This window comes from Lathyrus oleraceus, chromosome 5, assembly GCF_024323335.1.
Source record: "Lathyrus oleraceus cultivar Zhongwan6 chromosome 5, CAAS_Psat_ZW6_1.0, whole genome shotgun sequence".
Lineage (NCBI taxonomy): Eukaryota > Viridiplantae > Streptophyta > Magnoliopsida > Fabales > Fabaceae > Lathyrus > Lathyrus oleraceus.
Window position 1 is genome coordinate 509,997,358 of NC_066583.1, and position 72,089 is coordinate 510,069,446.

The 72,089-nt window shown below is 32.8% G+C and overlaps 2 protein-coding genes and 1 long non-coding RNA gene across 4 annotated transcripts; all 3 read right to left on the reverse strand.

Annotated features, from left to right (window-relative positions):
* Window positions 1-34,421: 34,421 nt before the first annotated feature.
* LOC127085901 (uncharacterized) lies at window positions 34,422-34,968 on the reverse strand. The gene is made up of 2 exons (XR_007789300.1): window positions 34,855-34,968; window positions 34,422-34,757 (listed from the first exon to the last, which is right to left on the reverse strand). It is a non-coding gene; the product is annotated as an uncharacterized LOC127085901 (long non-coding RNA).
* Window positions 34,969-39,040: 4,072 nt separating this feature from the next.
* On the reverse strand, window positions 39,041-43,655 carry LOC127081673 (uncharacterized). Its single transcript, XM_051021904.1, has 3 exons — window positions 42,494-43,655; window positions 40,543-42,281; window positions 39,041-40,330 (listed from the first exon to the last, which is right to left on the reverse strand). The coding sequence occupies exons 1-3, from the start codon at window positions 43,653-43,655 to the stop codon at window positions 39,041-39,043; spliced, it is 4,191 nt and encodes a 1,396-aa protein (XP_050877861.1).
* Window positions 43,656-47,115: 3,460 nt separating this feature from the next.
* Window positions 47,116-51,127, reverse strand: LOC127085894 (uncharacterized). Of its 2 annotated transcripts, none has more exons than XM_051026455.1 (13): window positions 50,765-51,127; window positions 50,028-50,312; window positions 49,636-49,941; window positions 49,428-49,544; window positions 48,987-49,292; window positions 48,635-48,892; window positions 48,474-48,545; window positions 48,146-48,393; window positions 47,866-48,054; window positions 47,665-47,775; window positions 47,499-47,580; window positions 47,315-47,410; window positions 47,116-47,215 (listed from the first exon to the last, which is right to left on the reverse strand). In XM_051026455.1, exons 2-13 carry the CDS (start codon window positions 50,310-50,312, stop codon window positions 47,117-47,119), a joined length of 2,169 nt encoding a protein of 722 aa, XP_050882412.1. In that variant the 5' UTR covers window positions 50,765-51,127; the 3' UTR covers window position 47,116. The 2 variants fall into 2 exon arrangements, with proteins under 2 accessions (XP_050882412.1, XP_050882411.1); XM_051026454.1 differs by lacking the exon at window positions 50,765-51,127 and adding an exon at window positions 50,410-50,613.
* Between the last annotated feature and the right edge of the window lie 20,962 nt (window positions 51,128-72,089).

A 72,089-nucleotide genomic window follows, 5' to 3' on the forward strand; every position in this document is an offset into this window, starting at 1 on the left:
ATAAATGTGGATTGAAAAATAAAGAAGATGAATAATATATAAATATTGTATACTCAACTTCAAGGCACCTAAACAAGTAAGGTTTGAGCCCAAATATATCATTTTTTTAACTTTTTCCTTACTATTGAGAGTATCCAGGAAATTGCTTATTTCTAGAAGTTAGAACTTTTCTAAGTAGTTGATTGGTCTAATTTTTTATACATACTGAGACACTTATTTGTTTAAACTATGAGTATTTTCAAGTCATCCTTTAATTTAATCATCTATTGTTAAACCTTTAGAGCCTTGGTCACTTCTTTTGGAGACATAGTCATATTATAAGTCAATTAACTTGAAAGATTAATCTTTCCATTCTCTTGGGAGTTAGGTAAAATTGAAGTTTCCTTGTTAATGTAAAATACTAAGTTAGGGGTTGCTCTTGAAACTATCAAAATTTTAAGTTTGGGGGGGGGGGGGGGGGTACTAAAGAACATTTAATAAAAATAAGGAAGTTCAAATGTCTTTTTTTTAAACAAAGAGAAAAAATAAACAAGAAAAGTTATTCTCTAATTAATGAATTTGTAATTAATATTATGTTAAGAATTTTTGTGGAACAAGTAAAGCAAGGAAAATATCTAGTTAATTCCAAATTTTAAACCTATTATCCAAAAAAATATCACATTGACATAAGCTCCATTATAACCTGAAAAGACCTCAAAAGCGTGTATTCAAATTCCGAGTTTTAATGATTTTTGGAAAATTTGCAAGCTTATGATAAAATAACTATTGTATATTTAGTCAGTGATTACCATATTAGTCCACTTAAGCGAAAATATGAGTAAATGATACAAGTTGGTTGTATCTGAGCATTAGAAGAATTATTTGGACTTTTATTAATTGAAGAAAACAGCATAGGTGACATTTGACCCAAGAAGGTGTGGTGATAATTGGTTGGGTACGAATGCCATTTTAGTGTTAAAATTTTTAGTTTGCAAATTTGTTCCTTCAGGACAAGTAACAAATCATTTTTGGGTTATGATGATAATCCGTCATCATGTAGTTTTAATAATTGTTTTTAGGGTTTTTAATAGTATTTAGAGGATAATTACATGGTTTGAAGATGAATTTTGGAGATAAAGAAAAAAGCTGTGAATTTTCAGCACATTTTACATAATGATGTCGGTCGAGTAATTTGATCATATCTAGAACGCTTCATAACTCCTATTGAGGTGACACCAACAGAAAATGAAAGCTAACAAAAAGAAATAGCAAGAATTATAAAAGGAAAAGTATGCAAAAGAACTTAAGCGTTTCAGTTTTTTTAGAGAAAATTGACAGTGAAACAGATTTTAGGAGCAAGGATTGAATTTTTTTCTCCAATGAAGACCAATTTTCATTTCCAATTTCATGTATTTTTCTTTCAAACTTGTTGCTATGAATAATTTTAGTATGGGTAGCTTAGTTTTCTTATATTAGGTCTTTTGATATGAATTTATTTTAATCTATTTAACCATATATTGGATTAATACTATTTTATTAATTTGCAATTCCAATATTATTTAGTTATATTTGTGAAAGTGAAGTCACATTATCGTATGGTGTCATATTCTTTGTTTTGATGTTTTTGTCAATTTGAGTGTATATGATTGTGTTTATTCACTTATTTGTAAATTTCTTTTTATTTAAATATTCACATATTTGTAATTCATTTGCAATTTGATTTGTACGATTTTTAGTTCGACTATTTATCATTATACAATTAAGACCCCTCAGTAATCAATAAAATTATAGTTTTAATCCATTATATTTTGCCTTTTTAGCAAAGCAAGTTGGTGTTTTTGTTTTATCTAATGTTGTTTGAATCCCAAGTTATAACACTTAAATCAAAGTGGCCAAATATTTGAATAGAATCACGTGCAATGTGTGACTCGAATCAAGACTCTTGTGAAAATTGGAATTTTCCTTTAGAGGATTTGACTGGAATCATAAAATTAACTTGACTCGAATCACAACCTAATGTGACTCAAGTCATGTTTAAAGTTTCAATAGAATCATAGCTCTCTATTATCACAACCCGATTTTGACCCTTAATCATCGATTCAATAGATTCATCATTGCTATTGCATCCTGTCGCGGCTGGAAAAATGACAGAGTCGCCACCATTCTTAATTGTTCCTAAGGAACAAGGAAATAATGATAAAACCTATTAACTAAATGTGAGATACTGGATTCGGGAGTTGGTTAAGTAAGGGGAAGGTGTTAGGCACCCCTTACCTCCATTGTACTCAATGGGATCCTCCTCTAATTTTAGGGCTAATGTATGTTTCTAAGGTGTTTGCTTGATTTCTAATTAACTATTGATTATTCATTTATTTACAGAAGGTATTCCATTTAAATGGACGAGAGACCCAAAAAGTTTTTTTTATAATTGCGCTCGTTAGAGTTTACATCTGTATGCCTACGTACCTCCGCATTAGGAGAGGGATCAGAGTACCGTAGTTCTTCTTAAAAATGTTGATTGGTTGGTTGTTTTATCCCTTGAAAATTCTCACGGATCGGGGGCGGAGAAATGATTTTAGAAAATGCCTCAATACACTAGGGTAGAGGTCTTACGGTTTGAAGTGAATTTGAACTGATTTTAACTCTTTATCTCTTGTAAAAAATATTGATTTAATTTATTTAAGAAAATAAATTAGAAGTCATAGTTATGTGTTAGGTGTAACCCTTAATCCCAGTTTCAACTCTCAATTTAACCCTTGAAAATCCCATATTTTTATCCCCAAATAGTATCCCATGTCTTAGTCCATTTTTTTTCTTTCAAAATATCATTTAATTTAATTAATAAGAATATATTAAATATGATGTAATAATATAATAAAAAATGAATAAAATTAAATAATTTAAATTAGATTCAACGAGATATATCCCCTATCCCTATTTTGTCCCATCTTCATACCCCTTAAGACCCTAAGAATTATTCGTGATTCTATCCCTTAATTCCTGATTTAATTAACTTTAAAATAAATAATATAAATCTCTAATCAATTAAAATATTACTATCATAATTAATTAATTAAATAAAAATGTCATAAATAAAAAAAATAACAAAAAATTAATTTTAATTTTAGTTGAATTAATCCTAAATATTAAATGGATAAATCTTAATTAATAGTTAATTAAGTAATTATTTAAGTAAAATTAATAAAACGAGGGGGTGGTATTTTGAACTGGTAAGCAAATGGGCCATTAGGAAGGGGTCAACTGAAGCATCAAATACATTGGATTCAGAGTTGGTGGAGAAATGGTCATTATGTTCAATGTAGCCCTTTTCCAATATATATCACCAATTTCAAATTTGTAAAGATCCCTGGAGTCTTGCCATTTGCAGACTACCATTCCATCAAATAAATTTGAGCCTTTATCCAATTCTTTGCACTCTTATTTGTTTCTGTTCAACAAATATTTTGCATGTTTTAATTGATAAATATCATTGTTTTAAATAAATAAATTTTTCATAATTTGTTTTTTAAACAAAGTGAACATTCACAATGACAAAAAAGGGATAATTGGGATATCTTCAGTGCACTCCCAAGGATAGTATGATCTCCGAAAGGGTAAGACATTTGTTCATATTCCTAGCATACTTCTATCCTCGTCAGTATCTTTCAGGTTGTCTCCTTCGCGAGCGCAGAAGGAAGTTATGCCCCACCAAATCCCCAAAGAGTCTGGAGTTTGGTCTCAGTTTTCTAGCTCCCCAGTTGAGGCTGGATCTAGCATCCGCGTTATCAATTATATGGTTGTCATCACTTGTGTGGATGGACTTAAAATCCCTTATAAGTTGGTAAATTTGGCATGCTATCTTTTCTAGGAAGTTGATCTTCCCTCATTCAGATTGGAATTCTCCCGCAGAGTGAGCAGAAAATCCCTAGCATGAGTGGAATTCTCAACATTTGGTTTGCAGCTTACCCCCCGTGGATTCGCCTACATTAATATCCAGTAGATTCGGCTTTGTTCATCCACAGCAGGGTTGATCCCATTTTAACTTCCCAGTACGGTCGTCAGCAGTCCTTCCCCAGTGGAGTTGTCTGATCAAAGCCTGTTTGTTATTTCCTCCTGAGCGGGGTGAGTATTGAAAATGTTTATTTTCTATCCTCAGCGGAGCGGTGTTCCTCTTCTCCTCGGCAAAGATTGTTTCTCCAGCAGTGCGAGGAAATTTGTAAGTTTTGGAACTTTTGATTGGTGGTTATTCCCCATAGAGTTTAATCTATCTCCTTGATAATTTCCCTAGTAGAGTTGCTTCTACGGCAGATTTTATCCATGACCAAATTCCCCAGCCGAGACTTTTCCTCATTGCGGTTTGGCGTTGGAACTTCTGAGGAAGAGGTGTTGATTCCTTCCTCAGCAAAGTGACTAGTTCTCCTTCTTCTTAGCAGAGATATTTCTTTCGGTGGTTAAAAGTGAATTGGGTTTGATGTGCTTCTGTTGTTTGGTTGTTCCCCACATAATTCTACATCACATCCTGATAAGATCCCCAATGGTTGCTTCTCTGACTGATCTTATCCTTATCCCTGCGTATTGTTGGAGGATCCCCAGCTTTGGTGATTGTGATCCTTTGCCTATCCCCAACAGTAATCTCTGATTCTCTGTAATCCTGCTTGTATCCCCTATTAGTGATCTTTGTCCCTCGAAGTGATTGTTTGATCCTCAACATTGGTCTTTGTTCCCCTGCAGAGATTGGTGTTTCCTGGTATCTGTTGCCTCCCATCAGATTGGGAGTTTCCCTAGTGGGCCTGGCTTTCTCTTTTGAGACGTAGTACCGAATGTTTGTCCATTGATTCCTGGACCGATTTGTGTTATATATGTCTGTTTGTCAGCATTAATCATACATAAACTACGCATATACATGCATAATTATAACATTCAGATATTCATGTCGCATTCTTTGCCATATATCTTTGTTTGTTGTCTCCTGCTATTTGGCGATATATATTTCCCCAAGCAGATGTTTGTGTCTGATCTCTCCACATAGAGTCAGCCCCATAGGCAGAAAGCGTTTATCCTTTCTTCCATATTCCCCACTGAGTTATGTCCTCGTGGATGATCATTATTTCTGTATCCTCCCAAAATATGTATTGGGAGGGAGTTACTCCCCTGGGTTATGTCCTTAACTGGGTTGAGTCTTATTCAATGTGTCTCTCTAGTTCGATCCTAGATTGACTACTCTTGTTATTTCCATTTGCGCTTCCCCGTAGTTTAGATAGATGATTGCTCAGTAACCAGTAATTGTCCATCTTTTCCCCGGCTGAATCTGTGGCCTTCTACCCAATAACCGGTAGTCATAAGTCCTATCTGTGTGGTTTTCTACCCTCATACCGGTAGATGTAATCCCCTCTTTATTGGTTATCTTTATCCAATATTCGATATTGATATTCCTTCCCTTTTGAGTGTATCTCCCAGTAACTGGTGATATATCTCTTGGATAATTGCTCTGATGAAGCAATGTATCCCCGGCGAGTCATCTTTCATTTACCCCTTTTGTTGGTAATGATCGTTTTTCCCCTTTGATTGGTCATCATTTTATACCTAGTAGTCGGTATCCCGATGTCCTTTCTTTTCGGTCGATTTATCCTTTATTAACCCAGTAACCGGTTGTGGATAATCTTCCATGAGAGTATGTTATCTATGTTCTGACGGCAATAGATAATATATCTAATGTGCTCTACAGTCGAAGTCTTTCTTCCCCGGTCGAGTAAGATTCGTATTTCCTCATGGAATCGAATGCCCATCCTGTAATCGAGTTTGCTTTTTCAGCCCTCCTTTTGGATGATGAGTGTTTTGGGAATATTCCCCAATTCACGCCTTGGTTGGTCACCTATTATATGCCCAGTAACCGGTATCCCTGGTGTTCCTTCCTTTCTGCTCCCTATTATGACTTTTTGTCCCCTACGGAGTTAGATTTCCCTGAGTCGAAATATACCTCTTTAGGTCTTCCTCAGATGTTTTGGATGATTGATATCTCTCACCCTTATACCGGTCTTAGATATTTACTTTCCCCGAGCATGTTGTACTCTCGCCCTTATACCAGTGTTTTGATCACATGTCTCTTCGAGCTTATTACCCAGTAACCGGTAATACCTCATTTTGTTGTTTCCTCAGCTGGGTCCTCTTTGGGCATTCCCCATTGGAGTCCTTTAGTGGATTTTCCCAGCCTGAGTCAGGATTTTTATCCGAGGAATCCTTTGTGGATAGTTTCGCTGTATTGGCATATTCCCCAATACATGCATCTTTGCGTCAGCTCGAGTCTTTCTATTGATTTATTTTCATGGAACCCCTTCGTGTCTCTCAGCAATTTCCAAGTCGTGACCTGCTCACGCATTTTATTTCATTTACTCCCCAGAGTCTTTGTCCTATTTATGAGTGTATTACTCATATGGATTTTCAGTTTCTCCGGATTTCTTTTCCTTTGTGGACACATATCCCCACAGAGTATTAACCTTTTGCATACATACATTTGCATCATGAGGTCTCTTAGGGATCAAAATTCGTCTCTTTGTTATTATTTAAGCCCATTCTACCTCGTCAAGACGAAGATTTTAACCTTCATATCTCCGGCTAGAATGACCTTAATTAGGGACATCTGTAAGACCCCAATTTTGACCCTAAGATCCCTCATGGCATCATATCATTGCATTTGCACCTTGCCTCAAGGATCATATCATCTTGGCTCCTTAACCTTTGGGGTGGGAACTTATGAGAGTTGGTTTGAGAACACCAAGCATGCTTGAATTGTATATTATTGCTTTTCTTATTTTGTTTACTAACCAAAAGCACAAAAATATGTCACTAACTTCTTTGGTTTTGTAGCTTGAGCAATCATAAGATCCAAGGCTCCTAGGAGGCCCTATGCTCAAAGATATGGCCAGATGAAGTGAAAGTAAGCATGACAATGGTTCACAAATCTCTCATTCATCATATATGCCTCCGAAGTATCTCAATTTGTCAATTTGATCAAAGCAAACCAAAGGGCTTGAGGATTGTTTCCCAAGGAAGCCCTAATTCATATGTTCATCAACTGTGCCTTGCTCATGAAGCAACCACAACCCATGATCAAATAAAATCAAGGGAAGTTCTTTCACTCATAATTTCATGCATATTTGAGCTTATTTGAGTGCCCTCAATCATCAATTCATCAAGATTTGAGGTTTGGACTTGAGAAGTTGATCAGCCAATTCATCTGACCATTTTGAAATAAACCGAGACCTAAATTTTAATGTGTTTGTCAAATGGAGATGAACCCAAGGGAAACAATGTTCTTAAGAACCATATGAACAACTTTCATGTTCATCAAAAATTTATTTGAAGCTTGGAAGGTCATCATCCATTTCAAAACATTATAGGTCATTTTGACTGAAACCCTAATTTTGGGTCAACTTCCCAAGGACATAATTCATTCATTTTTCACGATTTTGGGATGGGATCAAGTGAATTGGAAAGTTTAAGATGTATACTTCAATTTTTATGTTGAACAAATTTTCATAACCCTAAAATAAATACATTTGATAATGAAAAACATTATAGGTCACTTTTGACCAAAGTTATTGAAATGTGAAAAAGTCCAACTTCAGGTGCCCATAACTTTCTCATCAAAAATCCAAATGATGCAAAATTTGAGTCCAAATTTATTTTCTTGAAAAGATATACAACTTTTATGTTGAAGGTTTTGTCATTTGAGGCTTGCATCATTGGATTAGAAGGGCTTGAAATTGGTCTATTTTGGAAGTTTTCACATACACATGTTTTGCACCTTGAACTTTATGACCAATTTTCACTAATTTCCCAATTCCAATTGAAGTTTTGTTCAACATAACAATTGATCCTCATGTGAAGACCTTTCCAATGATTACCCACAAGGCCATGTTTTATTTTTGGAAGAGGCATTTTCGAATAGGGGAATATTTTGGTGCAATTTTGGAAACTTGATTGAAACTCATTGCATATTCCAATTACCTCACATTTGCACGTCCATTTCAGATCAAAATGACTTCAGCTTACCATTCAAATTAGATTTGGGCCCTCCATGCGCCTGTACAGGCCCATGCAAGGAGGCCCTTATCATTCATGCACACGAAAATTCACCTTGCTTGCAGCTTGTTTTGCTATAAATAGAAGGGTTCAGCTCCATTATTCTCCAACCTGAAGGCACCTGATATGTTGCACAATTGAATCCATAACCATACCTAAAGGAATTCTCTCTTTCATTTCAAAATTTCAGATCTAATTTTCAACTTCATTGGTTGATTATTAGACTTGAAATTCCCTGGCCTTGCTTCATCTTCACCTCAAGAGTACACTACAATCAATAGCTGTGAAGACTTGTGCTCCACATATCTACATTTCAGAGGTGGATGTTCAAACTTTTCTTCTTCGAAACTCACTGATTATTGCTTGTTTCTTGTGTTTATTGGTTTGGCTGAAGTCCTCTCATCAGAGGCATTTGAATTGTGCTTTTAATTTTGCAAAATCATCAAGTTCAGTTTGAACCCCATCATTTTCCTCTTCTGATTTCTCTTACTATGGGGATCTAGAAGTAAAACCAATGGTACAGGGGTGATGTACATCACCCCAGCTTTCCAATGATATGAGGATCGCTTCATTTGGTTAAGATGTTTTGTCTGCAACTTTGGCCGGAAAATACAAGCTCGTCGGAGAAGACGGTGGTGTACACCACTGTCTGTTTTCCAGATCAAATGTGAGTCGTACGATATGTTTTCCAGATTTAATCTCGTCCTTCCTTTGTCATGACTTTTTTAAAGGCCTCGTGTGTCTCAGTTGACTAAGGCATTTGGTAGGCGCGTGCTCATAGCCCTTGGATGTGCCAGCTCAATTAATGAGACTGGATCCAACGCGCCACATATTTTCCCATTTTTCATTTTCTGATTTAATCCTCTTTTATTTTCTTTTATTTCATTTTATTTCAAAAAATCATAACTCTTTCATTTTAATTCCAAAAAATATGGGACCAATTGCATTATTTCTCTTTTAATTTCTAGTTTCTAAAAATGATTTTTAATATTTTTTATTTTATCATTTGATATTTTTTTGTGAATTTTCTCTTTTTTGGTTATTTTTAATTCATTTTAAATAGTTTCCAATATCCAAAAAATACAAAAATATTTTCTTAACCTCTTTGAATGATGATAGATCTATGAGAAATATTCTCATCAATTTATTAATTGATTTGAGATTTTAGTTCAATTAGGTTATTTTTTATTCATTTTTAAGTGATTAAAAATAGTTTCTGGTTTCTAAAAATGCTGAAATTTTTTGTCAATCTTTGTTTGACCTTGTTGAACATAGGATGATCCATTTGGACTTTTCAACGTTGATTTGAAATGGATTTGAAGTTTAACCTTAAATTGTTTATTTTAATTCAAGTACTATTTTAATTTTGAAAAAATACCAAAAATATTTTATTTGTTTCTTGACTTCTAAGTTTCATTTTGCTTTTGATTACTAGTGTTTAACTTTGATTCTAATCATCTTTGGTCAATGCACTCTACTTACTTCATTTTAATTCCATTAATGTACATTCTTATTGATATTCTTTTTGATCAATGAGTTAAAGATTGGTGGTTAGCCTTGATGTATAGGAGGTTTAACCTTCCTTGATTCAAATCTAATTCATCTTGATCAAAGATCAAGTGAATGGCTTTGCATTAAGGATAGGTTGCTTCTTAATCAAGCAAAAAACCTAAATCAATACAAGATCATTCTCATTTTCTTTTGGCATGGCAAGTTGTAGGAGCTTGGCTTACTAGTCAAGGTCTCTAACTTGTGTTTGTTGCCTACATTTTTATTGACCGACCTGATATAGGTGTGACTACTACATTAGTCCACTTACGATTGCTTAACATAGCACTAAATTGCCTTATGGCACACTAACACTAACTATTAACCATTAACTTTTAATTCTTGCACTTTACATTAATGCAAATTTAATATTCTTGTACATATTATTCATTTGCTTTTGCCCTTTGCTCACTTGAGCACATGTTTATGTTAATGCAATTTGCCTTTTGCTCACTTGAGCACATAATTGTGTATATACTATTGTGCTTGTGTTTTGTTTTAATTGTTGTGAACCAAATGTAAATGGACAAAAGGACTTAGATTCTAGGACATTCCCTATGCAAAATGGATTCAAAGAGCAACTAGGCCTCATGCCTTTAGAGTGCTATAAATGTCAAAGAGCAACTAGGCCTCATGCCTTTAGAATGGTTAATGTTGAAGACATTGAAGGACCTAATCTCTAAACTCACTTTTGTCCATTCTTTATTTGCATTGTGGAACTTTTTGATGTGTGTTTTCTTGTTCTAGGGATTCCAATTTGAGCCTAATTGAAGAACCATTGTCATAAGCATCCAAAGTGAGAGATACAAAAGCCATTGAAAGATTCCTAGGAGCTTTGTTTGATTGTGTGCTTGATTGCTTGAGTATTTTCTTATTTGCTTGCTTATTACAAAGGATGGGAGCTACTTGGATCATCACTATGATCTCAATAAGGGAACTCCATTTGTGGTTTTACTTCTCTTCCTTCATCTTTGTATGTTTAGGACTCAGCCATTCTTCTTCTTCCCTCCACTCTAACCCAAGCCAAAATTTTGTGTAAATATTAAAATTTGTTTTCAAAATTAGAAACCTAAGCATTATGCTTTTGATTTTTCAAACTTTCTTTTCATAACACTTATTTTGAATTGAATCCTAAGTCAACTTTGACCATATTTTATAAATACTTTTCATTGGTAAATACAACTCACTCAATTGTTTTTCTGGTTTCAATGGCCACTTCTTGCCAAAGTTTTTTTTCTCATAAAACATAGCTATTAGGTTTGAGTTATCCTTGAGGTTGATATAATACTCACCTATATCCTTAGTGATGGACAATGAGTCTTCCATGCTTATTATAGGGTTAACCCCTCACTAGCATGTTGAAGTTATCCTCACATGGTGGATTTGTGGTTTTAGGTTGAGTTTTCTCCCTTGGATAACAAAAGACCTTAAGGCTTTTGGACCAATTAATTCACCCACTTGTTTTGAGATTTTTTACCCCGAACTACGAGGTTTTGATCCTAATCTTTTTTAAGATGGTACGTAGGCAATGGGTTTATCCATTCAAACACAAAAATTGTAAACAATTTGTATATTCTCTTCTCATCCCCCAAATCATGTTTGCATAAATAATTTTTTCACAAATATCAACCTGCCTTACAACAAATTGTGAAAAGGGCTCCCTAGGAGTACCTAGGATGTTTTGGGTGCTTAAAACCATCCCATTGCATAACCAACCCTCTTATCCAGATCTCTGACATTTTTATTAGTTTTTGATTTGATAAAACTTCTCGGTTTTTGTTCTCTTTCTAACCTTTCCTTTGGATAAATAAAAGTGCGATGGTGACTCGATTTGTATGATTTACTTTTGATTTAGTCAATAAATCTAAAGGTAACGAATATCCCACTACACATAGGAGCTCTAATTGTTCCAACTGACAAAAGATAGAGCACATAGGAGATATTACAAAAGCCATTTAAGGGAATATGAGATATTATAAAAGCCATGAATCCATCCAGATTAATTGGCTTAGAATTTAAGAAATAAATAAAATCATTCCAAAAATAGACAAATCTCATTCAATTTTTGACCTAATTCTTATTTATAAATAGCACAAGTTTTCTACACTTTTTTCCATCCACAATTCACAAATTCAATCCCAAAAGTCGTTGTTATTCACACGGAAGAAGAACAACAACTAAACCTTAAACCTTCAACATCTATCCAAGTAAAAAAAGGAGATGGAATCTCGCGTCAAAGGAGAACAAGAAGAGGAGTTAGAGGAGGTTCTAGGCAGAAAGGGGAAAGAAGGGGTTCTAGTAAGAAGAGGTTCTACCTAGAACTCACCTCTAACACATGGAGATGATGAAGATGATGAGTATAAAATGGTGATGATGAACTTCCATGATTCTTCATGAGCTTTTCCTTCTTCTTCCTCTTCCTCTTTCTTTCTTTCTTTTCTCTTCTCCCACTTTCTGATAAAACTCACTCTCTTTCTCCAATCTTATCTCTTCCCCTTCTCTTACCACCACACAACATATATATATAACATGTAATTAATATATATTATGATATTAGTTAGTAATAAAATATTTCAATATATATTTTATCTTCCAGTACCAGTTGACCAACTATTAATGTTACCAAAAATGTCCTCTCTTGTACATATTAATATTAGTTTGTCCCTTTTATTAATAATTAATCTCTTGAGAGTTCACTTGTTACTCCATTGGTTCCAACTGACGATATTTAGAGCTCATAGGAGCTCTAATTGTTCCAACTAATAAAAGATAGAGTACATAGGAGATATTACAAAAGCCATTTAAGGGAATATGAGATATTACAAAAGCCATGAATCCATGCAGATTAATTGGCTTATCCTTTAAGAAATAAATAAAATCATTCCAAAAATAGACAAATCTCATTCAATTTTTTACCTAATTCTTATTTATAAATAGCACAAGTTTTCTACATTTTTTTCCATCCACAATTTACAAATTCAATCCCAAAAGTTGTTGTTATTCACACTCAAGAAGAACAACAACTAAACCTTAAACCTTCAACATCTATCCAAGTAAGAAAAAGAGAAGGAATCTCGCGTCAAAGGAGAACAAGAAGAGGAGTTAGAAGGGGTTCTAGGCAGAAAGAGGAAAGAAGGAGAAAAGAGCATGCACCTTTACTAAAAACCAGTTAAAATAGCATGCAACTTTTAATCAATTTTTCTTAAATTAACTTTGTAACTAACATAAAAAAAATCAATTTTTTAAGCAACATTTAGCTAATATAAAAAAGATCAATTTTTAAATCAATTTTTTAAATAAACTTTTTTAAAGAAAGTTCTAAAGTAATCAATTTTTTAAATAAACTTCTTTAAAAAAATTCTAAAAGCAATCAATTTTTTAAATCAACTATTTTTAAAGAAATTATTTTCTAACTAATATCATGAAACAAATTTCTAAGAAAGTATTCTAAATTAACTTTCTTTTTTAGTAATATCACAAATCCCTTTTTTACTAATATAAAAAATCTTTAACACTAATGTCCTGAATCCTTTTATGTAATCAAAACTCAAAACCATGATTAAAATTCAACATTCCACAAATTTCTTCTTCACTTTTATTATCCAACAACAACAATCTTGTTTCCTTATGAAAAAACAAAAATACCAAAAAAACTTACCCTTTTATTATTAGATTACTATATAGTCTTGGTAACTTAACTCAGTTTTAAAATCAAAATACCAAAGTATTAAGTTCATTTAGACATTTTCTCATTTTACTAGTTTAGACTCCTTAGATTGTTAGTATATAAAAATACAAAAAATTATGTCTTAAAAAATCAAAACAACAAAAATAATCATGTATATATGACCACACTTTATTTTCTAAATAAATTAAAAAATATCTTCGCAAAAATCAATTAGAGATCCATCTAAAATCAAATTCAACTCACTCAAACATATGTTCTCTGCCCTTGTGCATTAAGACCTTTTTATCAAACCTTTCGCCATCCCCGATGCGTTGAGAACTTTTCTAAACAAAAATCAACAAACACACACACACATTTGCTCTGATCCTTCATCAAACATGAAGGTATGTAGGCATATAGTCGTAGTACTCAAGCGAGTACAATAATAAAAAATATTTTTTGTGTCCTTCTTTATTAATCAAATATTTTCTCTAAATAATAATATTTCCATTGTAAATAAATAAATTAAGTAAGAATAAGTAACCTAAGCAATTTTTTCCCTAGAAACACACACTAACCCTATAATTAGAGGAGGATCTCATTGAGTATAATGGAAGTATGGGGTACCTAGTACCTTCTTATTGCTTAACCGACTCCCGAGCCCTAGTCTCTCCCCTTAACTTTAGGTTTTATCATTATTTATCTGTTTCGTAGGAACGAATAAAAAATGACGGTGACTTTGTGATTTTTCCAGCCACGACAAATCTCACAACAATATAGAACTAGATAAAGACCCGCACGATATGCGGGGCTGAGATGAATTTTTATGTAGTATTATAAAACTTAGATTTTTATTTTATTTATTATAAAAAAATTATAATTAAGACGATAATATAAACTTTATAAAAAGAGAGAGTAAAAATTTAGGTGAAAAGAAATATGTTTGAATCATAGATATGCAAATAAGATATATTTTTTATGGCCTTTGGATATTTATGGTCCTCCGACTAGGATAATTTATTTTTAATACTTTTTTGAATGATGATTAGGATGATTTCTTATTTAATATTTTTTTACATAATTAATTAATATTAATAGTTTTAATTAAGTTTTTTTAGAAATTAATTAATTAAGTTATTTTAGAAATTAATTAATTAAAATTTTATAAAGTACTTTGCACCTTAAGCCCATCTCATTTAAGCACTAGCCCAATATTCAAAATTGTAAATGGTAATACTAATGAGATATATAAATACTAACTATATTTACTAAAAAATCAATGTAAAATTTTAATGAGAAACCGAACTCACACTACACCTGCAATCTTTGTTCATAATTTTATAGCAAAATTTCAATTGAATGAACAGACATACATATTTTGTTAAATGGGATAGTTATTTTGCAAAAGTCCTATTAAACTATATTTGAACAAGTATTATTAATGTCTTCAACCTCATTGTTCATCTTACAACCATCGTCTCTTTTGATATCAAAATCCAGGGTCAGTCCAAACAATTAAGTGGTTGAATTTTAAAATTGAATAACTAATAATTAAAAATACTTTTTTTTATTTTTCTATTCATATTAAATAAAATTATAAATAAATGAAACAACATAACAAATTTTAAAGTAGTAAAAAAAAGTGCAATTCATTAATGAAGAATTTAGATAATGTAGTTAGAAACCATTGCAATTGCATATAATTTGCTTCTTTTTTTTGAGCATTTACAGAAAATAATACTATATAAAATAAATAAATATATGGAATAGTTATTTTGATGATTGACATTAGAAAAGTAAAAAAATGAATACTTTAAAATTGAACCTCGCTAGTGTTTTGAGCATGATGATGCAATGTTGTGTGAGATACTTCAAAATTCAATTTTTTTAAACCCAAAACTACCATAAAGTATTACTATTATGATGTTTGTTAATATAGAAATATATACATCCCACATCGTAAGTTGATTAACATTGATTACCAAAATTATCTAATTAAATAAAACTTTTATCAATTAATTAATCTAGACTTAAATAGTCTGTTGGTCCCTGTAAGTTAGTGAGTCTTTGAATTTGGTCCCTGTATCTTTTTTTTTGGTCTGGGTCCCTATATCTCATTTTTGTGTTGGCGTTAGTCCCTAGAGTTAAAATTCTATTAAAAAAAATAGATTGGACTAACAGTGCACACGTGGAACTGATGAGTAGATTAACATCGCTGACGTCGCAGACATTGCATTGACACGAAAGCATGTTCTCACTAGACCAAACTACACATTTGTGTAGCTAGTCCAATCAACTTTTTTTTAAACATAATTTTCACTCCAGGGACTAACGCTAACAAAAAAGTGAGATATAGGGACCCAGATAAAGAAAAGATACAGGGACCAAATTCAAAACCTTGCTAACTTACAGGGACCAATAGACTATTTAAGTCATTAATTTAATTAAAATGGTCGAAGCGATTTAACCATAATGTGCTCAAAACCAGTTTGTGCGTAATGGCAACAAGAGTAATATCATACGCAAGATCATAACACGACGAAAATATCCTATCAATGTATTGAAATTTTGGCGGCATAACGACACATAAAAGTCAAATCCACATATTTAATCCAATTTAACGCAATGGAATCAAATAGCAACAACAATATTATATTTACAATATTTATAATTTATGAGAGTGTCATGATCAACGAGCCTAATGCACATAATAAAACCCAATACTTATCCTAAATTCAGTTTTATAATAATAATAATAATAATAATAATAATAATAATAATAATAATAATAATAAATAAACAAAAAGAATATTGCAAGGGGGGAGCAGCGCCCCTACTTCTTGATTCCATATAGTATGACTTTTTTTCAGTAAAATTAACCACGGTCATTGATATTATGACATGTGGCATCAAAAAAAGAAGAAGAAGAAAGAAACAAATTAAATGCCAAAACGTTAGAACACAAAAACATAACAAAATCCAACCATTCCTCCTCACTTTTCTTCTTAATTTCAACACTTATTCCAAAAATAAAAACAAAATAAAAATATACTCTAGGATCAAACCAACCTATATCAACCATTAGTTCTAGTCTCAATCTCAATGTTAAATGAAAACAATAATAAAATAGAAGGATTACCCAAATCGCGGTGGACAGATCGACGGTATAGCGTGAAGATATGTTGGTATCGTAGTTCAACCTTAATGTAATGAATCATTAACAACACTATATTTCCATCTCTGCAGCAACCTCTTAAAATTAAACATTGCATACTGTTTCTCGATCTCAAACATCTGATCTAACCAATTTGGCATAAATGGTTATGTCCACATACACATAACCTGAAAGTTCTAACGCCCAATTTACCAAATTTCCTCCAATCTGTTACAAAGAAACAAAATTACACAACAAACATATTAAGAATCAAAACAGAGGAACATACAATATTCTATTCTAGTCCAATAATTCATCGAAGTAACCCGTAGTTCATTCACTTTGTATGGTTCGTTGGGTGAATTTGGGTTTGGAATGAAAGCTCTGAATATTATTGAAGGCTCTCAACAACGGATTTGTGGTGATTTTAGGGATCAGTGAGAGTAGCGGATGGTGGTATTCAAGGTGTTTATTTTTTTGAGTTATTAGGGGTTGTGAGTAGTGTCGGAGAAGAAGGAATGGTGTTGTGCTACATGTGGTCGCGACTGCGATTTGTAAGGAGGAGAGGGAAGATCTCGTGGTGTCACATTATTGCGGAGAGAGTGTTGAGGTTTGTATGAGAGTGAAACCGGCGGCGAGGAGAGTGAGGTAGATGATTTGTGCCAGTTGTTATTGTTTGGATGTTTTCCAACGATGATGGTGAAAAGAGGTAAGTTTGTGGTGGTGTAAGTGAGATTTAAAGATAGTGATGAGATTTGGCTAGAGGAAGGTTGAAGAGTGTGGTAGGGAAGACTTCACGCATCAGAGAAAAAGATGAACTTTTTTATTTTCTTATGATTGAGAGAAAGTGTTCTCTATTTCAGTCAGTGGAGAGAATCATCCGTTGGGAATTTTTTAAGTAGTGGCTCGTGTGACAGCAGTGAAAGAGGGAGGAAATCCTCTCAATTTGGGCCATCTTTCTGCTAAGAGAGAGTATCCAAGATAAAGTTAATTTTGTCTTTATTCGCTCTTTGTTAGCTGGTGTTTGTGATTTATGAGTGGTCCAAAATTTACTCCTTCTTTTCATTTTTATTGCTGAATTTTGAATGAAAGATATAAAGATGTCGCATGTCATTTGCTTATTGGAGGGATAAGTCATTTTTCAATTCTCCTTATCCGCTGCTATGAGAGACGTTGGGGAGACAATCCAAAACCAATATCATCTTTTTTCTTTCTCTTTATTAATTCCTTTTAAACTTATTTGTATAATGTTTGCTAACCCTTGATTAAATGAACCTAATGGTCATGATTGAAATAAAGAAATACAAATTAATTTAAAATGTCAATGTTGCCCCTTCTAGAAGTTTTAAAAGATTTAAAATAAATTAAATCAATTAAATAAAATAGAATTCACATCCTTTAAAATAAATATGATAAAATCAAAATAATGATATAGAAAATTCTATTTAATTATTTTGAACACTTTGAAAAAAGAATAAAAATAAAAGGACTAAATATGAATAAAAATCGAGCGCAAAAGTGCTTGAAAAATTAAAATGAATGCACTAAAATGGTTAGCGTGAAATAAACTTCTCAAAAACTTCTGAAAAAGTAGTCGAAAAAGAAAAACGAGTACGCCAAGTTAAACTACGCAAACTGGAGATTAACAAGAATGAAGTCTGCAAGCTCTATTTCAAAACTTTTCGTCCGCTAATTTTATGTACATTTTGAGAAACGAATCGTATGGTATCATATTCTTTGTTTTGATGTTTTCGTCAATTATAGTGTATATGATTGTGTTTATTCGCTTATTTGTAGTTTGCGTTTTATTCAAATATTTGCGTGCTTGTAATTCATTTGCAATTTGATTTGTACGGTTTTTGCTTCGGCTTTTAGCATTATACAATTAAGACCTCTCACTAATCAATAAAATTAGAGTTTGTATCCATTAGTGTTCTTTTTTTAGCATTGTGAGTTGGTGTTTGTCGTTTTATCTGTTGTTGCTTGAATCACAAGTTAGAATACTTAAATCAATGTGACCAATAATTTAATTAGAATCATGTGCAATTTGTGACTCGAAAGGAGTTTTGAGAAACATGGAATTTGTCTCTTGATGATTTGACTTGAATCATAAAATTAACTTGACTCGAATCATAACCTAATGTGACTCAAATCATGTTTAAAGCTTCGCTACAATCATAACTCTCCATGAAATCTATAATTGGCCTCTTCTTAAATTGACTCGAATCATGAATTGAACATGATACAAATTTCAAAATTTTCATAAATAAAGTCGTGAATATTCAACAGTTTCATAAATAAAGTCATGAATATTCAACAATTTCGTAAATAAAATCATAGGTCATATACACTTGAAGTGATAACAATGATTTTAAATTGCAGTTGGATTGTGGACATTGGGGGTTACATAAATATTTGGAAGTGGGGGCAAAAACATCATCTATTATATTCATTAAAATTTATATTTTATAAAACTAAGAGTTTGATGAACAACCTTATATTCATATTTTTGACGTACATAAGTCATTTCTTAAAACAACAACATAGGTAATCAACACCTAGAGTATATTTTTGAGGAACAGAAGCCATTGCTTAAAACAACAACTGTGCATCTGGCGACCCCGAGGCGCATGATTCATCTAAAACTATTGCTGGAGTCTCCAAACTAGTAACCAATCCTGAAATAATATAACATAATATATTTTCAATTTAAGTTAGTAAATTTTTTATGAAATATACAACTCTAAAATATTAAAACAAAAACTTTCTCCTCACCTGAAAACAAGACCAAAGCAATGCATGAAACAAAGAGAAGATAGGATTGATAGTTGTTAAATGCCATTTTTTCTGTGGAATTTGTATATCTTATATTTTAGACTTATCTCATTTCCATTACGTATATATAGACTTGGAAAATGTAGTATTTAGAATAATATTAATATTTGTATTGACTAAAGTTTTATAAAAATTTATAAAAGAAAAGTGTAAGGAATATCTTTTAAATATAATAACATTTCCTTTATTTATTGTAAATAATTTACATTATATTTAACCAAAGAAAATATATTAATTTAAGCAAATGTTAATTCAAAATCATGAAAGTATTATGTGGATTACATTCACACCGATAAATGGTAAACATTTAAAGATTATAAGGATTTATTATTTTTCAATATTAATTGTTAGTGTTTGATCATTGTAACAAAATATCACTAGTAATTGATTTTATTGTCTAAAGAATTGACATGAATGATGCACTTGGTATTTTAATGTGTATATTTTTTTGTTCTCTATAAATTAATATAGTTTTTGTATCTGCAACATATGTTAGATATTGATTCTCAAAAGTTCTAACTTTTAGAAATAAAATAGGAACATTATGTTTTTGGATCTAGACCTTACATAATGATGGAGAAACTCAAATTCTCTCAAAATTTAGTATATTTAAAGTGAGACTCAAGTTTAAAAGTGAGTACACTCCAAATTGCACAGTTCTATATTTACTATTTACTAGTGATATTTTGTTATCAATTACTAATGTAATAAATGGAAAGACAAACTCTCGTTAGAGTGATGACTTTTCATTAAGATTATTAAGCAAAGAAAATATCAGAAGCGCATTATGAAACTATTTAATTTTGCTAAAGCGTTATAGTTTTGTCAATTAGGTGATTTTGTCGAAAATTTAACGTATGATATTCTCTTTGAAAAATTAAGTTTATAACTATTAAAATTAGAAATTATTCTTTAATAGAATAAATTCATAAATTATGCAATAAAGGAAATATTGAAGATAGAGAAAATAAAATAGTGTCCATTCAGTAAATACCTCAAAGGATGAGGGAAAATAAAGAATAATAGGAAAATATTATCTAAAGTAACAAATGTTCAATGGTGTTAAAAGATACATCAATTTAAAGGTGACAAATTTGGTGAAGATTGATAATCTTTTATTTGTTTTTAACTATTTTAGATTGTCATTAGAAGCTTAATATCTAATGAAAAATTTGGTGAATGAATAAATTTATGTTTTAATATAATAATTTTTTTTAAATGATGGATTCAATTTGTCTTTTAAATTCAAATATTATTATATTTAATCCAGTCATAATTTGTGACAATCTAGAATTGTTGAAAAGTTTAAGAAATACAAACTTTAGTCTCAAGTTAAACATTACTTTGAGACAAATATTGTAATGTGTCTTGAGAATATTAAGTTTAGAGAGAGATATGGTCAACGAATAAAATTGAGTGGGAAATAATTGGCTCTAACTCATATTTTAACATAACGCATTTCCATTATATATATATATATATATATATATATATATATATATATATATATATATATATATATATATATATATATATATATATATATATATATATATATATATATATATATATATATATATATATATATATATATATATATATATATATATATATATATATATATATATATATATATATATATATATAGAGAGAGAGAGAGAGAGAGAGAGAGAGAGAGAGAGAGAGAGAGAGAGAGAGAGATTCATATGTTTCCATACAATGTGAATATCCTTTAGATGCTTAAGTCTTGATTTTTTTCCATAAGTCATACATAAGTAATGAGAGATAAAGACTTGAGTTAAGAATCATTGAGAAATTCCTTAGAGCCGAGTGAACCCGTAAGATATGGGAACTCGCTGAGATTATTGTATCACACCACTATTGTTATTGTTTTTCAGGTGTTTATTTGCAGGTTAGGGGAAGGAAGATATTGTCCGATGATGTTTCAAAGACTTTCATTACGTGATCTTCCACTGTGGATATTTGTGCAATGAGAATATTGTACATATATCTTATTTTTTATTTATGAACTATTGTATGTCATATGCCATACATTGTATTTTTCGTGATGGACATGTATCTAATGATGCCATTAGGCACTTATATTGTATTTGTACCAATTAATATTTCATTTAATGTATTTTCTAGATGTATATTATATGGAGTGTTACAGTTGATCTAGGTTTTAAATGATTACTGATCCCAAATTTTGAAACCTAACTTAATTTTACTAATCAAAATTAGTAATACTTTAGGAATAGAGAATTACAATTTTGTGATATGAGAACTAATGCGGGATAAAACCTTGTTTTGATTTTGAATCCACCTAAGGGATTAAGGGATTGTTATTAAAAGAGAGTGTTACACACCATAAAATCGGGTATATCTAGTTTGTTAATTTATCGTAACACTAAAACAACACTTCAAGGGAATAAACACAATTCCCAAAAATCGACAAATAAAAGATTCAAAAAAGGCATGGTCATTTTATTTGTTCCAATGAATAGAGGGGTCCCATGATATTTATAGTTCATCAAACCACACTAGGGTTCCATCTCTAGATTTATAATACACCCATCAAAATGAATCGCCTACCCAAACACTCATTTTGCATGAAAATGTCAATGAACCTTGTTTCCTCTATTTATAAAAGATAATAGATAATTAAGAGGGTAACACGTGAAAATCAAAACTGACTTTATTTCAAAATGGATGAAAAGAGATGAAGGAGAAGAGGCATGAGACTCCAAGGGTTTCACCGCCTGAAAGGACTGTTTCCCTTATCTAACATTACGACATCCGCTAAGAAGGGGAGAAAATACAGAGTCCACTAATAAAAAGAGAGATAGCTATGGAAAAAATGTGGCACAATTTGGACAGTTTTATGCCTTTTATAAAAGGAAATATATGCATAATATTTAGTAGTCGGAGGTTTTTTATAGTAATTTGAGAGCCAAGAGAATTTAGGAGCAATGATTGAAAGTTTTTTTTCCGTTGAAGACTGATTTCCATCTCCAAATTCATGTATTTTTCTTCTAAGCTTATTGTTATAAATAATTTTATTATGAGTAACTAAGTTTTCTCAAATTAGACCTTTTGAGATGACTTTATTTTGATCTATTTGAACCATGTAATTGGCTGAGTATTGTTTTATTAATTTGCAATTCTAGTATTATTCAGTTATATTTGTTCTTAATGCTTTTTTTATGTTTACGAATGTACAAATTTATCTAGGTTTTGAATGATTACTGGCCCTAACTTTTGAAACCTGGCTTAATTTATCTTTTTATAATTAGTAATTACTTTAGGAATAGAGAATTATAATCTTGTGATATAGGAATTAACACGCGATAAAATATGTTTTGGTTTCAAATTCTTCTAAGGGGTTATGGTTTTTTATTAAAAGAGAGGGTTATACATCAAATAATTGGGTATACCTATTTTGTTAATTCATCTTAATACTATAGGAACACTTTAAAGAAATCGACGCAATTACAAAACAATTAGGGTTGACAATGAACCGAACAAACTCTAATATAGTTTAGAACTCGACTCAACAATTAAATCGTTGAACTAGGTTCATGAAGCAAATGAGTTGAATATGAATAAAAAATTAAGTTCGTTAACTAAATGAGTTGAACTTGAACTATACATAATTTGACTCGTTAGGTTCATGAATCAACTCAATTATATATAAGAACAATTACATTATCTTTAAGAGTATATTTAAAGATGTACTGCAAATCTTAACCTTATATTTTCTTTTAATGTAAGTGTTTTAATTGATAATATATATATATTCTCAATTGAGAAAAATATTTCAACTGACAAAAGATAGAGCACATAGGAGATATTACAAAAGCCATTTAAGGGAATATGAGATATTATAAAAGCCATGAATCCATCCAGATTAATTGGCTTAGAATTTAAGAAATAAATAAAATCATTCCAAAAATAGACAAATCTCATTCAATTTTTGACCTAATTCTTATTTATAAATAGCACAAGTTTTCTACACTTTTTTCCATCCACAATTCACAAATTCAATCCCAAAAGTCGTTGTTATTCACACGGAAGAAGAACAACAACTAAACCTTAAACCTTCAACATCTATCCAAGTAAAAAAAGGAGATGGAATCTCGCGTCAAAGGAGAACAAGAAGAGGAGTTAGAGGAGGTTCTAGGCAGAAAGGGGAAAGAAGGGGTTCTAGTAAGAAGAGGTTCTACCTAGAACTCACCTCTAACACATGGAGATGATGAAGATGATGAGTATAAAATGGTGATGATGAACTTCCATGATTCTTCATGAGCTTTTCCTTCTTCTTCCTCTTCCTCTTTCTTTCTTTCTTTTCTCTTCTCCCACTTTCTGATAAAACTCACTCTCTTTCTCCAATCTTATCTCTTCCCCTTCTCTTACCACCACACAACATATATATATAACATGTAATTAATATATATTATGATATTAGTTAGTAATAAAATATTTCAATATATATTTTATCTTCCAGTACCAGTTGACCAACTATTAATGTTACCAAAAATGTCCTCTCTTGTACATATTAATATTAGTTTGTCCCTTTTATTAATAATTAATCTCTTGAGAGTTCACTTGTTACTCCATTGGTTCCAACTGACGATATTTAGAGCTCATAGGAGCTCTAATTGTTCCAACTAATAAAAGATAGAGTACATAGGAGATATTACAAAAGCCATTTAAGGGAATATGAGATATTACAAAAGCCATGAATCCATGCAGATTAATTGGCTTATCCTTTAAGAAATAAATAAAATCATTCCAAAAATAGACAAATCTCATTCAATTTTTTACCTAATTCTTATTTATAAATAGCACAAGTTTTCTACATTTTTTTCCATCCACAATTTACAAATTCAATCCCAAAAGTTGTTGTTATTCACACTCAAGAAGAACAACAACTAAACCTTAAACCTTCAACATCTATCCAAGTAAGAAAAAGAGAAGGAATCTCGCGTCAAAGGAGAACAAGAAGAGGAGTTAGAAGGGGTTCTAGGCAGAAAGAGGAAAGAAGGAGAAAAGAGCATGCACCTTTACTAAAAACCAGTTAAAATAGCATGCAACTTTTAATCAATTTTTCTTAAATTAACTTTGTAACTAACATAAAAAAAATCAATTTTTTAAGCAACATTTAGCTAATATAAAAAAGATCAATTTTTAAATCAATTTTTTAAATAAACTTTTTTAAAGAAAGTTCTAAAGTAATCAATTTTTTAAATAAACTTCTTTAAAAAAATTCTAAAAGCAATCAATTTTTTAAATCAACTATTTTTAAAGAAATTATTTTCTAACTAATATCATGAAACAAATTTCTAAGAAAGTATTCTAAATTAACTTTCTTTTTTAGTAATATCACAAATCCCTTTTTTACTAATATAAAAAATCTTTAACACTAATGTCCTGAATCCTTTTATGTAATCAAAACTCAAAACCATGATTAAAATTCAACATTCCACAAATTTCTTCTTCACTTTTATTATCCAACAACAACAATCTTGTTTCCTTATGAAAAAACAAAAATTCCATTAATGTACATTCTTATTGATATTCTTTTTGATCAATGAGTTAAAGATTGGTGGTTAGCCTTTATGTATAGGAGGTTTAACCTTCCTTGATTCAAATCTAATTCATCTTGATCTAAGATCAAGTGAATGGATTTGCATTAAGGATAGGTTGCTTCTTAATCAAGCAAAAAACCTAAATCAATACAAGATCATTCTCATTTTCTTTTGGCATGGCAAGTTGTAGGAGCTTGGCTTACTAGTCAAGGTCTCTAACTTGTGTTTGTTGCCTACATTTTTATTGACCGGCCTCAGATAGGTGTGACTACTACATTAGTCCACTTACGATTGCTTAACATAGCGCTAAATTGCCTTATGGGACACTAACTCTAACTATTAACCATTAACTTTTAATTCTTGCACTTTACATTAATGCAAATTTAATATTCTTGTACATATTATTCATTTGCTTTTGCCCTTTGCTCACTTAAGCACATGTTTATGTTAATGCAATTTGCCTTTTGCTCACTTGAGCACATAAATGTGTATATACTATTGTGCTTGTGTTTTGTTTCGATTGTCGTGAACCAAATGCAAATGGACAAAAGGACTTAGATTCTAGGACATTCCCTATGCAAAATGGAGTCAAAGAGCAACTAGGCCTCATGCCTTTAGAGTGCTACAAATGTCAAAGAGCAACTAGGCCTCATGCCTTTAGAATGCTTAATGTTGAAGACTTTGAAAGGACCTAATCTCTAAACTCACTCTTGTCCATTCTTTGTTTGCATTGTGGAACTTTTTGATGTGTGTTTTCTTGTGCTAGGGATTCCAATTTGAGCCTAATTGAAGAACCATTGTCATAAGCATCCTAAGTGAGAGATACAAAAGCCATTGAAAGATTCCTAAGAGCTTTGTTTGATTGTGTGCTTGATTGCTTGAGTATTTGCTTACTTATTCCAAAGGATGGGAGCTACTTGGATCATCACTATGATCTCAATACGGGAACTCCATTTGTGGTTTTACTTCTCTTCCTTCATCTTTGTATGTTTAGGACTCAGCCATTCTTCTTCTTCCCTCCACTCTAACCCAAGCCAAAACTTTTGTGCAAATATTAACATTTGTTTTCAAAATTTGAAACCTAAGCATTATGCTTTTGATTTTTCAAACTTTCTTTTCATAACACTTATTTTGAATTGAATCCTAAGTCAACTTTGACCATATTTTATAAATACTTTTCATTGGTAAATACAACTCACTCAATTGTTTTTGTCGTTTCAATGGACACTTCTTGCCAAAGTTTTTTTTTTCATAAACCATAGCTATTAGGTTTGAGTTATCCTTGAGGTTGATATAATACTCACCTATATCCTTAGTGATGGACAATGAGTCTTCCATGCTTATTATAGGGTTAACCCCTCACTAGCATGTTGAAGCTATCCTCACATGGTGGATTTGTTGTTTTAGGTTGAGTTTTCTCCCTTGGATAACAAAAGATCTTAAGGCTGTTGGACCCATTAATTCACCCACTTGTTTTGATATTTTTTACCCCAAACTACGAGGTTTTGATCCTAATCTTTTTTAAGATAGTACGTAGGCAATGGGTTTATCCATTCAAACACAAAAATTGTAAACAATTTGTATATTCTCTTCTCATCCCCCCAATCATGTTTGCACAAATAATTTTTTCACAAATATCAACCTACCTTACAACAAATTATGAAAAGGGCTCCCTAGGAGTACCTAGGATGTTTTGGATGCTTAAAACCTTCCCATTGCATAACCAACCCCCTTATCCAGATCTCTGACATTTTTATTAGTTTTTGATTTGATAAAACTTCTCGGTTTTTGTTCGCTTTCTAACCTTTCCTTTGGATAATTAAAAGTACGGTGGCGACTCGATTTGTATGATTTACTTTTGATTTAGTCAATCAATCTAAAGGTAACGAATATCCCGCTACACGTAGGAGCTCTAATTGTTCCAACTGACAAAAGATAGAGTACATAGGAGATATTACAAAAGCCATTTAAGGGAATATGAGATATTATAAAAGCCATGAATCCATCCAGATTAATTGGCTTAGCCTTTAAGAAATAAATAAAATCATTCCAAAAATAGACAAATCTCATTCAATTTTTGACCTAATTCTTATTTATAAATAGACAAAGTTTTCTACACTTTTTTCCATCCACAATTCACAAATTCAATCCCAAAAGTTGTTGTTATTCACCGGAAGAAGAACAACAACTAAACCTTAATCCTTTAACATCTATCCAAGTAAAAAAAGAGATGGAATCTCGGGTCAAAGGAGAACAAGAAGAAGAGTTAGAAGAGGTTCTAGGCAGAAATGGGAAAGAAGGGGTTCTAGTTAGAAGGGGTTCTACCTAGAACTCACCTCTAACACATGGAGATGATGAAGATGATGAGTAGAAAATGGTGATGATGAGCTTCCATGATTCTTCATGAGCTTTTCCTTCTTCTTCCTCTTCCTCTTTCTTTCTTTTCTCTTCTCCCACTTTCTGATAACACTCTCTCTCTTTCTCCAATCTTATCTTTTCCCCTTCTCTTACCACCACAGATCATATATACATATATATAACATGTAATTAATATATATTATGATATTAGGTAGTAATAAAATATTTCAATTGATATTTTATCTTTCAGTACCAATTGACCAATTATTAATGTTACCAAAAATGTCCTCTCTTGTACATATTAATATTAGTTTGTCCCTTTTATTAATAATTAATCTCTTCAGAGTTCACTTGTTACTCTATTGGTTCCAACTGACAATATTTAGAGCTCATAGGAGCTCTAATTGTTCCAACTGACAAAAGATAGAGTACATAGGAGATATTAGAAAAGCCATTTAAGGGAATATGAGATATTACAAAAGTCATGAATCCATCCAGATTAATTGGCTTATCCTTTAAGAAATAAATAAAATCACTCCAAAAATAGACAAATCTCATTCAATTTTTTATCTAATTCTTATTTATAAATAGCACAAGTTTTCTACATTTTTTTCCATCCACAATTCACAAATTCAATCCCAAAAGTTGTTGTTATTCACACTGAAGAAGAACAACAACTAAACCTTAAACCTTCAACATCTATCCAAGTAAAAAAAAGAGAAGGAATCTCGCGTCAAAGGAGAACAAGAAGAGGAGTTAGAAGGGGTTCTAGGCAGAAAGGGGAAAGAAGGAGAAAAGAGCATGCACCTTTACTAAAAACCAGTTAAAATAGCATGCAACTTTTAATCAATTTTTCTTAAATTAACTTTGTAACTAACATAAAAAAAATCAAATTTTAAAGCAACATTTAGCTAATATAAAAAAAATCAATTTTTAAATCAATTTTTTAAATAAATTTTTTTAAAGAAAGTTCTAACCTAATCAATTTTTTAAATAAACTTATTTAAAAAATTTCTAAAAGCAATCAATTTTTTAAATCAACTATTTTTAAAGCAATTCTTTTCTAACTAATATCATGAAACAAATTTCTAAGAAAGTATTCTAAATTAACTTTCTTGTTTAGTAATATCACAAATCCCTTTTTTACTAATATAAAAAATCTTTAACACTAATGTCCTGAATCCTTTTATGTAATCAAAACTCAAAACCATGATTAAAATTCAACATTCCATAAATTTCTTCTTCGCTTTTATTATCCAACAACAACAATCTTGTTTCCTTATTAAAAAACAAAAATACCAAAAAACTTACCCTTTTATTATTAGATTACTATATAGTCTTGGTAACTTAACTCAGTTTTAAAATCAAAATACCAAAAGTATTAAGTTCATTTAGACATTTTCTCATTTTACTAGTTTAGACTCCTTAGATTGTTAATATATAAAAATACAAAAAAATATGTCTTAAAAAATCAAAACAACAAAAATAATCATGTATATATGACCACACTTTATTTTCTAAATAATTTAAAAAATATTTTCCCAAAAATCAATTAGAGATCCATCTAAAATCAAATTCAACTCACTCAAACATATGTTCTCTGCCCTTGTGCATTAAGACATTTTTATCAAACCTTTTGCCGTCCCCGATGCGTTGAGAACTTTTCTAAACTAAAATCAACAAACACACAAACATTTTTTAGAAGAAATATGATGCTCTAATCCTTCATCAAACATGAAGGTATGTAGGCATAGAGTCGTAGTACTCAAGCGAATACAATAATCAAAAATATTTTTTGTGTCCTTCTTTATTAATCAAATATTTTCTCTAAATAATAATATTTCCATTGTAAATAAATAAATTAAGTAAGAATAAGTAACCTAAGCAAATTTTTCCTTAGAAACACACAGTAACCCTATAATTAGAGGAGGATCTCATTGAGTATAATGGAAGTATGGGGTACCTAATACCTTCTCATTGCTTAATCGACTTCTGAGCCCTAGTCTCTCCCCTTAACTTTAGGTTTTATCATTATTTATCTGTTTCTTAGGAACGAATAAAAAATGACGGTGACTTTGTGATTTTTCCAGCCACGACAAATCTCACAACAATATAGAACTAGATAAAGACCCGCACGATGTGCGGGGCTGAGATGAATTTTTATGTAGTATTATAAAACTTAGATTTTTATTTTATTTATTATAAAAAAATTATAATTAAGACAATAATATAAACTTTATAAAAAGAGAGAGTAAAAATTTAGGTGAAAAGAAATATGTTTGAATCATAGATATGCAAATAAGATATATTTTTTATGGCCTTTGGATTTTTATGGTCCTCCGATTAGGATAATTTATTTTTAATACTTTTTTTAATGATGATTAGGATGATTTATTATTTAATATTTTTTTACATAATTAATTAATATTAATAGTTTTAATTAAGTTTTTTTAGAAATTAATTAATTAAGTTTTTTTAGAAATTAATTAATTAAAATTTTAAAAAGTACTTTGCACCTTAAGCCCATCTCATTTAAGCACTAGCCCAATATTCAAAATTGTAAATGGTAATACTAATGAGATATATAAATACTAACTATATTTACTAAAAAATCAATGTAAAATTTTAATGAGAAACCGAACTCACACTACACCTGCAATCTTTGTTCATAATTTTATAGCAAAATTTCAATTGAATGAACAAACATACATATTTTGTTAAATGGGATAGTTATTTTGCAAAAGTCCTATTAAACTATATTTGAACAAGTATTATTAATGTCTTCAACCTCATTGTTCATCTTACAACCATCGTCTCTTTTGATATCAGAATCCAGGGTCAGTCCAAACAATTAAGTGGTTGAATTTTAAAATTGAATAATTAATAATTAAAAATAATTTTTTTATTTTTCTATTCATATTAAGTAAAATTATAAATAAATGAAACAACATAACAAATTTTAAAGTAGTAAAAAAAAGTGCAATTCATTAATGAAGAATTTAGATAATGTAGTTAGAAACCATTGCAATTGCATATAATTTGCTTCTTTTTTTTAAGCATTTACAGAAAATAATACTATATAAAATAAATAAATATATGGAATAGTTATTTTGATGATTGACATTAGAAAAGTAAAAAAATGAATACTTTAAAATTGAACCTCGCTAGTGTTTTGAGCATCATGATGCATTGTTGTGTGAGATACTTCAAAATTCAAGTTTTTTTAAACCCAAAACTACCATAAAGTATTACTATTATGATGTTTGTTAATATAGAAATATATACATCCCACATCGTAAGTTGATTAAGATTGATTACCAAAATTATCTAATTAAATAAAACTTTTATCAATTAATTAATCTAGACTTAAATAGTCTGTTGGTCCCTGTAAGTTAGCGAGTTTTTGAATTTGGTCCCTGTATCTTTTTTTTGGTCTGGGTCCCTATATCTCATTTTTGTGTTGGCGTTAGTCCCTAGAGTTAAAATTCTATTAAAAAAAATAGATTGGACTAACAGTGCACACGTGGAACTGATGACTAGATTAACATCGCTGACGTCGCAGACATTGCATTGACACGAAAGCATGTTATCACTAGACCAAACTACACATTTGTGTAGCTAGTTGCAACAAATATATATATATATATATATATATATATATATATATATATATATATATATATATATATATATATATATATATAAAATTGATTAATTAGCTTAATTATTTAATATTTCAATAGTTTGTTTCAATTATTTAGTTTATTAAATTATTCATTTATTTAATATTTCAATTATTTAATATTTTAATATTAAAAATTTTAAATTAGTTAAAATTTAATATTTCATATTTCAACTATTAAAATTTAAAATTTACTCAGCAGTTCCATGTGTGCATCGTTAGTCCAATCAACTTTTTTTAAACATAATTTTCACTCCAGAGACTAACGCTAACAAAAAAGTGAGATATAGGGACTCAGATAAAGAAAAGATACAGGGACCAAATTCAAAACCTTGCTAACTTACAGGGACCAATAGACTATTTAAGCCATTAATTTAATTAAAATGGTCGAAGCGATTTAACCATAATGTGCTCAAAACCAGTTTGTGCGTAATGGCAACAAGAGTAATATCATACGCAAGATCATAACACGACGAAAATATCCTATCAATGTATTGAAATTTTGGCGGCATAACGACACATAAAAGTCGAACCCACGGATTTAATCCAATTTAACGCAATGGAATCAAATAGCAACAACAATATTATATTTACAATATTTATAATTTATGGGAGTGTCATGATCAACGAGCCTAATGCACATAATAAAACCCAATACTTATCCTAAATTCAATTTTATAATAATAATAATAATAAAAAATAAACAAAAAGAATATTGCAAGGGGGGAGCAGCGCCCCTACTTCTTGATTCCATATAGTCTGACTTTTTTCCAGCAAAATTAACCACGGTCATTGATATTATGACATGTGGCATCAAAAAAAGGAGAAGAAGAAAGAAAGAAATTAAATGCCAAAACGTTAGAACGCAAAAACATAACAAAATCCAACCATTCCTCCTCACTTTTCTTCTTAATTTCAACACTTATTCCAAAAATAAAAACAAAATAAAAATATACTCTAGGATCAAACCAACCTATATCAACCATTAGTTCTAGTCTCAATCTCAATGTTAAATGAAAACAATAATAAAATAGAAGGATTACCCAAATCGCGGTGGACAGATCGGCGGTATAGCGTGAAGATATGTTGGTATCGTAGTTCAACCTTAATGTAATGAATCATTAACAACACTATATTTCCATCTATGCAGCAACCTCTTAAAATTAAACATTGCATACTGTTTCTCGATCTCAAACATCTGATCTAACCAATTTGGCATAAATGGTTATGTCCACATACACATAACCTGAAAGTTCTAACGCCCAATTTACCAAATTTCCTCCAATCTGTTACAAAGAAACAAAATTACACAACAAACATTTTAAGAATCAAAACAGAGGAACATACTATATTCTATTCTAGTCCAATAATTCATCGAAGTAGCTCGTAGTTCATTCACTTTGTATGGTTCGTTGGGGGACTTTGGGTTTGGAATGAAAGCTCTGAATATTATTGAAGGCTCTCAACAACGGATTTGTGGTGATTTTATGGATCAGTGAGAGTAGCGGATGGTGGTATTCAAGGTGTTTATTTTTTTTGAGTTATTAGGGGTTGTGAGTAGTGTCGGAGAAGCAGGAATGGTGTTGTGCTACATGTGGTCGCGACTGCGATTTGTAAGGAGGAGAGGGAAGATCTCATGGTGTCACAGTATTGCGGAGAGAGTGTTGAGGTTTGTATGAGAGTGAAACCGGCGGCGAGGAGAGTGAGGTAGATGATTTGTGCTAGTTGTTATTGTTTGGATGTTTTACAATGATGATGGTGAAAAGCGGTAAGTTTGTGGTGGTGTAAGTGAGATTTAAAGATAGTGATGATATTTGGCTAGAGGAAGGTTGAAGAGCGTGGTAGGGAAGACTTCACACATCAGAGAAAAAGATGAACTTTTTTATTTTCTTATGATTGAGAGAAAGTGTTCTCTATTTCAGTCAGTGGAGAGAATCATCCGTTGGGAATTTTTTAAGTAGTGGCTCGCGTGACAGCAGTGAAGGAGGGAGGAAATCCTCTCAATTTGGGCCATCTTTCTGCTAAGAGAGAGTATCCAGGATAAAGTTAATTTTGTCTTTATTCGCTCTTTGTTAGCTGGTGTGTGTGATTTATGAGTGGTCCAAAATTTATTCCTTCTTTTCATTTTTATTGCTGAATTTTGAATGAAAGATATAAAGATGTCGCATGTCATTTGCTTATTGGAGGGATAAGTCATTTTTCAATTCTCTTTAATAATTCCTTTTAAACTTATTTGTTTGAACAATAAAAATATACATGGATAATGTTTGCTAACCCTTGATTAAATGAACCTAATGGTCATGATTGAAATAAAGAAATACAAATTAATTTAAAATATCAATGTTGCCCCTTCTAGAAGTTTTAAAAGATTTAAAATAAATTAAATCAATTAAATAAAATAGAATTCAAATCCTTTAAAATAAATATGATAAAATCAAAATAATGATATAGAAAATTCTATTTAATTATTTTGAACACTTTGAAAAAAGAATAAAAATAAAAGGACTAAATATGAATAAAAATCGAGCGCAAAAGTGCTTGAAAAATTAAAATGAATGCACTAAAATGGTTAGCGTGAAATAAACTTCTCGAAAACTTACAACTTTGATCAAATTTTGAAGTGAAAAATACTCGACTGAAAAGGTTCAGGTTGATGAAAATGCAACTGAAAAAGTAGTCGAAAAAGAAAAACGAGTACGCCAAGTTAAACTACGCAAACTGGAGATTAACAAGAATGAAGTCTGCAAGCTCTATTTCAAAACTTTTCGTCCGCTAATTTTATGTACATTTTGAGAAACGAATCGTATGGTATCATATTCTTTGTTTGATGTTTTCGTCAATTAGAGTGTATATGATTGTGTTTATTTGCTTATTTGTAATTTGCGTTTTATTCAAATATTTGTGTGCTTGTAATTCATTTGCAATTTGATTTGTACGGTTTTTGCTTCGGCTTTTAGCATTTTACAATTTAGACCTCTCACTAATCAATAAAATTAGAGTTTTTATCCATTAGTGTTCTTTTTTTAGCATTGTGAGTTGGTGTTTGTCGTTTTATCTATTGTTGCTTGAATCACAAGTTAGAATACTTAAATCAATGTGACCAATAATTTAATTAGAATCATGTGCAATTTGTGACTCGAAAAGAGTTTTGAGAAACTTGGAATTTGTCTCTTGACGATTTGACTTGAATCATAAAATTAACTTGACTCGAATCACAACCTAATGTGACTCAAATCATGTTTAAAGCTTCGCTACAATCATAACTCTCCATGAAATCTATAATTGGCCTCTTCTTAATTTGACTCGAATCATGAATTGAACATGATACAAATTTCAAAATTTTCATAAATAAAGTCGTGAATATTCAACAATTTCATAAATAAAGTCATGAATATTCAACAATTTCGTAAATAAAATCATAGGTCATATACACTTGGAGTGATAACAATGATTTTAACGTGCAGTTGGATTGTGGATATTGGGGGATACAGAAATATTTGGAAGTGGGGGCAAATACATCATCTATTATATTCATTAAAATTTATATTTTATAAAACTAAGAGTTTGATGAACAACCTTATATTCATATTTTTGACGTACATAAGTCATTTCTTAAAACAACAACATAGGTAATCAACACCTAGAGTATATATTTGAGGAACAGAAGTCATTGCTTAAAACAACAACATAGGTAATCAACACCTAGAGTATCACAAAATCCACCAAATGAAAATCCCTTGCCCTTACAGTCTTGATCGCAGGTAGGAGAACAAAGCCCAGAACAACACTGTGCATCTGGCGACCCCAGGGCGCATGATTCATCTAAAACTATTGCTGGAGTCCCCAAACTAGTAACCAATCCTGAAATAATATAACATAACATATTTTCAATTTAAGTTAGTAAATTGTTTATGAAATATAGAACTCTAAAATATTAAAACAAAAACTTTCTCCTCACTTGAAAACAAGACCAAAGCAATGCATGAAACAAAGAGAAGATAGGATCGATAGTTGTTAAATGCCATTTTTTCTGTGGAATTTGTATATCTTATATTTTAGACTTATCTCATTTCCATTACGTATATATAGACTTGGAAAATGTAGTATTTAGAATAATATTAATATTTGTATTGACTAAAGTTTTATAAAAATTTATAAAAGAAAAGTGTAAGGAATATCTTTTAAATATAATAACATTTCCTTTATTTCTTGTAAATAATTTACATTATATTTAACCAAAGAAAATATATTAATTTAAGCAAATGTTGATTCAAAATCATAAAAGTATTATGTGGATTACATTCACACCTATAAATGGTAAACATTTGAAGATTATAAGGATTTATTATTTTTCAATATTAATTGTTAGTGTTTGATCATTGTAACAAAATATCACTAGTAATTCATGTTATTGTCTAAAGAATTGACATGAATGATGCATTTGGTATTTTAATGTGTATATTTTTTTTGTTCTCTATAAACTAATATAGTTTTTGTATCTGCAACATAAGTTAGATATTGATTCTCAAAATTTCTAACTTTTAGGAATAAAATAGGAACATTATGTTTTTGGATCTAGACCTTACATAACGATGGAGAAACTCAAATTCTCTCAAAATTTAGTATATTTAAAGTGAGACTCAAGTTTAAAAGTGAGTACACTCCAAATTGCACAGTTCTATATTTACTATTTACTAGTGATATTTTGTTATCAATTACTAATGCAATAAATGGAAAGACAAACTCTCGTTAGAGTGATGACTTTTCATTAAGATTATTAAGCAAAGAAAATATCAGAAGTGCATTATGAAACTATTTCATTTTGCTAAAGAGTTATAGTTTTGTCAATTAGGTGATTTTGTCGAAAATTTAACGTATGATATTCTCTTTGCAAAATTAAGTTTGTAACTATTAAAGTTAGAAATTATTCTTTAATAGAATAAATTCATAAATTATGCAATAAAGAAAAGATTGAAGATAGAGAAAATAAAATAGTGCTCATTCAGTAAATACCTCAAAGGATGAGGAAAAATAAAGAATAATAGGAAAATATAATCTAAAGTAACAAATGTTCAATGGTGTTAAAAGATACATCAATTTAAAGGTGACAAATTTGGTGAAGATTGATAATCTTTTATTTGTTTTAACTATTTTAGATTGTCATTAGAAGCTTAATATCTAATGGAAAATTTGGTGAATGAATAAATTTAAGTTTTAATATAATAATTTTTTTTAAATCATGGATTCAATTTATCTTTTAAATTCAAATATTATTATATTTAATCCAGTCATAATTTGTGACAATCTAGAATTGTTGAATATTTTAAGAAATACAAACTTTAGTCTCAAGTTAAACATTACTTTGAGACAAATATTGTAATGTGTCTTGAGAATATTAAGTTTGGGGAGAGATATGGTCAACGAATAAAATTGAGTGGGAAATAATTGGCTCTAACTCATATTTTAGACATAACGCATTTCCATTATATATATATATATATATATATATATATACATATATATATATATATATATATATATATATATATATATATATATATATATATATATATATATATATATATATATAGAGAGAGAGAGAGAGAGAGAGAGAGATTCATATGTTTCCATACAATGTGAATATCATTTAGATGCTTAAGTCTTGATTTTTTTCTGTAAGTCATACACAAGTAATGAGAGATAAAGACTTGAGTTAAGAATCATTGAGAAATTCCTTAGAGCCGAGTGAGCCCGTAAGATATAGGAACTCGCTGAGATTATTGTATCACACCACTATTGTTATTGTTTTTCAGGTGTTTATTTGCAGGTTAGGGGAAGGAAGATATTGTCCGATGATGTTTCAAAGACTTTCATTACGTGATCTTCCACTGTGGATATTTGTGCAATGAGAATATTGTACATATATCTTATTTTTTATTTACGAACTATTGTATGTCATATGCCATACATTGTATTTTTCGTGATGGACATGTATCTAATGATGCCATTAGGCACTTATATTGTATTTGTACCAATTAATATTTCATTTAATGTATTTTCTAGATGTATATTATATGGAGTGTTACAGTTGATCTAGGTTTTAAATGATTACTGATCCCAAATTTTGAAACCTAACTTAATTTTACTAATCAAAATTAGTAATACTTTAGGAATAGAGAATTACAATTTTGAGATATGGGAACTAATGCGGGATAAAACCTTGTTTTGATTTTGAATTCACCTAAGGGATTAAGGGATTGTTATTAAAAGAGAGTGTTACACACCACACAATCAGGTATATCTAGTTTGTTAATTTATCGTAACACTAAAACAACACTTCAAGGGAATAAACACAATTACCAAAAATCGACAAATAAAAGATTCAAAAAAGGCCTGGTCATTTTATTTGTTCCAGTGAATAGAGGGGTCCCATGATATTTATAGTTCATCAAACCACACTAGGGTTCCATCTCTAGATTTATAATACGCCCATCAAAATGAATCGCCTACCCAAACACTCATTTTGCATGAAAATGTCAATGAACCTTGTTTCCTCTATTTATAAAAGATAATAGATAATTAAGAGGGTAACACGTGAAAATCAAAACTGCCTTTATTTCAAAATGGATGAAAAGAGGGGAAGGAGAAAAGGCATGAGACTCCAAGGGTTTCACCGCCTGAAAGGACTGTTTCCCTTATCTAACATTACGACATCCGCTAAGAAGGGGAGAAAATACAGAGTCCACTAATGAAAGTCAATCATCGTGTAGTTTTGTCAGTTTTTTTTAGTGTTTTTAATAGTATTTAGAGGAGTATTACATGGTTTGAAGATTAATTTTGGTTTTATTTGAGACAAAGAAGAAAGTTATGAATTTTCTACACGTTTTACATTACCACATATGTTAAAATAATTTTATCATATCTAGAGCTTTGTAACTCTGATAGAGGTGATACCAACGACAAATGAGAGCTAAAAAGAGAGATAGCTACGGAAAAAAATGTGGCACAATTTGGACAGTTTTATGCCTTTTATAAAAGGAAAAATATGCATAATATTTAGTAGTTGGAGGTTTTTTATAGTAATTTGAGACCCAATAGAATTTAGGAGCAATGATTGAAAGTTTTTTTTTTCCCGTTGAAGACTGATTTCCATCTCCAAATTCATATATTTTTCTTCTAAGCTTATTGTTATAAATAATTTTATTATGAGTAACTAAGTTTTCTTAAATTAGACCTTTTGAGATGACTTTATTTTGATCTATTTGAACCATGTAATTGGCTGAGTATTGTTTTATTAATTTGCAATTCTAGTATTATTCAGTTATATTTGTTCTTAATGCTTTTTTTATGTTTACGAATGTACAAATTTATCTAGGTTTTGAATGATTACTGACCCTAACTTTTGAAACCTGACTTAATATATCTGTTTATAATTAGTAATTACTTTAGGAATAGAGAATTATAATCTTGTGATATAGGAATTAACACGCGATAAAATATGTTTTGATTTCAAATTCTTCTAAGGGGTTATGGTTTTTTTATTAAAAGAGAGGGTTATACATCAAATAATTGGGTATACCTATTTTGTTAATTCATCTTAATACTATAAGAACACTTTAAAGAAATCGACGCAATTAGAAAACAATTAGGGTTGACAATAAACCGAACAAACTCTGATATAGTTCGGAACTCGATTCAACAATTAAATCGTTGAACTAGGTTCATGAAGCAAATGAGCTGAATATGAATAAAAAATTAAGTTCGTTAACTAAATGAGCTGAACTTGAACTATACATAATTTGACTCGTTAGGTTCATGAATCAACTCAATTATATATAAGAACAATTACATTATCTTTAAGAGTATATTTAAAGATGTACTGAAAATCTTAACCTTATATTTTCTTTTAATGTAACAGTTTTAATTGATAATATATATATTCTCAATTAAGAAAAATATTTCTAAAAATAATTATACAAATAAAATAAACATCATATAAATGACGTTTTTCAAAAAAAAAATTTAAAAATTAACAAACATATATATTTTTTTGGAATAATAATAATCTTTATTGCCAAAAACAAAGAAATACACGCCGATCCTCAAATCCAGACCCCAACCGACACGGATACAAACAACGACCACTAAAGGCTATTACAATACGCTGTCAATTTTCTATTCATTCTAAATCTATCCATAAGTATGTCATGAATATGTTGGCTTTGAAGCTCTTCCTTCCTCCCCTGTTGGAAACAAATCCTGTTTCTCACCCACCAAATGTGGTATACCGTTTCAGCCAGCGCAGCTTTGAAAATACGCATTTTGTTGCCCTTCCCTTTGGCTTGTTGCCAAGCAGTATGCTCATTCCAATCAATATGGATATAACCAAGCCCAAGCCTATTAAGAATCTCCTTCCAAATCTTCTTTGTGATTGCACACTCAAAGAATAAATGGCATCTATTTTCCTGCACATCACAAAACAGACAATTCCCATCAGTATAAGTCCCGTGTTTCATCAATCTGTCTTTGGTTTGCAATCTGTCCTGACAGACCAGGCAAAGAGTAAAAACAGCCCTTGGTCTAGCCATGTTTATGTACATTAACCTCCTCCAATCAACTCTTGGCTTGTCCCCACGCAGATGCCGATACATTCTTCGAGTGCTATACATATTATTAGCCTGGAATTCAACCCAAATATCATTAGACATCAATTCAGCTTTATGTTTACACATGGACTTCATCAACCATGAACTGTTGTTGTTGGGCTGGTATTCCTCAATCACTCCATTCTTCAAGTAGTAAATATGCATCCATTTAACCCACATTTTATCCTTCTTCTCGCTCAAATTCCAGAGAAGCTTGCCAATGGTGGCTTTATTCCACTCCCCTAAGGCTATGATGTTCCTTCCACCATTTGCAATCGAATCACAAACATGGTCCCAGGCCACCGGCGCTCTTTTACTCTTCTCGTCATTTCCAGCCCAAATGAATCTTCTACACATGCTTTCAATGAGCCTAATGATCTTTTTGGGTAGAAGAAAAATTTGCATCCAATAATTGGCTATAGCAAACATCACATTTCTCACCAACTGTAATTTACCTGCATACGACAAAAGACGGCTACACCAATGGTTAATTCTAACAGTCATTCTATCTAGCAACCCTTGACAATTGTTGATGGTGAGCTTTCTACTGTTCAGAGGCACTCCAAGATACTTGACTGGAAGCTTCCCCAAAGAGAATCCAGTCGCTTGCTGCAAGTTTCCTTTAGTTATGCCATCTACCCCTCCCACAAATAGCTTGCTTTTAGGAATGCTCATTTGCAAGCCAGTTGAGTTAGTGAATTTTTCCACCACCTGCATAATGAGTTGAAGAGAACCAACATCCCCTCTCGCAAAAATCACAATATCATCAGCAAAACACATGTCGATAAGCTTCAATTTTTCACATTTTGGGTGAAAATTGAAGTTTGGATTATTATTCAAGTTTTGGAACATCCTATGAAGGTATTCCATCACCAGCACAAATAAGAGGGGGGGGGGGGGATGGGATCTCCCTGTCTCAATCCCCTTTTTGCTTCCAGAACTTTTGAGGGACTCCCATTGATATTGAACCGATAAGAAGTAGTGGTTACACATTCCATTACCCAATTTCTGAACATCTGAGGTATTCCCATCTCTTGCATAATCTGAGCTAAAGCATTCCAGTCAATCGTATCATACGCCTTTTGAATATCCATCTGAACCATGCACCTCGGAGAAATATTCTTCCTGTTATACCCTTTGATCAGTTCTTGAGCCAAGATGATGTTGTCCTGTATGTGTCTACCTGGAACAAAAGCAGATTGTGATTCATCCACCAGCTTACTGATCACCTTACCCAGTCTAGTTGTTAGGATTTTTGATATAATCTTGTAAATTGTACTACAGCAAGCTATAGGCCTCATATCCTTAACAGTTTTAGCATCAGGATTTTTGGGGATAAGAGTTACCAAGGAGCAGTTAAAAACCTTCAGCATCTTTCCATTATGAAAAAATTCTTTAACTGCAGCTGTCACATCATTTTTCACAATTTGCCATGTAGCTGTGAAGAAGTAAGCGTTGAATCCATCCACCCCTGGTGCCTTATTCTGGCCTATACTTTTCAGAGCACTCCACACTTCCCCTTCCTCAACAGGTCTTATCAGCTGACAAGCACTCTCTCTATCAAGAGTTTTACCATTCCTTACAGTGGTAATATCGATACATCTCAGGTTCAGGGATTTAGTACCTACCAGTTTGTCATAGAATTGCAAAACTTCTTCTTCTATATCTTCTGGTTTGCTTAGGCTACCTCCATTTACAGACTCCAAAGTATACATCCCCTTTTGCTTGTTTCTGTCCCTCACATAAGCATGATAAAAAGCATTATTACCATCTCCTAGTTGTAACCAATTCACCTTGGCTTTCTGCTTCAATATATTTTCCTCTGTTTGGTTCAAATGGATGAGGTTCTCAGTACACTGCTTCACTCTCTCAATACTTTGCACATCAAACAAATTATTTTGGAGATCCTTCTGTTCGTCTAGAAGCAATTGTCTGGCTTTCTGGATTTGGTCCTGAATGTCTGAGTATTGGGAATTCAGCTTCTTCAGAATCGGTTGCAGTCTCAATAATTTCCTCCATAATCTATACATGTTATTACCTATCACCTCTTCTTGCCAACTGTTCTTCACAATCTGCATATAGGTAGGCTCTTTAACACTACAATTCAGGAATTTAAACATCGATCCCTTCCTTATCTGCTGTTGGCTAACACTAACTTTGACAGGGGTATGATCAGAAATATTAGGTGCCAAGTTTTCCACTACAGCATCAGGATACTTCTGCAACCACTGGATGTTAGACACCATTCTATCAATTCTTGAGTGGATGATTCCTTGGGTGTGTTTGTTGGACCAGGTGAAGTAGCTTCCTTTGGAAACATTTTCAAACAAGCTAACATTGTGCATCATCTCATCTAGATCTCTATATTCTGCATAACTAACTGGTTGCCCACCAATTCTATCCTCCTCCTTCAAGACATTATTAAAGTCCCCAATGACAACCCAGGGCCTATCCATACTGCTTCCCAGACTTTCCAACTTGCTCCACAATGTTTTCCTATGTTCCACTTGATTGAAGGCATAAATCATTGTAGCAACATATCGAAAGGAGTTATCTATTCCATAAACCTCAAAGTGCAGAAATTGTTCATGGACTTGAATCATCCTAATAATCACTTCAGCTTTATTCCACAGAAGCCAGATCCTACCATTATAGTGTTCGTCATAGTTATCTTCAAAACACCACTTATTTTCATAATATCTTCTTATTCCAGCAGCCTTATCTTCTTTAACTCTAGTCTCTAACAAGCCAACAATAGGAGACTTAAAAGAAGCAATATAAGAAAATACCTCCCTGTGTCTAGCTCCTTTATTAATTCCTCTCACATTCCAGGTCACTAGCATCGTAGCCTTCTCTCATCCCCTACAGGACCTTCTCCAATCCTTAGAGGTGTGAAAGTGTTTTGGTATTCCATGGATGAACTCTTTGGTGAATAATTCATTACTCTTTTACCTCTGTCCTTTTCTGCCACCATAGTCCAGTCTGTGCTAGTACCCTCTTCTTCTATTGGTTTCTCTGCTACCATTATGACTGGCTGAACCTCTCCCCTTTGAGTTTGGTCCCCTTGGGAAGGCTCTGACTTCTGTAAATTCCCAACTGGTTGCCATATCTTCTTGACTTGGTGGTTCATTGGCTTCTTCAGTGCACAGTCATGCCCTATTTTCAGGCATTTATGGCAATATTTGGGTACCCATTCATACTCAATACATTGTTGGACAAGCTTGTTGTTATGATCCCTGATGTTGATGCTGTTTCGAAGTTTTTGTGTAACATCTACCTCCACCAACATTCGGGCATATGAGACCCTTAGCTTCTTTGTTGTACATTCATCCATTGTAATTGGTTTTCTAATGGAGCTTGCTATCTTAGCCAAGCATTTCTCTCCCCACAGGTGGAGGGGCAATTGGGGAAATGTGACCCACAACGGCATAACCCGCAATATGTCCTCTTTCATCTCAAAATCTGAGCTCCATTGTCTTAAGAACAATGGCTTCCCATAAATGAAATACGGGCCCTGAGCTAGCACATGTTCTCTATCCTCTTGGTTCCTGAATCGCACAATAAAATATCCTTCCTCATTGTAATACAGCTCTGGTAGCGAAACCGAGTTCCAATTCTTCTCCATGAACTTCTTGATTGCATTCATTGACAGAGAATCTCCTAGGGCAAACAATATAATCGAATTCGACCAAAACTCGAGCTCGTCTTCAACATCAGATTCTTCAATTTTTACTTCCACTTCGCCATCGACAATCGTGGGTGGGATATACTCCATACTCACCGCTCTATTGATTCTTCTATTACCTCTTATGACATCTACCCAGGGTTTCCTTAGTTGCACAGTCTCTGGCACCTCAACCCCTGGCATTTCGATCTCGCTCTCCATCGACATAGGAGGTTCCATATCCGGTATCTCCTTTTCCTTACGAGTGGCGTCTTGCCCTTCATGTTCTCCTGCTTGGTGTTCTTGTGATTCCAATGTGTCTTGTCTTTCATGGTCCCCTACTTGCTGCTCTTTTGATTCCATGATCGCTTGAGTCACTATTGTTCGCTCCTCCCCTTTCCGTCGCGCCGCCACCGCAAGCCTTGGCCGGCCAACGCCACGTTTGCCCATGGTTGTTAAACCCTATCAGAGCAAAAAGGGAAAAGTTTTTTTTGAAAATATTTTTAACAAACATATATTTTCTAATTTAAAAAATATACTTAATATATAAAAAAAGTATCTTTAAATTAAAAAAAATTCTAAATTTCCTTTAATTTTAAAAAAATATCTTTTTAAAAAATATCTTCTTAATTTAAGAAAAACAAATAATATTCTAGATTTCCTTTAATTTAAAAATATATATTTTTAAAAAATATACTTCATATAAAAATATCTTTAAATTTAAAAAAAAACATATATCTTTAATTTGTTTTAAATTATCTTTAGGAAATTTTTAATGAGTCCAGTCGAGCTAAGGCGAGTTCGACTCGACTCGACTCATTTTCATCCTTACAAACAATGACAAATAAAGGATTCGAGAAAGCCCTGGTTATTTTAATCTCAATTAACTTTCATCTTTTTATTTTTTTTTAGGTAAAAAACCAAACTTTTTTGGAAACACCATGACTTAGTAATTTAAGTATAATGATATTGTCATGCTGCAACTTAGCAATATTTGTGGAGACAAACTTATTATAAATATTATTACTTGGCAATGATTTAGTACAGTTGCTAAATATTCCATCAAGTTTTTGGCGTTGTTTTCAGTGGTTATTGATTAATTTAAACAAATCAATTGAATTATGCTTATGATTTATTTTTATTTTTTAAAAATTTTAGTTTTTATTTTAGTTTTTTATTTTATTCTACTTTTCAAATTTTTTCTGTTATTAATTTTAGTTATTTTCAATTACTATTTCATGTTAGTATTTTTTAATTGTGTCGTGCTAATCATATGGTTTTCTTTCTAATTGTGTATGTGAGGTAGAGTATCTATCAAATTGCTTTATATTCAGATGACAACACAAAAAGTGAAATAGCTCTGAGGAAGAAATGTGAATGTATGATGGAACTTGATTTTTAACTTGGTCTATTAGGATAAATCAAAGTTGTATCAAATAAATTGGTTTCCTCAACTCTAGCTCAAAAAAATGTTAATCAAGTCAGGGTATTACGATGTGATTTATGTGGTGACGGTCATGCCAATGATTGTGTACTAAAGGGATATGCTGAAGAGACTCGTTATATTGTAAATTTTCAAAAACTAAGTCCTTACACAGTGGGAAGATCATCCAAATTTCAAATAGAGTAATAATCAATGTCAAAGCTTTAATAAAAAAATCGTCGAGATCCACCACCAAGAAAGCCATATCCTCTAGAAGAGGCCGTGCAACAATTCATGAAGATGACTCAAAACATTTTTGAAACAATGAAGTCAATTCAAGATACATCCATCAAGATCCATGAAATATCTCTTAAGAATATTGAAATGCAAATTGGGAAGTTTTACAAACAATTGGAGAGTGTAATGGATATATAGTGGTTAATCCAAGAAATGATAAAGTTGAGAGAGAAGTCTAAGATGAATGGAAGGTAGTAGATGAAGGATGAGTTGAAAAATAACAAGACGAATAAAAATGCATGCCATCAAATAGAAGAATTTGAGGTGAAAATAAATATGAGAAAAGAGAAAGAATGTTAAGTGAGGATGATCTAGTTTTGGATTCAACAATTTGTCTAGATGTAAATATCCAACTAGAAAACATTTAACAAAAGATTATCCCTAAAAATCAGTTTAGAAACAAAGTACATGAAAGTAACAAAAAATTGATGAAGTATAGAATGTCATTTATGCCTTGTTCTCTACTATCAAATTGAAGAAGATCTGGAAGGAACCTTATAAACCCTCAATTTCATAAGATTCTTACCCCAAGAAAAGGAGGAAAAATGATATATTGTTTGTGTCATATATGTCTCCCTATAAAAGAATCAAACGGTCAAGCTAATGATCATAAAGAAGCGTTATGTGGGAGGCAATCCACAAAATAGTGTTACTTAATTTTTTATTTTATTTTTCTTTCCTTTTGAGTATTTGTGTTGTTATTTAAAATGACTGAACTTCCTTTCTTTATAAATTTTTATTTTAAAATCATTACCCACATATCAATGACTACCACAAGTGAAAAGAAAAATATTTAAAAAAACTGTGATGAGGATGCTCAGTTGTTATGGTAGTTATAAATGTGGATTGAAAAATAAAGAAGATGAATAATATCTAAATATTGTATACTCAACTTCAAGGCACCTAAACAAGTAAGGTTTGAGCCCAAATATATCATTTTTTTTAACTTTTTCCTTACTATTGAGAGTATCCAGGCAATTGCTTATTTCTAGACGTTAGAACTTTTCTAAGTAGTTGATTGGTCTAATTTTTTATACATACTGAGACACTTATTTGTTTAAACTATGAGTATTTTCAAGTCATCCTTTAATTTAATCATCTATTGTTAAACCTTTAGAGCCTTGGTCACTTCTTTTGGAGACATAGTCATATTATAAGTCAATTAACTTGAAAGATTAATCTTTCACTATGCCAAACAAGGGATTAGACAGCGCTTTTTTTGACATTAGACAGCGCTTAAAAGCGCTGGCTATACTGGCGCTGGTATAGGTCTTAGACAGCGCTTAATTTACTAAAAAAGCGCTGGCATAGGGGGGGTTTAGACAGCGCTTTTTCAGTAAAAGCGCTGTCTAAAACCCCCCTATGCCAGCGCTTTTTTAGTTAATTTCATGTTGAAATTAACTAAAAAAGCGCTGGCATAGGGGGGGTTTAGACAACGCTTTTACTGAAAAAGCGCTGTCTAAACCCCCCTATGCCAGCGCTTTTATTAAAAAAGCGCTGGCATAGGTGGTTAATTCAACAAAATATAGTGTAAAAAAGCGCTGGCGTAGGGTGGGCTATACCAGCGCTTTTACAGAAAAAGCGCTGGTATAGCCCACCCTATGCCAGCGCTTTTTTACACTATATTTTGTTGAATTAACCACCTATGCCAGCGCTTTTTTGATAAAAGCGCTGTCTAAGGTCAAAATTAAAATGCCTTTACCAGCGCTTTTTGCCTAGAAGCGCTGTCTAAGACTCCAAATTTTGGAGGATCTTTTTATACGTTTTCACCACATTATTTAGCACCTGTAAATTGCAAATTTCAGCAGATTTTCATAAATTGGAGCTTGAATCCAATCTATATGCACCTTATAGTTCAACACATTGTAGTTCTATCTTCTGAATATGCACATATACTTGAAAATCTATATGCATTATAAACACATTATAGTTCAACACAATATACTTCTAATTTCAGCAGTTTTTTGAGTATTTATATATATACTTGAAAATGTTTGCCTTTACAAAAAATCTACACATTTCTAATAACCTCCAAAAATGCTAATCAAAATGTATTTCAACACATTCTAGTTCTATCTTCTAAATATGCTATATAACCTGAAACAACACCAAATAAAGATTGTAGTAAGCAAATGGAATTCACTCAAAGTTATTCAGATCACATTCAAAATTAAAGTAAGAGTTCAATACCTCACAAAACCTGTAGCTCGATAATGAATTGACACAATTCCTCTTTAATTTCATCCAACTGATCTTTTGAGTAATAAGCACATCTATATTCATCAAAGTACTACATAATAATATAACATAGTATGATTTAGTTAAATCTATTTAATTATGAGAAATATGTGTTAAATATGAAAATAACTCATAAGTTAGAAATCCATACATCAGATGGAATATCTGTTCGATCCATAAGAAGAGTTTCTTTCATAAACCTCAACGTGTAATATCCACAATCTATATTATTACGCTGTCGAGGACACTACACATGGAAAAACAATATGGATAAATATCCTAAGTTTTATCATGTGTCATCACTAATATAATCAAAATTGTGATAATTAATATACCTCCACTCTATTCCATGTAATGTTATTGGCTTTTCTCTTTGGTACTTGAATTTTTCTTTGTGCTCGAACAGTTTGTATAATGCTATAATGAAATATAAACGAATATTTAGAACAATTCACATAAATAAATAAGTATACACACGAATATTGGGTTATTTGCACTTACGTGTCAACTATCGTCTTCATAGCAGGGTATGTTGTCCAATCCTTGTGTAAAGAATCCAAATAATACACAATTTCTTTAAAAGGATTTATCGCGACCAACAACCAATGTCCACTGTAATAAAACAAATGTTAGATGGAAACTTTCTACACGACGTCAAAATATGAAAAATTATAACAGATGAATTTAGATTGAAGAACTAACCCGTCGCCGGTATTAAACGGTAAAAAGAACAACTTTTCTCTATCTGTGTCGGCCATAAAGCGCTCGACTACATACGTCCTGACTTCATCTGGTTTTCTTATCATTTCGGTTAAGTTCGTTTTCATGGGATTTAAGAATGAGAATCTTTGCTCCAACCCACGCGGACCCATCAATTTGTCATATAAATACCTTATATAAAAACATCATTAACATTTAGACTATTCATATGAAACGAGTAAATAACTTGTTCAAGAATTTAAACAAAGTAGATCGGATATACCTCATGTATGTGTTGATAACACCAACGCTTAATTGCGTATGATACAAAATTTGATCAAAATCCTCTTTACCCAATGGCTCGGCATACTCAAAACCAAAAATAGCTCCATCCATAGGTATTAAACGAACACATCCATCCGAAATATCTGTCGTTTCTAAATATGTATGGAGGCACGCTCTATACTTGGAAGGATTTTTCTTTTTAGCCCCGGTCCTCTTGGAAATTTCAGTCTTCTTAGCAACAGGAATCTAAATATCATATAATTAGTAAGGTGAAGTGTAAGATGACGAATTAACAGGAATCTAAATAGCATATAATTGTGATGTACCTCTTTTTGCGATGCAACTGACTCGATTTCCCGCGCAATCCCCTTATCTTTTGCTTTGGATTTTGTGGGAGTCTAATTAACATTAACATGTAAAAAATGTGTACGTAAAATGCGCGTAAAAAATTTGAATACCTAAAGGTTCATAATGGTTTTAAGCATACCTCATATCCTACGATAATGAGGTCTGTCGGCCATGCAACAAATGAACCTATGGCATCTCCCAATAAAGTTGCATCCGAAACATCGTCAGGATGTGGTAATAACGCATCCTTCTCCAAAGCAATATCAACCGAGACTTTCAAAGATCCAGTAGGGAGCGGTTTAGTGTGAAGTAATTCACCCAAATTGTTATGAACTTTCCCCTTGCCAACCATCCGATAAGTCGGTCTCGCTAAGTAGAGGTGACAAGGTGAAATGCCCTAAAACCAATAATAAATATGACATTTTTAATGTGTATATATGACAATTAAATAAATTAAGCTAATTTAATTTCATAATAAGATATATAATTACCTCTGGAATAGTCGGTTGAAAATTACAATTGATACTATCTTTGTCACTAGTATCTTTAAAACCCGCTGCTCGATCTCTTTCTCTTTCCTTTCTTAATTCAAGAACTTCAGCTTTTAATGCTTCCAAAGTTTGCTGCAGTTCTTTATTGCTAGGAGTCTTTTGTTTTTTAATATTCAAGGATTTTTGAGTGATCCCAAATCCCTTGCCCCTCACCCGACCAGAATACTCGGGAACATCTAATGCTCGACTCAGTATGCTCCTGCAATCAGTGTCTTCATATGGAACTATAGATTGAGATAGAGTCTCCTGAAAATCATATGAACATACACACAATAGTAATGTTATTGTCTTAAGTAAGTGTCAAAGTCAAAGTGTACGAAATTGGACGATTCAAAAGTGTCAAAGTCAAAGTGTTATTGTCTTAAATAATGCTATACTTACACATTTCTCAAATATTTGTTGAACGTCTTCTTTAATCTTTCCATCCTTACCGACACGGGCTTCCTTCCACAAAACATGTGCCGGAAGAGATGTTTCAGAACTATTCTCCTTTGTTAACTACACATTAAGCATAATATGATCAAATATAACTCATGACAAAATATGATCAAATATAACAAGTATATCAATGCAATTTATAGATACTTACTATAGACTGCTCTAAGCGTCCATATCCAACACGCCCTTTTCTATAGGGATACGCCGGACTTGATGCTCTTTGCCGGTTTGTTTCACTTACACTCTTAAATTCTTGGGTTTTTCGTTTGGATTTAAACGTTTCCCATTCTTTAGGTGAAATCAAACTTGCATATTTAGATGGAAGCTCTGCATCAACAAAAGTACCTTCCGTATCCCTAAGAAAGGTGGTTGATAAAAAGGTTCTAAACCCTCTTAGTAACTTTCCGGCCAATTTGAGACAATGATCTCTTCTGTTTTCTTCGATGTCGAAACACCTCTACGAAAAACATACACACATTGCGTTAGTACAATTAATTTAAAGACATAATCGTCATTAAAAACAAATAACATCACATATGGTACCTTTATCTCACTCCATATTTTGTCTTTAGCTTCGTTCAATTGTTTATTTCTCCAATTATCACAAGTAATTGGAACTTCATTCCTTACCAATGCACCAATAAAACTTGTCAATGTTGAACCGTTAGGCTCAATTAGTTGTCCACCTTCGTTCCAATGCACTTTTATTAAAACGCCTCGATCTCTATCTCGAATAACTTTCTTCATAACCGTTATTCCACGTTTAATTTCCCTTTCCGCACCACCAACGGTCTCATCACCATGTGGGTGATCCTCGTTACTAGCCATCTGTAATAAAGAAAAACATAAACACAATATTAAGCAAATATGAATACAAATCAAGTAAGTGTCAAAGTCAAAGTGTATTGAATTGGACGAAAATTACATGGTAGCCTACAAACGGGCCAAAGGACTCAAAAATGAACTCGATTCGTCCAAATTCCGAGTGGAAGCATGTTTTTTGTAACAGTACAGCAACAGTAAAATCAGGGAAAAAGTTGTCCGAATCGAAAAACAAAGTATACCATTGGCTCCGGAATCGTGGAGAAAGTCTATTTTCATTAATCACATGCATTAAAACTCATCACGATTCAAAAATATAAAGAAATCATGCATTATCAGATATAACTTATAATCAAAGCAATTGAAAACAAAAATATAATGAAATCATGCATTATCAGATATAACTTATAATCAAAGCAATTGAAAACAAAAGAATAAAGAAACCATGGATAATTTACCTAAGTCACTAACATCTCTTTCTTTTCTTTGTTGGAATATTAATCACTTGTTTCTTAGCAATGCGTACGGATGAATTGATCCAAATTCCCTCATTATGATCGTTTCTTATATATGACTCATCCGGTATAAGATCATCAACTTCATCATTTCTATTCAACTCATTCCGTCTAATGCATGACTCATTCTCAACATCAATATCACATTGATCGACACCGCTATCATCAGTGACTTTGTTAGAGAAAAGCACTATAGACCATTTTGTACTCTTCGGGTCATTCACATAGAACACTTGTTTAGCTTGAGATGCTAGAATAAAAGGTTCATCTTTGTACCCCACCCTAGTAAGATCAACTTGCAAAAATCCAGACTTATCCATTCGTATGCCACTACTATTCACCCACTTGCAACCAAAGATGGGAATCTGAAACTTCTCGTAATCAAACACCCAAATGTGCTCAATAACTCCAAAATATGACAAATTTGCATATTTGGGGTTTAAGTCCTTCATACTTGATATATGCATTGCTTCAGCTAGCACGGTGACACCACTATTTTGCATAGTACTCTTATCATCTTGTTCTTTGGTATAAAATGTGTATCCATTAATTGAATATGCGCTATGAGAAAACACATGCAAACTTGGACCATATGCCAAACATCTCAACCTTTCTGTTACCGAAGAAGGATCTGAAGAGCGCTTCAAATAAATATGATCCTTCAACCATTGTATGAAACTTTGATTGTGCTCTATAACTATCCAATTTTCATTTCTGTTCGGATTTAACCTTCGGAGTACATCCTTGTGCATTTCAACATATGGCTCAACCTCATTATTATTGTGCAGAACATACAAATGAACTTGATCCCGTTCATCCCTTGATATTGTCACAATTTTATTCCCAATTAATTTTTTACCTTCCATTTTGTCGAAAATCTGAGCTCTGGGGAGTCCAATCGATTGAACGTTAGACAAATATTCAGTACAAAACTCAACAGCTTCTTCAACAATGTATCGTTCAACAATACAACCCTCTGGTCGACTTCGGGATTTCACGTACCCTTTTAATATTTTCATATACCGTTCAGCAGGGTACATCCATCTCATATAAGCTGGTCCACACAACTGTGTCTCTTTCACAAGATGAACAACTAAATGAACCATTATGTCAAAAAAAGACGGAGGAAAATACATTTCAAGCTCACACAAGGTAATTACAATCTCTTTTTGTAGTGTTGGTAAGATCTCGGGATCGATCACCTTACTACAAATTGACCTAAAGAAAAAACACAATTTAGTTATGGCACTTCTTACTTTTTCTGGCAAAATAGAACGTATACCTATCGGTAGAAAATGTTCCATTATAACATGGCAATCATGTGTCTTCAAATTCTTCAACTTGAGGTCTTTCATAGAAACAAGTCTTCTGATATCAGATGAGTAACCTTCTGGAACCTTAACTTCACTCAGAGACGTACACAAAATTTTTTTCTCCTTTCTAGATAAAGTAAAAGCGGCAGGTGGTAGATATGTTCGTCTTCCTTTCTTCACGGGTGCTAATTCAGTTCTCTTGGGAGTTAGGTAAAATTGAATTTTCCTTGTTAATGTAAAATACTAAGTTAGGGGTTGCTCTTGAAACTATCAAAATTGTAAGTTTGTGTGTGTGTGTGTGTGTGGGGGGGGGGGGGGGGGGGGGGGGGGGGTACTAAAGAACATTTAATAAAAATAAAGAAGTTCAAATGTCTTTTTTTTAAACAAAGAGAAAAAATAAACAAGAAAAGTTATTCTCTAATTAATGAATTCGTAATTAATATTATGTTAAGAATTTTTGTGGGACAAGTAAAACAAGGAAAATATCTAGTTAATTCCAAATTTTAAACCTATTATCCAAAAAAATATCACATTGACATAAGCTCCGTTATAACCTGAAAAGACCTCAAAAGCATGTATTCAAATTCCGAGTTTTAATGATTTTTGGAAAATTTGCAAGCTTATGATAAAATAACTATTGTATATTTAGTCAGTGATTACCATATTAGTCCACTTAAGCGAAAATATGAGAAAATGATACAAGTTGGTTGTATCTGAGCATTAGAAGAATTATTTGGACTTTTATTAATTGAAGAAAACAGCATAGGTGACATTTGACCCAAGAAGGTGTGGTGATAATTGGTTGGGTACGAATGCCATTTTAGTGTTAAAATTTTTAGTTTGCAAATTTGTTCCTTCAGGACAAGTAACAAATCAATTTTGGGTTGTGATGATAGTCAGTCATCATGTAGTTTTAATAATTGTTTTTAGGGTTTTTAATAGTATTTAGAGGATAATTACATGGTTTGAAGATGAATTTTGGAGATAATGAAAAAAGCTGTGAATTTTCAGCACATTTTACATAATGATGTCGGTCAAGTAATTTGATCATATCTAGAGCGCTTCATAACTCCTATTGAGGTGACACCAACAGAAAATGAAAGCTAACAAAAAGAAATAGCAAGAATTATAAAAGGAAAAGTATGCAAAAAAAATTAAGCTTTTCAGTTTTTTTAGAGAAAATTGACAGTGAAACAGATTTTAGGAGCAAGGATTGAATTCTTTTTCTCCAATGAAGACCAATTTTCATTTCCAATTTCATGTATTTTTCTTTCAAACTTATTGCTATGAATAATTTTAGTATGGGTAGCTTAGTTTTCTTATATTAGGTCTTTTGATATGAATTTATTTTAATCTATTTAACCATATATTGGATTAATACTATTTTATTAATTTGCAATTCCTATATTATTTAGTTATATTTGTGAAAGTGAAGTCACATTATCGTATGGTGTCATATTCTTTGTTTTGATGTTTTTGTCAATTTGAGTGTATATGATTGTGTTTATTCACTTATTTGTAAATTTCTTTTTATTTAAATATTCACATATTTGTAATTCATTTGCAATTTCATTTGTACGATTTTTAGTTCGACTATTTAACATTATACAATTAAGACCCCTCAGTAATCAATAAAATTATAGTTTTAATCCATTATATTTTTCCTTTTTAGCAAAGCAAGTTGGTGTTTTTGTTTTATCTAATGTTGTTTGAATCCCAAGTTATAACACTTAAATCAAAGTGGCCAAATATTTGAATAGAATCACGTGCAATGTGTGACTCGAATCAAGACTCTTGTGAAAATTGGAATTTTCCTTTAGGGGATTTGACTGGAATCATAAAATTAACTTGACTCTAATCACAACCTAATGTGACTCAAGTCATGTTTAAAGTTTCAATAGAATCATAGCTCTCCATTATCACAACCCGATTTTGACCCTTAATCATCGATTCAATAGATTCATCATTGCTATTGCATCCTATCGCGGCTGGAAAAATGACACAGTCACCACCATTCTTAATTGTTCATAAGGAACAAGGAAATAATGATAAAACCTATTAACTAAATGTGAGATACTGGGTTCGGGAGTTGGTTAAGTAAGGGGAAGGTGTTAGGCACCCCTTACCTCCATTGGACTCAATGGGATCCTCCTCTAATTTGAGGGCTAATGTATGTTTCTAAGGTGTTTGCTTGATTTCTAATTAACTATTGATTATTCATTTATTTATAGAAGGTATTCCATTTAAATGGACGAGAGACCCAAAAAGTTTTTTTTATAATTGTACTCGTTAGAGTTTACATCTCTATGCCTACGTACCTCCGCATTAGGAGAGGGATCAGAGTACCGTAGTTCTTCTTAAAAATGTTGATTGGTTGGTTGTTTTATCCCTTGAAAATTCTCACGGATCGGGGGCGGAGAAATGATTTTAGAAAATGCCTCAATACACTAGGGTAGAGGTCTTACGGTTTGAAGTGAACTTGAACTGTTTTTAACCCTTTATCTCTTGTAAAAAATATTGATTTAATTTATTTAAGAAAATAAATTAGAAGTCATAGTTATGTGTTAGGTGTAACCCTTAATCCCAGTTTCAACTCTCAATTTAACCCTTGAAAATCCCATATTTTTATCCCCAAATAGTATCCCATGTCTTAGTCCCATTTTTTATTTTTGAAAATATCATTTAATTTAATTAATAAGAATATATTAAATATGATGTAATAATATAATACAAAATGAATAAAATTAAATAATTTAAATTAGATTCCACGAGATATATCCCCTATCCCTATTTTGTCCCATCTTTATACCCCTTAAAACCCTAAGAATTATTCGTGATTCTATCCCCTAATTCCTGATTTAATTAACTTTAATATAAATAATATAAATCTCTAATCAATTAAAATATTACTATCATAATTAATTAATTAAATAAAAATGTCATAAATAAAAAAAATAACAAAAAATTAATTTTAATTTTAGTTGAATTAATCCTAAATATTAAATGGATAAATCTTAATTAATAGTTAACTAAGTAATTATTTAAGTAAAATTAATAAAACGAGGGGGTGGTATTTTGAACTGGTAAGCAAATGGGCCATTAGGAAGCGGTCAACTGAAGCTTCAAATACATTGGATTCAGAGTTGGTGGAGAAATGGTCATTATGTTCAATGTAGCCCTTTTCCAATATATATCACCAATTTCAAATTTGTAAAGATCCCTGGAGTCTTGCCATTTGCAGACTACCATTCCATCAAATAAATTTGAGCCTTTATCCAATTCTTTGCACTCTTATTTGTTTTTGTTCAACAAATATTTTGCATGTTTTAATTGATAAATATCATTGTTTTAAATAAATAAAATTTTCATAATTTGTTTTTTAAACAAAATGAACATTCACAATGACAAAAAAGGGATAATTGGGATATCTTCAGTGCACTCCCAAGGATAGTATGATCTCCGAAAGGGTAAGATATTTGTTCATATTCCTAGCATACTTGTATCCTCTTCAGTATCTTTCAGGTTGTCTCCTTCGCGAGCGCAAAAGGAAGTTATGCCCCACCAAATCCCCAAAGAGTCTGGAGTTTGGTCTCAGTTTTCTAGCTCCCTAGTTGAGGCTGGATCTAGCATCCGTGTTATCAATTATATGGTTGTCATCACTTGTGTGGATGAACTTAAAATCCCTTATAAGTTGGTAAATTTGGCATGTTATCTTTTCGAGGAAGTTGATCTTCCCTCATTCAGATTGAAATTCTCCCAGAGAGTGAGCAGAAAATCCCTAGCATGAGTGGAATTCTCAACATTTGGTTTGCAGCTTACCTCCCGTGGATTCGCCTACATTAATATCCAGCAGGTTCGGCTTTGTTCATCCTCAACAGGGTTGATCCCATTTTAACTTCCCAGTACGGTCGTCAGCAGTCCTTCCCCAATGGAGTTGTCTGATCAAAGCCTGTTTGTTATTTCCTCTTGAGCGGGGTGAGTGTTGAAAATGTTTATTTTCTATCCTCAGCGGAGCGGTGTTCCTCTTCTCCTCGGCAGAGATTGTTTCTCCAGCAGTGCAAGAAAATTTGTAAGTTTTGGAACTTTTGATTGGTGGTTATTCCCCACAGAGTTTCATATATCTCCTTGATAATTTCCCCAGTAGAGTTGCTTCTACGGCAGATTTTATCCATGTCCAAATTCCCCAGCCGAGACTTTGCCTCATTAAGGTTTGGCGTTGGAACTTATGAGGAAGAGGTGTTGATTCCTTCCTCAACAAAGTGACTAGTTCTCCTTCTCCTTAGCAGAGATATTTCTTTCCGTGGTTAAAAGTGAACTGTGTTTGATGTGCTTCTGTTGTTTGGTTGTTCCCCACAGAATTCTACATCACTTCCTGATAAGATCCCCAGTGGTTGCTTCTCTGACTGATCTTATCCTTATCCCTGCGTACTGTTGGAGGATCCCCAACTTTGGTGATTGTGATCCCTTGCCTATCCCCAACAGTAATCTCTGATTCTCTGTAATCCTACTCGTATCCCCTATCAGTGATCTTTGTCCCTGGAAGTGATTGTTTGATCCTCAACATTGGCCTTTGTTCCCCTGCAGAGATTGGTGTTTTCTGGTATCTGTTGCCCCCCATCAGATTGGGAGTTTCCCCAGTGGGCCTGGCTTTCTCTTTTGAGACGTAGTACCAGATGTTTGTCCATTGATTCCTGGACCGGTTTGTGTTATATATGTCTGTTTGTCAGCATTAATCATACATAAACTACGCATATACATGCATAATTATAACATTCAGATATTCATGTCGCATTCTTTGCCATATATCTTTGTTTGTTGTCTCCTGCTATTTGGCGATATATATTTCCCCAAGCAGATGTTTGTGTCTGATCTCTCCACATAGAGTCAGCCCCATAGGCAGAAAGCATTTATCCTTTCTTCCATATTCCCCACTGAGTTATGTCCTCGTGGATGATCATTATTTATGTATCCTCCCAAAATATGTATTGGGAGGGAGTTACTCCCCTGGGTTATGTCCTTAACTGGGTTGAGTCTTATTCAATGTGTCTCTCTAGTTCGATCCTAGATTGACCACTCTTGTTATTTCCAATTGCGCTTCCCCGTAGTTTAGATAGATGATTGCTCAGTAACCAGTAATTGTCCATCTTTTCCCCGGCTGAATCTGTGGCCTTCTACCCAGTAACCTGTAACAACCCGTATAATATATATCTAGAATAATATCATACAAGTGTTAAATTTTGGTATTGTCACAACATAAGTGCCTAATGGCATCAATATATATATACATGTCCAAACTAAAACATCAATGGAACATGTCATACAATAATGCCTAAACAATAAAAATCTAAGAACTATGTACAATATCTTCATTGCACACCACTCCACAGCGGAAGATTATAATGAACAGCAACCCTTGAAACATCCATAACAGTTTCTCTTAGATTCAACCTGTAAAGGATACCTGAAAAAAATAACAACAATAATGGGATGAGATAATAATCTCAGTGAGTTCTCCTATCCTATGGGTCCACTCGGCTCTACAGGGTTTCTAATCAATATTCAGCTCATATCCAACTCAAGTCAACCAGGGAACGAAGACTTGAGCGATGGGGAACTATCTCGCAATTGTATGGCAACATGCATCTGAGTTCTCATAACTCAACCACGATCATTATTCAGATTCACGCAACATCGATCCCCAACCGGACCTACGTCTAGGCCAAGGCTTGGTTCACGCATGTCCGTATGATTCGACTTTCGCGGTGGATATCAGGTTCCCCTATGGGAATCTAACCCACTTTTAAGAACCATCACCCGTATGGGACTCTAACCCACCTAGGGTATCTTTCACCGTATGGGACTCTAACCCACATAGGTGTCCACCTTTCCCCCATGTCCGCCATGGTTGGGGCTCAAACCCATTTGAGGCTCGAATCATTGGTCCCACATCCCAATGCTTACTCATCTAAGCATACCACAAGAGATGTGTACCACCACAGAAAAACACACATTCTGAATACATGATCGGTTCCACAAATCATTGGTTCCACGAACCATAACAAATTCATAAATCACAGGTGACTTCATTCACCATAATACACAAATAATAACATGGCATGTTCCATAATCATAGGTGACTTCATTCACCATGATACACAAATAATAACATGGCATGTTCCATACAATGCGTCTCATTCTTAATCATGGCAACAATTCGTCCACGACCTCACATAAGCGTCGTACGAATGAATACCGTATTCTCATGCATATATCATATATGTTCCATAACCTAGATCATATTTCTAAGTTATTAATCAAATTATTCTTCTAGGTTTCCTCACTCATCTTTGTAGAGTTTTAATCATGTTACTTCACCTTTCACATAACAACAATATTTAATTTTCATCATGATAAAATTCATGGCATTTATAAATCACATCCTATTTTATAACATGGAACAATAATAATAGTCCTTTACGTTATCTTTAGTGGTGAGAGAAAGTATAAATGTTAATTCAACATCTTAGACCAACACTTGACCTCTCTTCAATTCCAAGTTACTAACATACTTATTCTTCTAACTTATCTTTGCTAACAAATTTTCCTTCTTCCGTGAACTTTCGAAACTTCTTGATTTCCATCACAATCTCATTCTGATGTTGGATTAACATTTATACTTTCTCTCACTTATTTCCTCTTATATACCGCTCAACCTCAGTGGGTCACTTTCTTCCCGGAAACCACGACTTCCCTTCCTTGTACTAAGTTACACAAAACATAATTACAACATCTTATCTGGACTTGGTTAATTAATACTCATTAATTCTTCATAAGAAAATTTATTGATTCCCTGACCACAAACAATATTGACTACTCTTTTCTTATTATTCCTTCAACAAATGCGACAACTTTGTAATCCATCCATCGGTAATCTCATAAACTTCACTTGATCTGATAATGTATGCTACAAGCCCTTACTCCTACTGCTTCCCTTATCTCGTACTACTCCAAAAAGATAGAACCATTAGCACGAGATTATTTTACTCTCATCCTTACCTCCATTCTTACGAGTAACTATCTCTCTGATCCCCATAGACTTGATTGAGCTCTTTCATCCATCACCTTCCAATGTGATACCCTGATTCTAATAGTGGAACACTTGGGATTCCTAGGCACTACTGTTTAGCTAACAATCCAAAAATAAACACACTTACCCTCAGAGTGCCTACTGTCCAAAATGGTATAAGAACCTTACCGACTTCCATTAGTAGAATAAATTCCTTGATGACTCACAAAAGTGTAGAATAAGACCAACACTCTTCAGAAGATAGGTATCCAGGGGTTACATTACTACAACCATAAAAACATAGAACATCCAAATTCATCATGTGTTTGGTGCAGCTAAACCAAATTAGTTTGACAACATCCGGTTCTGGTTACTATATTCCATATCAAATCCTCTCATAGGGTTTTGATTCATTCAATATTTCTCCCAACACATGATCTCGACCAAAACAACATAACATCATCAAGGAACTTTAAATCATCAACAAAACACCACTTCTAAGGAACTTAAGCAATCTCGAACATAACTATGAGTGTCCATACACCTCATAGAGTCACACGCAATACTTCACACATATCTAGAGACAACATTTCACTTCATATCCAAAATCATTCATCCCAATCGTCTTGTCCCGTCTTCCATAATCTTAGCTCATGCCCTTACTAACATACAGTCCGAGTTACATGTTTAACTTTAAGAATCTAATTCTCGTTCCATCTTGGAAGTAAAACTTCACAAATCCTTCCAATAGTCTAGAGCATCATTGTACACATCCATTACCACTCTCAGGGAGTCTACATCTAAGGCTATGAATCCAAATGAATCAATCAATTTCATACCATGACCAACCACTTCACACCTTATCAATATCTATACCACATACCTAGCTAATCTCTTCTAGATCACCACTTAGTAGATCTCTTCCAAATCTGTTCCTTATAGTTATTCATAATCATAATAGTGGTACTTCCCAGACTCACTTAAACTGAGTATGGTCTACCAAGTTGGTTTTCCCACACGTCTGACTTCCATGGTATCTCCTCAGATGACACACTATGCACTACACCTTCAGAAATCCCAATCTCAAAACTACCAATCTGACTTGTGGTGACTTGCAACTCCATCCTCAATTTGTACCTCCACAACGGTACACTTATGACATTTAGGACATCCTTAGCTCCAACACGGTGTGAATGTTTATACTCCGCGACTAACCAACCAACCAAATACTTCTCAAGGAGATAAATAACAACCGGACTTCCAATAAGCCAATATTACTCTTTCAATTCAAATAAAATGCACTTAAGATGAACCTTGTTATCGCTACGCACTTATGACTGGAATTTTCTTCTAAACCAATACCTACTACACACTGCATCATACCGGGGTTACTTGTCTCCATAACTTCCCACGAATAATCCTCATTGCCTCCCAATAAACTCTTGCAACATAAAATATTCCACATTCTACACTTAGTCCATATGCTCCAGCTTAGCTTATTTTTCATTGTCTATCATCAACTCAACTTCTTAGAATACAAGACTCACAAGGAATCCATTACACTTACTTGTGACCATAATACTGCTATCACACACTTCTCTTAACACCAAGGTTTGACTTCCTCTATTCCACTATGTAACACCCCAGACTGCTTTCAGGATTATCAACTAACCCCACAAATCAACACGGGCCTTTTTCAACATGTTTTGTCCTCACTCGCACGCTTTTCAGGAAACTTCCCAGAAGGTCACCCATCCCAATACTACTCCAAGTCAAGCACGCTTAACTATGGAGTTCTTATTGGTTAGGATACCGAAAAGAAGATGCATCTTGTTGATATAGGTAGTACCAATTAATCCTTATAAGCCTTCTTTCAACCATGTAGTCTCATACCTGCACAGCCTCAGGATCCCTCTTATTCCGATGTGAATTCGGTTTTTCCCCTAGAAGCTGTTAGGAGTGTCTCATTGTCATGCATCATGCATCGACAACCACTCCATCGCCCTCGGATGTTACATGTAACCACTCTTCGGCCTCTCCGACCTCGGGTGTTACACACTACATACTCTAGAAATCCTCGATGTGAACAATCATCAACTACACGCCCATAACTTTGTCTTAATGAATCTTAATGGTCCCATTGTGCCTCTATCTAAAATGTGCCCCATTACAACAGTTGTATTGCAACATCCACATTACTTCCGCACTCGGTGTTCACTTGTCTTCCCATGGTAATTCTCCCAGTTCCAATTACAAAACCATTCTACTAGACGTCCTTAAATCCAACTTAATTGCTCTTATCCTCAACCAGTTCTCATACAACCAAAACCCACTGGAGCTTCCATTACTATATAATGTGCGCTATCTGCCTCCAACACAAACTCTTATAATTGATCTTTAGGTAACTCATCATTCCATAATGGTCTCTTACTAACACTGAACCGCTGACGAGCTATCTCAAATCCGATCTCCCTTCTAAAACTGAACATACTTGGTTTATCTTCTAACCTCCATTTGGTCCATACATGTTTCACTTGGAACAAACAACCATGTCCTCGAGTCTCTCCTTAGACTTCACCACCACCTTAGGCCCCCAACAAAACTGAACGTCCTTATCTCTCAAGTCTTTAACTACTTGCAAGGTACCATTCCAAATACATATATATTCCATTAAGTACTCTTGTCCTTCCAAAATATTTTAGTGGCCTTAGAAACTGAAACACTAATACACTACCTCACTTCCAGACCTTATGACATAGGCGTAACATAACCATCCTTTCTACTTTACCATACGGAATTATTCATAATACTATTCCATATTATTGAGTATATCTTACTCCACTAACAAATCACTCATTCCTCAAAATTCTGACAATTCATCCAATAGAGATCCTCAACTTCTTAACTCTGTTAACACCGCAGAATCGCTTGGATGATACACTACTCTTCAATCCCATAATACCCAAATCATAACTCCTCCAAAACTTCAACTGGTCCATCTAGTTCTCCTTACTTTCTAACTCTTGGCTTGAGCCTATTCTCAAAGCACAAGTTCAACCCACACTTCGGAGTCCTCGTGGTCGCTCAACCATGATCCTACCTACCATGCATATAATATTAGGTTGATCAGGCCCAATACTATATACAGTGATATTAAGAATCATGTTGGCTAAACACACATATGAGGCAGGAATAGATTTACTTATGATGTTTCAAGGCTAGGTCGAGAATCGACCTGCTCTGATACCAACTGTAACAACCCGTATAATATATATCTAGAATAATATCATACAAGTGTTAAATTTTGGTATTGTCACAACATAAGTGCCTAATGGCATCAATATATATATACATGTCCAAACTAAAACATCAATGGAACATGTCATACAATAATGCCTAAACAATAAAAATCTAAGAACTATGTACAATATCTTCATTGCACACCACTCCACAGCGGAAGATTATAATGAACAGCAACCCTTGAAACATCCATAACAGTTTCTCTTAGATTCAACCTGTAAAGGATACCTGAAAAAAATAACAACAATAATGGGATGAGATAATAATCTCAGTGAGTTCTCCTATCCTATGGGTCCACTCGGCTCTACAGGGTTTCTAATCAATATTCAGCTCATATCCAACTCAAGTCAACCAGGGAACGAAGACTTGAGCGATGGGGAACTATCTCGCAATTGTATGGCAACATGCATCTGAGTTCTCATAACTCAACCACGATCATTATTCAGATTCACGCAACATCGATCCCCAACCGGACCTACGTCTAGGCCAAGGCTTGGTTCACGCATGTCCGTATGATTCGACTTTCGCGGTGGATATCAGGTTCCCCTATGGGAATCTAACCCACTTTTAAGAACCATCACCCGTATGGGACTCTAACCCACCTAGGGTATCTTTCACCGTATGGGACTCTAACCCACATAGGTGTCCACCTTTCCCCCATGTCCGCCATGGTTGGGGCTCAAACCCATTTGAGGCTCGAATCATTGGTCCCACATCCCAATGCTTACTCATCTAAGCATACCACAAGAGATGTGTACCACCACAGAAAAACACACATTCTGAATACATGATCGGTTCCACAAATCATTGGTTCCACGAACCATAACAAATTCATAAATCACAGGTGACTTCATTCACCATAATACACAAATAATAACATGGCATGTTCCATAATCATAGGTGACTTCATTCACCATGATACACAAATAATAACATGGCATGTTCCATACAATGCGTCTCATTCTTAATCATGGCAACAATTCGTCCACGACCTCACATAAGCGTCGTACGAATGAATACCGTATTCTCATGCATATATCACATATGTTCCATAACCTAGATCATATTTCTAAGTTATTAATCAAATTATTCTTCTAGGTTTCCTCACTCATCTTTGTAGAGTTTTAATCATGTTACTTCACCTTTCACATAACAACAATATTTAATTTTCATCATGATAAAATTCATGGCATTTATAAATCACATCCTATTTTATAACATGGAACAATAATAATAGTCCTTTACGTTATCTTTAGTCGTGTTATTTCACAATCAACCATATCAACCATGTTTAACACCCATCATAAATATAATTCATTTAATTTGTAAGACACATAATTTACTATAATATGATATTATAATAATAGCCTTTTTCATTATCTTACTAATGCATCCGTCCGCATCCAAAACGGAGCTATAATGCTCAATTAATTCATTAATCTATCTTAATCAAGATTTAGATTAATATTTATTCATTGCATAAGTATTCAACAACAACCTCTCTAGCCTAGTGGTAAGGCATGTACAGTTTCAAGGAGGTCCTGGGTTCGAACCCCAGAAGATTTAATTCTGTTTCAGTGTTAACCGGTTAACCACTCACGAAACTGCCCAGAAAGTGAGTTTTGCTACGCGTTAACCGGTTAACACTATAAAAAGAGGAAAAATTCCAATTTCCATTAATTCTCTCAGTAACTTCTTTCCTTAAATAACTCCTCTTTTATTTTTCCTTTCCACATACCATTTTTACCTACTATTTCCACATAACATGATTTTTCAACACATATCATGGATAGGGAGTATGCACACAACAAGTTTATCCCAATTTACACAAACCCTAACCCCACAAATATAGATTATTTTCCCCCAATGCTAAAACTATCTAAGAACTCACCTAGTAGAAGAAGATGAAGTTGGTGATGATGAAGATGACATGGTGGTGGTGGTGGTTCCTTCCTCTTCTTCCTCTTTTTCCTCTTTCTCCTTTCCTTCTCTTCCTTTCTTCTCTTTTCCTCTTCTCTACTCTTCCCTTTCTTCTTTTCTTTCTGATAACTCCTACTTCTTCTTATCTCTTTCCCTTTCTCTTTCTTTCTACACCACACAATTATATATATATATATATATATATATAATATTAAGTAGTAATCAAAATATCCCAATTGATATTTTATCTTCCAGCACCAATTGATCAATTATTAATGTTACCAAAAATGTCCTTTCTTGTACTTATTAATATTGGTCTGTCTCTTTATTAATAATTAATCCCTTCAGAGTTCACTGGTTACTCTATTGGTCCCAATTGACAACATTTAGAGCACAAAGGAGCTCTAATTGTTACAACTAACAAAAGATATAGTACACAGGTACTCAATTAATCTCAACTGACAACTAATTGAGCATTTAAGGGAATATGGGATATTACATAACCGGTAGTCATAAGTCCTATCTGTGTGGTTTTCTACCCTCATACCAGTAGATGTAATCCCCTCTTTATTGGTTATCTTTATCCAATATTCGGTATTGATATTCCTTCCCTTTTGAGTGTATCTCCCAGTAACTGGTGATATATCTCTTGGATAATTGCTCTGATAAAGCAATGTATCCCCGGTGAGTCATCTTTCATTTACCCCTTTTGTTGGTAATGATCGTTTTTCCCCTTTGATTGGTCATCATTTTATACCTAGTAGTCGGTATCCCGATGTCCTTTCTTTTCGATCGATTTATCCTTTATTAACCCAGTAACCGATTGTGGATAATCTTCCATGAGAGTATGTTATCTATGTTCTGACGGCAATAGATAATATATGTCATGCGCTCTACAGTCGAAGTCTTTCTTCCCCGGTCGAGTAAGATTCGTATTTCCTCATGGAATCGAATGCCCATCCTGCAATCGAGTTTGCTTTTTCAACCCTCCTTTTGGATGATGAGTGTTTTGGGAATATTCCCCAATTCACGCCTTGGTTGGTCACCTATTATATGCCCAGTAACCGGTATCCCTAGTGTTCCTTCCTTTTTGCTCCCTATTATGACTTTTTATCCCCTGCGGAGTTAGATTTCCCTGAGTCGAAATATACCTCTTTAGGTCTTCCTCAGATGTTTTGGATGATTGATATCTCTCACCCTTATACCGGTCTTAGATATTTACTTTCCCCGAGCATGTTGTACTCTCGCCCTTATACCGGTGTTTTGATCACATGTCTCTTCGAGCTTATTACCCAGTAACCGGTAATACCTCATTTTGTTATTTCCTCAGCTGATTCCTCTTTGGGCATTCCCCATTGGAGTCCTTTAATGGATTTTCCCAGCTTGAGTCCGGATTTTTATCCGAGGAATCCTTTGTGGATAGTTTCGCTGTATTGGCATATTCCCTAATACATGCATCTTTGCGTCAGCTCGAGTCTTTCCATTGATTTATTTTCATGGAACCCCTTCGTGTCTCTCAGTAATTTCCAAGTCGTGACCTGCTCACGCATTTTATTCCATTTACTCCCCAGAGCCTCTGTCCCATTTATGAATGTATTACTCATATGGATTTTTAGTTTCTCCGGATTTCTTTTCCTTTGTGGACACATATCCCCACAGATTATTAACCTTTTGCATACATACATTTGCATCATGAGGTCTCTTAGGGATCAAAATTCATCTCTTTGTTATTATTTAAGCCCATTCTACCTCGTCGAGACGAAGATTTTAACCTTCATATCTCCGGCTAGAATGACCTTAAATATGGGCATCTGTAAGACCCCAATTTTGACCCTAAGATCCCTCCTGGCATCATATCATTGCATTTGCACCTTGCCTCAAGGATCATATCATCTTGGCTCCTTAACCTTTGGGGTGGGAACTTATGAGAGTTGGTTTGAGAACACCAAGCATGCTTGAATTGTATATTATTGCTTTTCTTATTTTGTTTACTAACCAAAAGCACAAAAATATGTCACTAACTTCTTTTGTTTTGTAGCTTGAGCAATCATAAGATCCAAGGCTCCTAGGAGGCCCTGTGCTCAAAGATATGGCTAGATGAAGTGAAAGTAAGCATGACAATGGTTCACAAATCTCTCATTTATCATATATGCCTCCCAAGTATCTCAATTTGTCAATTTGATCAAAGCAAACCAAAGGGCTTGAGGATTGTTTCCCAAGGAAGCCCTAATTCATATGTTCATCAACTGTGCCTTGCTCATGAAGCAACCTCAACCCATGATCAAATAAAATCAAGGGAAGTTCTTTCAATCATAATTTCATGCATATTTGAGCTTATTTGAGTGCCCTCAATCATCAATTCATCAAGAATTGCGGTTTGGACTTGAGAAGTTGATCAATCAATTCATCTGACCATTTTGAAATACACTGAGACCTAAATTTTAATGTGTTTGTCAAATGGAGATGACCCCAAGGGAAACAATGTTCTTAAGAACCATATGAGCAACTTTATTGTTCATCAAAAATTTATTTGAAGCTTGGAAGGTCATCATCCATTTCAAAACATTATAGGTCATTTTGACTGAAACCCTAATTTTGGGTCAACTTCCCAAGGATATAACTCATTCATTTTTCATGATTTTGGGATGGGATCAAATGAATTGGAAAGTTTAAGATGTATAATTCAATTGTTATGTTGAACAAATTTTCATAATCCTAAAATAAATACATTTGATAATGAAAAACATTATAGGTCACTTTTGACCAAAGTTATTGAAATGTGAAAAAGTCCAACTTCAGGTGCCCATAACTTTCTCATCAAAAATCCAAATGATGCAAATTTTGAGTCCAAATTTATTTTCTTGAAAATATATACAACTTTGATGTTGAAGGTTTTGTCATTTGAGGCTTTCATCATTGAAACAGAAGGGCTTGAAATTGGTCTATTTTGGAAATTTTCACATACACATGTTTTGCACCTTGAACTTTATGACTAATTTTCACTAATTTCCCAATTCCAATTGAAGTTTTGTTCAACATAACAATTGATCCTCATGTCAAGACCTTTCCAACGATTACCCACAAGGCCATGTTTTATTTTTGGAAGAGGCATTTTCGAAGAGGGGAATATTTTGGTGCAATTTTGGAAACTTGATTGAAACTCATTGCATATTCCAATTACCTCACATTTACACGTCCATTTCAGATCAAAATGACTTCAGCTTGCCATTCAAATTAGATTTGGGCCCTCCATGCGCCTGTGCAGGCCCATGCATGGAGGCCCTTATCATTCATGCACACGAAAATTCACCTTGCTTGCAGCTTGTTTTGCTATAAATAGAAGGGTTCAGCTCCATTATTCTCCAACCTGAAGGTGCCTGATATGCTGCACAATTGAATCCATAACCATACCTAAAGGAATTCTCTCTTTTATTTCAAAATTTCAGATCTAATTTTCAACTTCATTGGTTGATTATTAGACTTAAAATTCCCTAGCCTTGCTTCATCTTCACCTCAAGAGTACACTACAATCAATAGCTGTGAAGAATTGTGCTCCATATATCTACATTTCAGAGGTGGATGTTCAAACTTTTCTTCTTCGAAACTCACTGATTATTGCTTGTTTCTTGTGTTTATTGGTTTGGCTGAAGTCCTCTCATCAGAGGCATTTGAATTGTGCTTTTAATTTTGAAAAATCATCAAGTTCAATTTGAACTCCATCATTTTCCTCTTCTGATTTCTCTTACTATGGGGATCTAGAAGGAAAACCAATGGTACAGGGGTGATGTACATCACCCCAGCTTTCCAATGATATGAGGATCGCTTCATTTGGTTAAGATGTTTTGTCTGCAACTTTGGCCGGAAAATACAAGCTCGCTGGAGAAGACGGTGGTGTACACCACTGTCTGTTTTCTAGATCAAATGTGAGTCGTACGATGTGTTTTCCAGATTTAATCTCGTCCTTCCTTTATTATGACTTTTTTAAAGACCTCGTGTGACTCAGTTGACTAAGGCATTTGGTAGGCGCGCGCTGATAGCCCTTGGATGTGCCAGCTCAATTAATGAGACTGGATCCAACGCGCCACATATTTTCCCATTTTTCATTTTCTGATTTAATCCTCTTTTATTTTCTTTTATTTCATTTTACTTCAAAAAATCACAACTCTTTCATTTTAATTCCAAAAAATATGGGACCAATTGCATTATTTCTCTTTTAATTTCTAGTTTCTAAAAATGATTTTTAATTTTTTTTTATCATTTGATATTTTTTGTGAATTTTCTCTTTTTTGGTTATTTTTAATTCATTTTAAATAGTTTCCAATATCCAAAAAATACAAAAATATTTTCTTAACCTCTTTGAATGATGATAGATCTATGAGAAATATTCTCATCAATTTATTAATTGATTTGAGATTTTAGTTCAATTAGGTTATTTTTTATTCATTTTTAAGTGATTAAAAATAGTTTCTGGTTTCTAAAAATGCTGAAATTTTTTGTCAAACTTTGTTTGACCTTGTTGAACTTAGGATGATCCATTTGGACTTTTCAAAGTTGATTTGAAATGGATTTGAAGTTTAACCTTAAATTGTTTATTTTAATTCAAGTATTATTTTAATTTTGAAAAAATACCAAAAATATTTTATTTGTTTCTTGACTTCTAAGTTTCATTTTGCTTTTGTTTACTAGTGTTTGACTTTGATTCTAATAATCTTTGGTCAATGCACTCTACTTACTTCATTTGAATTCCATTAATGTACATTCTTATTCATATTCTTCTTCATCTTTTTTCTTTTTGATCAATGAGTTAAAGATTGGTGGTTAGCCTTGATGTATAGGAGGTTTAACCTTCCTTGATTCAAATCTAATTCATCTTGATCAAAGATCAAGTGAATGGCTTTGCATTAAGGATAGGTTGCTTCTTAATCAAGCAAAAAACCTAAATCAATACAAGATCATTCTCATTTTCTTTTGGCATGGCAAGTTGTAGGAGCTTGGCTTACTAGTCAAGGTCTCTAACTTGTGTTTGTTGCCTACATTTTTATTGACCGGCCTCAGATAGGTGTGACTACTACATTAGTCCACTTACGATTACTTAACATAGCACTAAATTGCCTTATGGCACACTAACTCTAACTATTAACCATTAACTTTTAATTCTTGCACTTTACATTAATGCAAATTTAATATTCCTGTACATATTATTCATTTGCTTTTTCCCTTTGCTCACTTGAGCACATGTTTATGTTAATGCAATTTGCCTTTTGCTCACTTGAGCACATAATTGTGTATATACTATTGTGCTTATGTTTTGTTTTGATTGTTGTGAACCAAATGCAAATGGACAAAATGACTTAGATTCTAGGACATTCCCTATGCAAAATGGAGTCAAAGAGCAACTAGGCCTCATGCCTTTAGAGTGCTATAAATGCCAAAGAGCAACTAGGCCTCATGCCTTTAGAATGCTTAATGTTGAAGACTTTGAAAGGACCTAATCTCTAAACTCACTCTTGTCCATTCTTTATTTGCATTGTGGAACTTTTTGATGTGTGTTTTCTTGTGCTAGGGATTCCAATTTGAGCCTAATTGAAGAACCATTGTCATAAGAATCCAAAGTGAGAGATATAAAAGCCATTGAAAGATTCCTATGAGCTTTGTTTGATTGTGTGCTTGATTGCTTAAGTATTTTCTTATTTGCTTGCTTATTACAAAGGATGGGAACTACTTGGATCATCACTATGATCTCAATAAGGGAACTCCATTTGTGGTTTTACTTCTCTTCCTTTATCTTTGTATGTTTAGGACTTAGCCATTCTTCTTCTTCCCTCCACTCTAACCCAAGCCAAAACTTTTGTGCAAATATTAACATTTGTTTTCAAAATTAGAAACCTAAGCATTATGCTTTTGATTTTTCAAACTTTCTTTTCATAACACTTATTTTGAATTGAATCCTAAGTTAACTTTGACCATATTTTATAAATACTTTTCATTGGTAAATACAACTCACTCAATTGTTTTTCTGGTTTCAATGGCCACTTCTTGCCAAAGTTTTTTTTTCATAAACCATAGCTATTAGGTTTGAGTTATCCTTGAGGTTGATATAATACTCACCTATATCCTTAGTGATGAACAATTAGTCTTCCATGCTTATTATAGGGTTAACCCCTCACTAGCATGTTGAAGTTATCCTCACATGGTGGATTTGTGGTTTTAGGTTGAGTTTTCTCCCTTGGATAACAAAAGACCTTAAGGCTTTTGGACCAATTAATTCACCCACTTGTTTTGAGATTTTTTACCCCGAACTACGAGGTTTTCATCCTAATCTTTTTTAAGATGGTACGTAGGCAATGGGTTTATCCATTCAAACACAAAAATTGTAAACAATTTGTATATTCTCTTCTCATCCCCCCAATCATGTTTGCACAAATAATTTTTTCACAAATATCAACCTACCTTACAACAAATTGTGAAAAGGGCTCCCTAGGAGTACCTAGGATGTTTTGGGTGCTTAAAACCATCCCATTGCATAACCAACCCCCTTATCCAGATCTCTGACATTTTTATTAGTTTTTGATTTGATAAAACTTCTCGGTTTTTGTTCTCTTTCTAACCTTTCCTTTGGATAAATAAAAGTGCGGTGGCGACTCGATTTGTATGAGTTACTTTTGATTTAGTCAATAAATCTAAAGGTAACGAATACCCCACTACACACAGGAGCTCTAATTGTTCCAACTGACAAAAGATAGAGCACATAGGAGATATTACAAAAGCCATTTAAGGGAATATGAGATATTATAAGAGCCATGAATCCATCCAGATTAATTGGCTTAGAATTTAAGAAATAAATAAAATCATTCCAAAAATAGATAAATCTCATTCAATTTTTGACCTAATTCTTATTTATAAAAAGCACAAGTTTTCTACACTTTTTTCCATCCACAATTCACAAATTCAATCCCAAAAGTTGTTGTTATTCACACGGAAGAAGAACAACAACTAAACCTTAAACCTTCAACATCTATCCAAGTAAAAAAAGAGATGGAATCTCGCGTCAAATGAGAACAAGAAGAGGAGTTAGACGAGGTTCTAGGCAGAAAAGGGAAAGAATGGGTTCTAGTTAGATGGGGTTCTACCTAGAACTCACCTCTAACACATGGAGATGATGAAGATGATGAGTAGAAAATGGTGATGATAAGCTTCCATGATTCTTCATGAGCTTTTCCTTCTTCTTCCTCTTCCTCTTTCTTTCTTTCTTTTCTCTTCTCCCACTTTCTGATAACACTCTCTCTCTCTTTCTCCAATCTTATCTCTTCCCTTTCTCTTACCACCACACAACATATATATATATATATAACATGTAATTAATATATATTATGATATTAGTTAGTAATAAAATATTCCAATTGATATTTTATCTTCCAGTACCAATTGACCAATTATTAATGTTACCAAAAATGTCCTCTCTTGTACATATTAATATTAGTTTGTCCCTTTTATTAATAATTAATCTCTTCAGAGTTCACTTGTTACTCTATTGGTTCAAACTGACAATATTTAGAGCTCATAGGAGCTCTAATTGTTCCAACTAACAAAAGATAGAGTACATAGGAGATATTACAAAAGCCATTTAAGGGAATATGAGATATTACAAAAGCCATGAATCCATGCAGAT

Bases quoted from the DNA above. Each gene is read 5' to 3' on its own strand.
- LOC127081673 (XM_051021904.1), bottom strand. From the start codon at position 43,655: ATGGGCAAACGTGGCGTTGGCCGGCCAAGGCTTGCGGTGGCGGCGCGA. The intron at 42,282-42,493 runs GTAAAAGAGTAA...TTGGCTTGTTAG, and splicing joins GGTGGCAGAAAAGGACAGAG to AGACTAGAGTTAAAGAAGAT. The intron at 40,331-40,542 runs GTAATGGAATGT...GAAAAATTGAAG, and splicing joins CTCAGATGTTCAGAAATTGG to CTTATCGACATGTGTTTTGC.
- LOC127085894 (XM_051026454.1), bottom strand. From the start codon at position 50,598: ATGCATGTGATTAATGAAAATAGACTTTCTCCACGATTCCGGAGCCAA. The intron at 48,546-48,634 runs GTATGCTTAAAA...AATGTTAATTAG, and splicing joins TCATTATCGTAGGATATGAG to ACTCCCACAAAATCCAAAGC. The intron at 47,776-47,865 runs GTTAGTTCTTCA...GTTTTATTACAG, and splicing joins CCGTTTAATACCGGCGACGG to TGGACATTGGTTGTTGGTCG.